At 40.4% G+C, this 60948-nt stretch overlaps 1 protein-coding gene across 1 annotated transcript; it reads right to left on the reverse strand.

Moving 5' to 3' along the window:
• Positions 1-18717: 18717 nt before the first annotated feature.
• On the reverse strand, positions 18718-58895 carry xxylt1 (xyloside xylosyltransferase 1). The gene is made up of 4 exons (XM_085774425.1): positions 58238-58895; positions 50029-50176; positions 33195-33327; positions 18718-19811 (listed from the first exon to the last, which is right to left on the reverse strand). The coding sequence occupies exons 1-4, from the start codon at positions 58787-58789 to the stop codon at positions 19415-19417; spliced, it is 1230 nt and encodes a 409-aa protein (XP_085630551.1). The 5' UTR covers positions 58790-58895; the 3' UTR covers positions 18718-19414.
• Positions 58896-60948: the final 2053 nt, after the last annotated feature.

The raw sequence follows: 60948 nt of genomic DNA on the forward strand, positions 1-60948 counted from the left end.
TTCTTGAAATGGTGCCTGTCCCAAATAAATAGCCACTCAGCTTTGCCAGACCATAATGAACAAAGACAACTTTGTGGGCACACTAAGTACAAGTGACAAACGACAAAAGCATACAACAACAAACATCATGTTCTGCTGCCTTCTGATGCTGAGGCCCCGTTACCCCGAACCACAGGGCTGGCGAGGGCTGGAATGAGAGCAGCTGCGATCAAGCTGGCATTGATAAATCAAACTTCCCCTGCAGTGATAACCATAAATAATGAGCCGTGACCAAAGTTACATAACACAATTAACTGGAAGCACAGCAGTATCCATTTGCAATTCCGAGAAGAGCCAAATACCGTCGCCCCATTAACTGCAACCTCAGCATGCAGGAAGAGACACCGTGCTGGATGAGCATGTGCACGTGTTTGTGTGTACACTACAGGCATGTGCATGTGTGCATTTGCTGGTTTGTGGAGCAGCTGTGTATTTTGCATGCATGCATTCATAAACAGGGTGTGACAATCAAATGTGTTTTGAAATGTTGTCTTCTCATGTTTCCCCCTAATAGATTTCAACCACTATTGACCTTATATAAATATTATTTATTTATTGAATTAAAAAACAAATCTAATTCTTCATTAACATATCATATTGTAAATATAGAACATTTTTTACATCAAATAGTCATTTCATTCATTATCATTCCAGAATAATTCACTTTTATGTATTTGACCTAATTTCTATTTATAGGAACAGGATGAGGGAAAAAAAAAATCAATGTCAATTCCACTCACTGCAACCACTTGTAGGAGTTTTTGAGAATCTGTAGGGACTGAGTGTGTATTAGCCCATATGGTGTGAGTAAGACAGTATGTACTGAATGTGTACCAGCCATAGTAAATCTGAGGTGCTGTGGCCAGTGTCACCCCAGCAGAAGTCACACCAGAGATTAGTGGGTGGTCCAGGCTGCTGGGCAGGGCGTCATGCCAGGGGCTGAACTGGCAGCCTGTCTGGGGCAGATGGAGGAAGTGGCACTCACATGGGGGTGGGACGGAGGCTGGGTAGTAGTTTATGTTGATATTCATATGAGATTCAATGTGTGTGTGTGTGTGTGTGTGTGTGTGTGTGTGTGTGTGTTTTGATGCACCAAAGTGTGAGCAGATGTCTCTAAATGTCAACTGTATACCCTGTCACATAAAAAAACTCTGGGCTGTACATCTGAAGGCTAACAACTGGCCAAAGCTGCACTGCAAGATGAAAACATACCGCATCCCCGGCCTTCACCCATATTTAATACTCATTAAGTTTGTGAATGAAGAAAGAGCACTTATGCATTACTTTTTTATCTATTGATTTGTTAACATCGTCCCTGTGACGGACTTGTTACTTGTGCAGGATGTTTTTTTACTCGCCCTGTTTGCCATTTTACCAGTCAGCTATACTGTAGTTATACTGTTATGATCACAACCCTATCCAAGACAACAACCAACAGAATAAACAGTCCACGTGTCATTCTCTGTATGTTTACATTATTAACCACAATATCAGGTCCTGCAGAACTTACTGTAATACCAGGCTGGCTATTTGAGTTTTGAGATAATACCAAACCCAAAGCAACTGATTTGCCACCCTAAAACACACACTGCACAAGCATAAAGCCGACTTGTCACAAATGAGAGAATTTAAACAGACAGCAAAAGAGGGAGCACGCACAGGCACGGTGTGGTGGCTGGATGTGTACACACGGATGATTGGTTTGTTAAGCCTAAAATTGAGCACAAGCCACAGAGGCAGCGAGGCATGGAACAAGCATGACATACAAAGAAAGACAGAACGAGAGGGAGAATATATTTTCAGTATCCTCCATGGCCACCCACACCTTTTAATTCGCTACCACTGACAGCTGCTGCTATTTTCACTATGAAGACATGTTAATAACTGTGCAGGCTACAAAAAGCAGAATATTGAGATCAATCCATTTTTAAAAAATTATTTTTAGCAAGACAAGTAGTGAACATAGGTCATCTGTTGATACAACAATATGGAAGAAACTTTATGTCGACTGTATAAAATGTTACCTGTATGTCATACAGGCAGCCTCTTACAGTAAATCTGTACCTGTAATTTGCTTTGGATTTCAATTTTTACATTATTTATTGATAAATGATGTGTATGCTATCAAAACTTCCTTAAAGCAGAAGTAAGTGATCCGGTCGTTTTGGCTAATGCTGCGTTCCAGGCAGGCTTTTGAAACCGTAAATTACAGCTTCAAGTCACGACTTACGACTTTGTAGCGTTCCAGGCAACCCACTCGTGTTTTTCCGACCTGTTTTACCTGTGAAAGTCACTATAACGGCCACTCGTAACTTCCGACCCGTGAACTCGTACCAGATCGAACTGGTACCACTTCACAGGTCGGAAATACACGAGTTACGAGTTGCCTTGAACGCACCATAACTTCTTGTCAGCCGATGGAGTTAGCAGCCCCCGCCCTCGTCATGGATCTATTGGTCCTCGTCCCTACGTCACCACATTCACGCGCATCCCTTGGCTGCACACACAGCCCTTCATGCCGTTCTCTCTCCTCATTGGATAAAACTTGTAGGATACGAGAAAAGTTTTCTCCTCGGCTCAGAGCAGAGCAGAGTGACTGACAGACCCGTGTTTCGGTCCAAACACTCTATGTAAGTGATTGCTGTCGGAAGATATAACTATTTAAGACTTAGATTAACACAAAAATATCGCTTACTTCTGCTTTAAATCATTTGACTTGTAAATTTAAACCACTGATCATTGATGTCCAGATGTGCTGAACTCATTGTCTTGAGGACCAGAGAGTCCAAAATGGACCAGGCTGTTGTCTCCAGTGACAGAGTGAGCATTTTCCATCAGATTCTGTCTCAACTCATGAGGAGCGTGACAGAAAATTATCTCATCTAACTCTCTGTTCGGGGCACAATTAAGATAAATAGAGCAGGGTGTAAACAGTAACGGAAGAAACCATTCTGTTTACTGTCAAGGGACTGAAATTCACCATACCATCATAACAAGCCGTCTTATAATAGAGACAAATGGCGCTGTTGTGCAAAGAAGATTAAATCAGCCGGTTACAACAAATTACTGTGTTTCAGACGACGATGGCGTGAAACTAACTGCAACGTCAGCAACAGTTTGCCTCAGGGTTGTTGAGCTGCATCACCGTGAGTCATCATGACACACACACATTCGTGGTAAATGGCAAACCTTCCAAGGAAAGCAACAGGTGTGGATGGATGGACGGACGGCTGGAGAGGTGCAGGTATAAAGAAAGTCTGTGTTGTGTGTGTAAGATGGTAGAAAGAATGTGTGAACATGCACAGATGCACAAGCCCAGGTTTTTCAGGAGATGCTACGTACAAGCACACACACTGTTTCCCTCCAATGTGAGCAGCAGCAGCGTGTGGTGGTGTGGTCTGAATTCCTCATATGCAACAAGGTCACCCACGTCAAAGCAGTGGCAAAGCCCCTCCGGACACACACTCGAATCCAGACAGATACTGTAGCCTTGTGTGTTTCGTGGTTCGTAATTTGCTATTCACATTAAAGCAGCAGAGAAAGTAAGGCTGAATTTAAATTGAACAAATGATTAACTGCTGCACCACCACTGTGGCTGAATTTGCGCTTTAATAATCAAATCTTTAATTCCAGTGCTGGAACAAAATATTCTCCCGTACAGAACGTACCACTGATGAAATAGCTGAACATTTAAGCAGTGTCAGTACTTTTTTTTTTTTTTTTGCCTTTCCAAGCACCCTCACCTCACCTAAGGGAGAGGAGGAGTAATTTTCATTAGTCACTGCTCTTTTCACACAGACAGCGGGCTCATCATCTGTGAGAAAGAACAGAAACAAACACAAAGAGAGAGAAAGAGGAGTGAGAATGGAACAGTAGGAGCACCTGTGTTGTGTGGGCCCAGAATGTGGGTCAAACTCACAGAGGGCGACACTTTTCAAAACCAGAGTCAACAAGTCACTCGTCCACCTGCCAGGAAGAATTTAATTTATCCCATAGCCTTTACAGTACATCTGGCTGTGTGTACTTCCCTGTGTGTGTGAGTGTGAGTGTGTGAGAGAATTCCTCACACAAAGACATATTTGTATTTGCATGTGCTCATCTTCAGCCGGACCACGAGAAGTTTCTAATCAGCTGCTTATTTGCACACATCCCCCCACCCCGTCCTTATTTCTTTTTCCTTTTTTTCTCTCTCTCTCTGCGTCATTCACAGCTTTGTTGTCACTTGTGGCCTTTTCTGTTCTGTCTGTGATATTCATAATTGTTCTTTTCACATAAATGGCAAGTGTTTAAAAGAATTAAATGCTTGTGAGATAACCACAGGCCATCTTAACTGAGTAACACATGACCTGCATTATTATTGTGTATTGTGTAACGCCACTTCAGCCCCCAAGATAGAAAAGAGAATCGAGTTTTTAGATGGAGCACTTACCCAAAAATAGGTTGTCATTTGTAAACAAGCCTGTGTTGGGAAACGATTTGCTGCATAAAACAGAAGAGGAAAATAATAATGTAGTCTGGGTTGAAATTCAAGAAAACCTTTGTGTTATTTTCCTCTGCTGTTTTTCTTGAAGTTGTATAGATCAAGCGATGTAGCCAGGGTAACACGCAGCCGACTGCAACACTCAAGTGTGTGTGTTTTGTATCTATTTATTTGCATGGAAATGTATATATGTTAAATGAAGGATGGGGTCTGATGTTTTTTCATACAAATGTTACCTCTGTGCTATAGAGAGGGAGATAGTGTGGCTGTTTTTTTGGAGGATGTAGAAACACAGAAGAGTGATAATCAGTTTATGTCTGATATGTGAAATTAGTTGCCATCCAATCAACTGCTACCTCTATGAGTCAGGTCATACTGATGACATCTAAAGCGCCTCGTCAGACCTAACGTAAAAGCATTGTGCGTGTCTAAGTGATACAAATGCCAGAGATAGCAGAGAGTGCAAGATTCTGTGCTCGTTTGTGCAAGTTTTCCTTTGCCGCCCATTAGCAGCAAATTATTAAGGTCACTGGATCTGACACCAGTACTTAGTCATCAGTAATTTTATGCAGGAGCAGTCACATAAGAGAAACAGAGAGACAGAAACAGAGAAAAACAGAGGATGAAAGATAAGGCTACGCCTAATGTGGAAGTATTATGGAGAAACCCACAGAGGGTCATTCTGTTGTGCCCTTCAGCACTATTCAGTGTCTTTAAGCTCATTGTTTGGGTTTTCCCACTGTAAAACCCAGATACCGGTACTTCCTTCAGGATGAGACCAAAAGAGATCTTAAAGGGGTGAAGTTTAGTAGGTGGCCAGAAATGGAAAACCAGATGAATGATACTGTTGCTTTGTCTGTTGGATGTGTACAAAGATAAACAGATATAGATATAAAAAGAAACAGATAAATTGCTAACTTAATAAGCTGCTAATTTGTAAATGTTTCAACCTTGTTCCAGTGTCCCAATGACCTCTCTTAACCTCTATTAATTGTGACATTTACAAATGGTAATATATTGATAATAAGTGTTTGGAATGTGGAGCTCTAACTCATCATTGTGTCTTTGGCCATCTTTATATGTGCGACGGCTCGGCCATTGGTACAGTATGTGCTGATTTACAAGGCTATTCTTGAGAGATGATTCCATCTTATTTATCATCCCTTTTAATCTTGAATAATAGGGCCTACAGTGTCTGCTCTGAGGACTTTTTCCATTTTACCGTTCCTAAGGTCAGAACAGAAACGGGGAAGAAAGCTTTTAGATTTTCTCCTCCAAGTAGGCTACATTGAACATGGAACATTTTCCAGTCAGAGCTCAAACTCCAAAGTCTGGTGGCTCTGTATGTAGCCTATTCAAGTCCATGATAAATTCCATTACATCCAGGCTTCAGGAGTGCAAATGTTTTATTTATTTATTTTTGACTAATCTTGTAAATTCAGCTGTTATTTGTATTCAATTTGTTTTTTTTATGTCTATGATTAAAGCAGAAGTAAGCGATCCGGTCGTTTTGGCTAATGCTGCGTTCCAGGCAGGCTTTTGAAACCGTAAATTACAGCTTCAAGTCACGACTTACGACTTTGTAGCGTTCCAGGCAACTCACTCGTGTTTTTCCGACCTGTTTTACCTGTGAAAGTCACTATAACGGCCACTCGTAACTTCTGACCCGTGAACTCGTACCAGATCGAACTGGTACGACTTCACAGGTCGGAAAAACACGAGTTACGAGTTGCCTTGAACGCACAATAACGTCACCACTTTCAGGCGCATCCCTTGGCTGCACACACAGCCCTTCATGCCGTTCTCTCTCCTCATTGGATAAAACTTGTAGGATACGAGAAAAGTTTTCTCCTCGGCTCAGAGCAGAGCAGAGTGACTGACAGACCCGTGTTTCGGTCCAAACACTCTATGTAAGTGATTGCTGTCGGAAGATACAACTATTTAAGACTTATATTAACACAAAAATATCGCTTACTTCTGCTTTAATGTGACTATGTGTTGATCAACCCATCTCTAACACTGTCTTCTCTTTCATGTTCACATCCTGTGCGTGCATATTAGAAACTCTGTGATTAAGACGTCTCTGTCAGTGATGATGACAGTCCGAGGACAGCGTGTGCACCAAGTAGGCATCGCCATCGACTATTTGACTCCTCTGTCGTATGTGCCACTGAGTCACCACCGCTGCCTTGGCAGAGACACGGGGCGTGGACTCTGGGCCATCTGGGCCAAGGAATGAGGACAGAGCTGTGGACACAGACTGCCTGTGGGGGGGTACGCAGTCATTTGGTGCTGGTTCATAATGACGCTCTGCTCTCAACAATACAGACTTACGATTTATTGAGAAGTTGACTTCGTGTCCTTGTTGCCGTGGTGATGGTGGTTGTTGCTGGATGGGTGAAAGAAATAGGATAAGGGGGATTGCCACATTTAAATTGACCATTGTTGGACAGAAGCTGTGCATTCATTCATTAGCTGACTGGGTTACCTTTCATTAGTTTATCGTCAGCCTCAGATGTACTCAGGCTGCAGCTGTGTGATTGAGCAGAACAATTTTTTAACAAGCCAGTGTTTGTGTGTATTTGTATATACGTAAATATACTTAGGTTTAGCATGACGTTTGATATTTCTTTCATAGTTCTGTATGTGTTTTTTTCTTTTTTTCTCCCATCACTAGTACCATGCTTATGGGTTTATTTGACGTTTGGGCCGTCACATTTATTCAGTTAATTTGGTCCAGTTGTGTGTGTCCTAGGGATGTCACAATTACTTGTTTTCACAATTAATCGCGGTATTAAACGCCACAATTAATTGATCGCAAAGATTCCTAAATACCGTCACTTTAAAAAAAAAAGATCATGTATTAACCGTGTTGGCAGATGTGCGCCAAAGTAAAGGTCAATGCACAGATACTGGTCCATTTACCTAACGTAGCATTGAATTGGTAGGAATTTAAATGCTAGAGTGTCATTTGTAATTATTAAAAAAAAAAAAGGTTAAAATTGACTTAAACATTTGGTATCGATGACACTTCCCCTGGCGGATTAATAATTGGTCATATTTTAATAGATATATTTTATAATTAGTAATGTACAGTATATTTTAAGTATATTTGATTTTACACATTAATAGTGTTGGGAAAGTAATTAATGCATAATAATCGTGATAATCCTAATACCGTGATTATTTCTCTGACAATAATCGTACCAAGAAAATCTGTAATCGTGACATCCCTAGTGTGTCCTTCTCAACATGCTAATGAGACGTCAGAGGTCATGGACAGAACAGCTCTGCTTGTGCTTATCTAAGTTCAGTCCCTCCAGCAGAGCAGCTGTTCACTGTCATGAGACTTAAACAAAAAGCCTGTGGTTGACTGTGAGTCTCCATCTGCTTACAGCACCACCACCATCCACCATCCTGCACCACCTAGTTTTTTTTAGAAGCGGATATTTCTGCATTCATTGAAATGTAAATGGCTGTTACCCCATCAGATCTCTGATGACACTCCGACAGAAGGTCTCGGTGACTACACCCTCTTCTGATGTGTGTCACTCCACAGTATAAGCGACGGCGGGGCCCCGAGTGGATGCTAATCACACTCTGCTGGCCTGTTGCATGTACTGTAGCACAGTGACCTACTTAATGTGGTCTGTTGTTTGTGTCTGATATCTTGCCTGACACACAGGCGGCAGAATGGGCCGATGTGTCAGGGCTTCATTATCGTAACCTTTTCCTTCTGGTTTTCCTCTCAGACTCAGGTGTTTCCATTACCCACCTTGTTGGACATGAAAGCTCTGTGGGTTACATGTATTTATGTGCATGTCTGTGTGTGTGTATATGTGTGCGATTAGTGTATGCACGCAGGCACACACACACGTCACAGTACTGTGTTGAATCCGTCCGGGTCCACTGAGGTTGTTTTGTAAGTATCACTGTCACCTTTAGTAGTACATTGAGACTGGAAGCATACGCACATACACACACACACACACACACAAAACACACCTGCTGGCCATCTCTTCCCATGAACTCTTATAAATGCCATCTTATGATCTTGCCAGAAGCAATCTGTGTGGCCTCAATAAGAAATCATATCACCAGCAAACCACACACAGAATGGGGTCAACAACGATGTTTTGTCAGGTAACTGGCACATAAAACACTGAAAACTGAAACGACCGCCGTGGATCACATACTGCGGAGCGCACAACACACACCACAAGAGTTCATCACTTCTACGGGCCAGTTTTCTCTCGCGTATTTTAACATCTGGGTCATTCACACGTTGATGTCCTATTAGAGATGTAAAGGTCGTGTCAGGGAAGATTAATCAATGCGAAAACCTGGATCCAACAGCGGTTCTCTGCCTCCTGCTCTTAGCTATGAAATAGTTGCTTTTGCCATTTTCCAGACCGGACGTCAGTCTCAGCAAACACAACTCAAGTGTAATATAATCAAAGATATTGACTTTGCAGGAGAGAGGATGGCCCACTTTACCGTAATCTCATTTGGCTCTTTGGTCATTGACTTATTTATTTAATCAGTGTTCGATAAGCCTTATGGGAGCTTAATTTTCTGCTCCGTCAAGTCCACTATGACCTTCTGCTTTACTCTCAGCGCTCAACAGAATTGATCAAAGGTAGAATAAGTGGGTCAACCAATAAGTTCTCATCAAAGCACGTGAAATCCAGCTATTGTATTTATTTTTTATCATACATTTCATCAGAAGGTGAATTCATTCAGAAGTGCAGTAGTTTCACCTGACTACAGGCTCTACATTGGTGCAGTCTGACGCACATGAATCACTGCAAAACCTCAGAAGGACACGTTTACTTTTATGTTGAATGTCTTACACACAGAAAAATCTGTTCATTACACATTAAAGGATGTGTTGTCCAGGGACATCAAAGATCAAAGAGTTCTCGTGTTTAAAAGCCCAAGTCTAAATAAAACTGTCATTATTAAACAGCGTCTAAGCAGTCCATTGAAATTCTCCATGACCCAAACAACTTTAACTTGTGTATTTTGAAATACATTAACCTGCAGCAGCATGTGTGAACCTGGCAGCCACATCTGGCAGGCAAAGAATAAACTCAATTAAGGAACTCAATCCGTGACACTTAGGTCAAGGAACTGCCTCCCTCTACACAAGCAAATGGTTCATTGCACAGTGAGAGAAGAGATAATAGCAGTATATACTATTGTATAGTATCATAATACAGTAAAGTACCAATAGCACTATGTTGCCCAGCTGTCTCCTGAGTCCTGAGTGGATAAGTGAGAGCTGCTCCCTTGTCTTGGCGTCTGAGCAGTATCTAGACATTTTCTATTGTGTTGTTATCTGAAAATCAATTCCTCTTTGTATCCAGGCCCACTGTTCTGGGATTAGGTCACTGGGCCATTGTGACTGCTATAGGCACACTATACATGAAAAGCTCCTACGTCAATTACAATCTTGTACGTGCCTACAAATCACTGTTATCTATTCACATACAGAAAAGTTACTCGGTTTCACCTAATAAGATAGACATTGACTTTTCCAGAGAAGTAATCAGGGTCAGCCAGTTTTAAAGGCATTTTACGTAAAGCTGACGTGGCTGTAGATGCATTGAAAGTGTTTTGACCCCTCTGGGAAATGAGGCCTGCATATCTGAAAGTTTGATTAGTTAACTAATTTCAAGAAATGACTTCTTGGCACAAAAAGAGAGTGAACTCCACTGCACCGAGGACAAGTCCAATCAGACTCACCCCATCTCAAGAATAGTTCACCACCTCCGATTTTAAATCTGATTCTGCAGCTGAATACAAGATTAGGTGTTAACGTGGACATTTCTCCCCATGGACTTTGAAGTAGGGCGACACAGAGACCTAATTTCTGTTAGATGGAACCATATATTATGTGGGTCAGCTTCCCAGCCAGTGTTCACAGTTTGCATCCTCCCAAAAGGCATTGTGATTCCATATCTTGTGAATAAATGGCTGTAATACGTCTAGGTGCAGCTCTTGAGACAGTCAGTTCATATACCTCACTGTCCGCTCATTGTCAGATGGTGCAACCCCTGCGGTTCGTGACGCACCTTCCAAGTCCATTCTTTCTTACCCACCTGATTTCACATCTCGAGTCCGTCACTGGTTAAAAGCTGAACATATGGCCATAGACATATGAGAAAAATGCACTTCCATGTCTCAAGGGCTTTTTCTGCTTCCTGTTGCTTCCTGTGTGTACATAATCCCTTTGGGGCTTCTGGTAACGCATTCTTTCACAGTGGCTTTATTCCATACTGTGTTCAATGGGAATATTTACAGTTTCAGATGAAGCCTGTGCAAATTTCCATCTTACGTAACTATAGTTAAACTGGATCTACAGTACAGAACTGGCATTAAGCCTTTAAAGAGCACAATTTTGTTACTTTTTATTTATTTTTTTACTTCCCTTAGTCTTTGTTAGGAGCTCAGTTGGTGCATTTATAAAAAAAAAACAAAAAAAAACAAATCAATAACATTCAATAAAATTTCCACTCGACTGAGGCTCTTGCAAACGTTAAATATTTCACTTCTTTTCCCAAAGTGTCAGTCTGCTTATACCCACAAATCATTTGGGGGTAATTTCCTGTTGTTAATTTTAATTGTTTTCACAGATAAACTGCTCCCAACAGTGCATGTGGATATGTTTAATTTGTACAAAGACTAACCAGTTACAAATACAAAAGTTTCATGCTGTTGTCCATCTGTTCCCGGTATCAACGTGGCTGCAGGTGGTAGCTTCAGATTTACAGAGTGGCATTGGTCTGTGGTTTTCGAGGCCTTAAACCTAGAAAATGAAAATATTGCACTTAATTGTTTTTTCATTTTGTGACAGGGCTGTCACCTTTTATTGTTACTGTTAGCACCGTTGTTCACCTGCTGATTTTCAGGTTTTTCTGCTGTTGCAGTTGATAAATGTCGGCTTGGATAACATCATCCTCTCTGTGTGTAAGATCCATTATAAAATCACATGAATCAGACGTGCCATTTACTTAAACTAATGAGCCACAGAAACGATGTTTGACGCTCAGTGGTCCAATTTCCAGCTATGTTTCATCTGTTGGTGATTCACAAAATGACCCTCTCCTGTCATTATAATCCCCCCTCTTGTTTATGAGTTACAGCTGTTCTGACACTGAGAGGTGGAAAACAGAGCAATCTCTAAAGGCCACAGATGGCAGCGGAGTGTGTGAGTGCATCTTAATTTGTGTGTCTCTGTTTATGCATATGCAAACACCTCGGATGTGAAGATGGGGGCATGATAAAAAAGAAAGGAATAAACAGAGAGGGAGAGCATCGAATACTAATCCTTTCTCCTCCTCACAGGTGACTAGCAAAGTCAGAGCTGCTTTCCCACATGATGGAGTCATACGTACGGACAGGAGCACCTGTCATGCAAAGTCCCATGTTCCCATGTTTAAGAAACCTTCACTGAATCACTGGTCATTTTTGAAGAAACTCTTAAAGCAATGATTTAATTCTGAAGCCTTGTTGATGCCATGGAGACACAGGCACGTACACTAAGGTCTTTTTGAGCAGCTATTTGCATAGTTTCTTCATATTGCCATTCACCTTGAGATCAGACATTGTTGGCAGGCCGTTGAGTTGTCAGGAAATTCTATGTGTAAATCATAGCAGCTTTTGTGTCAGTCTCTTGAATAAAACACCTTGATACATATCGACTGTGAAAGAGTGAGTCGGAGGCAGTCACAAGATCTCTACAGGGGGTTCAGACCAAGGACGAATACAGCACATGAAATTAATAATAACCAACAGAAGCTGGAATTGCATTGTAACTTTTTTTGCACCAAAAAAAAACATTTAATTGCTTTAAATTTAAGTAGGAATGGCTACATTATGTGTTGGTGGTGTGTTAGACGTGTTAGACACAACAATTACACATACAAAACACAATGCAACTACTCTAAACAAAAATATAAATGAAGAAAAGTGTGCCAACTAGTGTGCACCCAACACTATCCCTGCTCCCATATACAGTATGAGTTTCATCCTGAGATGTCTGTTGTGTGGAAGAAAAAAAAATCATTTGGTACTGTATAGTGAAAACACACCTCAGAGCGTCTCTGACTCTGCACCCCAGTGGTTTGCCCTATTGATATTTTCTCCTCTGAACAATGCCATTCACTTGTGTTACGATGCAACCTTCCCCAGCACGAACCCCTCTTGTATTTGTCTTTGTTTCTCAGCACATCTGGGTTATTCCCCTGTCTCCTGTTAATTCAGTTGTATAGGGTGACATCAGGTAAATTGGGCCATCAGGTAAAATGAGCCAGTTAAGGTTTGAGCCTCCTAGCTTTTTAAGTTTTAACAGGCAATGGCTGTAAATGATTTCAAATTGTTGCTACAACTGTACTTGAAAAGAAACAATTGATTTGAGTGGTCTCTGGTTGCTGTTTTGGGTGGGACAATGCTTTATATCCAGCCTGCTGAGGAGAAGTGTGCGAAAAGTGGCCTGGCAAACAAATTTCACTTGAAACTGATAAGGTTGATAACTCCGTAAAAAAACAGATCTACAATAAAAAATGTGATTTATAATACACATTGTGATTCCCCCCATTGGATAGAATGCAAAATTCTTGCTAAGCTTACTTATTTTTAATTTAAATGCATTTTTTGTGGGTGGCTCAATTTACCTTAATGCATCATGGTAAATTGAGCCATGCATTTCAGCTAAAATGGGCCACATACAAAACACAGTCTTACACTGAAGTTACACAGAAATAAAGGGTGCAAAACATGTTCAAAGTTAGATATATATCCAAGGTTGGTCAGTGCCACTTATGGTGCCATTAGCACTGTGGGGGAAAAAATGGCATCTATAATGCCACACACACACATACACACACAGTAAAAGAGCCTATAACATAGTCAGTTAACAAAGAGCATAGCAACAACATGATCATGTAATTTTAAAATGCATTTTAAGATTAAAAAATGTCTTCAACCTCTTATGTTTTTACTGTTAATGTTAAGTTTAGTGTTGTAGTTTAGTAGTAGTGTCAATTAATTATTAAAATTTTAATGATTTCTGCTAAAATTACTGTGTTGTTCTCTCTTGGCCCAATTTAACTGAACGGCTGGCCCATTTTACCTGAACCTTCATCGTACCTCGAGAGGGAATATCCCGATACTTTAACTCTCATAATTCCAAAATAATTATACTTTTTAATTTTTTTTTCACACAGAAACATTTAAGAGACCTGTGTCGATTTTTAAAAATATCAATGGATTTCATGCATAGCGTTTTTGATGGTCTTATTAGTCGTTTACCAAAAAGTGGCCCATTTTACCTGACTTCACCCTATGTCTCTTGTTAATTCAATCAATCAATACGTATGACACAGTAGGACCCCTAAATGTAAACACCTTTTGTTCTTTATGTAATTTTGTGTGATTCTCCTCATTCCACAACTGTATGTCCCCCTGCCCTTCACTCTGGGTCAATCTATTGCCATGGACCTGCTCTGTGACACTATAAACTCACCATTTTCCAGATTACTGATAAACTCACCCCGCTACAGCAAACTATAGATTTGAGTTAATTTTCTACAACTATTGGCTTCAAATGATTAAATGATTTCACACCAGCATTAGGTCCAGCAGCGTTTTGTCTCCACTCCACTGTCCGTAGGAAACAGAGCTTCAGAGAAACTCACTAAACTCTGGATTGAGCTGTTTGTGTTTCCTGGATTAGTTATCAATGCTGCCACTGTATCAAATCCATACTAACCTGCTGTTGCTGCTGCTCGCCCTCAAGGTAAATGTGCTCAAAGAGTTTTCCAATGAATCCAGGATGAGGGATTTTTAGAAATCACAGCACACTAATTGGCTGGATAGCCCAGAGCTATTACACACAACCTAATATAATTTCATCAGTCCTGTGATGGGAGCTAAAATGCAAGGCCATGTACTGGAAACTCAAACAGCTAAGGGAGCAGAGAGTGTAAAAAAGCAACTTTTTTAACAGTGCAATCAGTTGGGATGAATAGTTGAGACACCCCTGCATGTTTTGTTATGCTAAAACACTGTATTAATATTTAGTATTAACACAGTAACACATTAAAGCAGAAGTAAGCGATCCGGTCGTTTTGGCTAATGCTGCGTTCCAGGCAGGCTTTTGAAACCGTAAATTACAGCTTCAAGTCACGACTTACGACTTTGTAGCGTTCCAGGCAACCCACTTGTGTTTTTCCGACCTGTTTTACCTGTGAAAGTCACTATAACGGCCACTCGTAACTTCCAACCCGTGAACTCGTACCAGATCGAACTGGTACGACTTCACAGGTCGGAAAAACACGAGTTACTGGTTGCCTTGAACGCACCATAATGTCTTGTCAACCGACGGAGTTAGCAGCCCCCGCCTTCGTCATGGATCTACTGTATTGGTCCTCGTCCCTACGTCACCACATTCAGGCGCATCCCTTGGCTGCACACACAGCCCTTCATGCCGTTCTCTCTCCTCATTGGATAAAACTTGTGGGATACAAGAAAAGTTTTCTCCTCGGCTCAGAGCAGAGCAGAGGGACTGAGAGACCCGTGTTTCGGTCCAAACACTGCTGTCGGAAGATATAACTATTTAAGACTTATATTAACACAAAAATATCGCTTACTTCTGCTTTAATTGTGGGACAAGCATATCTGTAAGAAATAAAATCATGCACCAACAAAATTCTATAGGATTATCACCATATTCTGCCATGATGAAAGATGCACTTGAGTTGCAGGTGTAAATCGGTTTACATTCCTGTCAGCACATTCAGAGGTCAAGCTGATGGATGCTGTTTTTGTGTCTATGTAGCGTCAGCTGCCGGCCTTGGCGTATTTGAGTGACAGAAATGGGTCACATGACGTCTAGTTCGTAGCAGACAAACAAAGAACACGGTTTGGGTGAAGGTGTAATGAGAAACGTGAGGACGCCTTATTAACATACATTGATATTTTTCACCATCTCCTCCTCCTCACCCTCAAGTAACCAAGAGCATCCTGTTGTTCATGAGGATGAGAGTGTTGTCCGCTCTCTGTCCACCAACACACATACACACACTAAGATAATCAGAGAGAGTAAGAACAGTTTGCATTTTTATTTTCCGTAAAACATCATTAAAAAAAAACAACACATAACTGATTTAGGAAGACAAACACAAATTGTAAAAACTGCATTTATGTCACAGGAAGCTTGTGTATCACGTACTGTAAAGCTACTTTCACTTTTGTCGGGAAACAATCACATTACATTGTTGTAACACAGCTTTCGGATTCGTCGAATTGAGATGTGGACCATTTATTCATATACACACTTATTTACAAACATTTACTAGCCCTTTAGATTAGAAAGATCATTGCACATTCATTTTACTGACACAGAACAGTCATTTACCCTTTCACACCATCACCTCTGTGGAGAAATGTGTTTGCTGTTGGTGTGAGAGGGTGAACCTGGGTCGGTTCTGTGATGTAAATACAAGGACATTACCTTTGTAACATTTATTAAGTTAGACCACATCAACTATGTTTCCCTCCATCTTAAATCTCTACCTATACACAGGGGTTGGTGTGTTTAAAAGGGGCAAGAATAACACACTACTCAAGACTTTTTACAGCACACACAAAAAAAACAAACACAAAAATAATTTTTTTAAAGGATGGTATTATTTGTTTGAGCCCTTTAGCTGCATAACACCAATATTTTTACACAACTACCTACCAATATACAGTAACAGGTCTGTTTCAGGTATTAAACGGTAGTCTACCACTTAGAGGAGATTTACTACACTTATTAGTTTTGCATTTATTTGGCAAAGTGGTTATGCAACTCTGAGCATTGGCTGTTCTGTAAACAAGGACCAAATGGTGTTAAAGCCAGAAGAATACATGCAACAATTGTATATTCAACAAAACCTTTGATAATAAAGCATAAGCATGTGTTTTGAAGCTGTAAAGTGCAGTCAAGAATTTAGAATTGGAGTTATGCTTCAGTATCCTCTCACATTAAAACACTGCTATGCTATACAATTACTTCAATGAATGTACAATGCATAATACTCTAAGGAGTATTTCAAAAAGAGGCAGAACAAATACTGATCAGCTTCAGGGTAAATTCAAGGGAAGCTCATTGATTTGGAGCTATGTGTATTCTCAAATGTCATCAGTAGCCTTTCTGTCTCAGGCGATCGACACCTTCTCTCTCACTAAGTGTATGTCTGCGCTAATTGTGCATTTCCTCCGATAAGTCTCTCACTAATGGATATTGAGTGTTGACAATTCTCTGATCCTGGGCTCTGAGCACAGCAAGAAAACTCAAAAGTGGGTCAGCGTCTGCAGTCACTCTCTTGGACGCAGCACTTGTGAAACCTGTGTGTTCGGCCTCAGCTAAACTGTAAAAACACACAGCGCCGACTCCCTTTGATGTGACTTTTTTTTTTCTTCTTCTTTCCTCTCCACAGGGCCGTTGTACAGGGGAGAAAGGTGATGATAATTCTAGGGGCCCAGCGCCCGGTGGGGCCCATAAAAAACCCCAGTAGTCTAATCTTTGTATGACTGAATTATTCAGCATAAGACCCTGACTAATACTTATAGTACACTGTAAAAACTCAACATCTTTCGAAGAATTTTTGTCTTATTTCTTGTCCAAATGTCTCATTTCTAGTCAAAACTAATCTCTTTCCACTTAAAATAACTCATTACCTAAAAATTAACTTGTTTTTAGATCATTTTCACTTGTTTCAAACAAGTTTTCATTTGAAATAAGTAGAAAAATCTGCCAGTGAAAGCATGTTTTTTGTGCTTGTAATAAGGAAGAAAAACTTCAGATTTTTTTCTACTTATTCCAAGTGAAAATATGCTTGAAAGGACTAAAAAGTGTCAAAAAACAAGCTACTTTTAATATGATATGTCTTATTTTAAGTATAATGAGATTTGTTTTGAAAATAAATGACATTTTGACTAGAAATAAGACAAATATTCTTGGTAAGATACTTGAGTTTTTGCAGTGTAATGCTGCATTAGCATCAAAACAAAGTAGGCTAAATAATACATGATAATACATACGTAGTCTAAGAAAAAAAAAACTGGAAAAGTTAGGGGGAGGGGCCCACTTTAGTATTCTTTAAGGGGGCCCAGAATTCCTAGCAACAGCCCTGCCTCTCCATATCTAACTCCAAACTACAGAAAAATGTGTTTGAAAGGAACTGTGGTAGTGTGTTGTGTTGTGTCCTTCGCCCACGTGGCTCCGGAAAGAAGGAGTCTACCGGGTGTTAAACATAACCCCTCCGTCTTCCTCTACGAGTCAGAGGTGGAAAGTAAATGGCAGCAGATTAGCCTTCACCTGGTGTTGTGTTGCAGGAAGATAAGGTGACACAGGGTGAACTCTCGCCTCTGCTGGAAAGCTCGAGGTGCGGGGAACATGAGTGAGCAGTGGAAAGGAAGTGAGAAAAAAAAAGGTACAAGACTCTTGTTTACAGGTGGCAATTAACACATCTGCTGAATATTTATCATGTGCAGATATTTCAAGACTCCCCTTAAAGGGATAGTAGCATTTTTTTTAAAAGTGGGGTTGTATGATCTACAAATAGCCCCTAAGTACTTTAATTGCAGTAGCAGACTCTCTACACTCCTCCTGTTAGCAACGCCAGCCCATAGCCCTGCCCAGAGATTTACAACATACATTGTTGTGAATGGACCCAAAGAAACGGCCTATTTTCGTGGCCTAAAAGAGGTTTTACCTGAAAAAAAAAAACACAGTTCCATTGTTCGCTATAATATAATTTTTTTCAGCCCTTCAAAGTGCAGGAAAAACGCAGTTTTTATTTGGAGCTAACCAACTGCTGATCGGCGGGCCCTAACCCTGGGCTGAGGGATACGTGAATTGGTTAGGTCCAAATAAAAACTGCGCTTTTCCTGCACTTTGAAGGGCTGGAAAAAATTATATTATAGCGAACAATGGAACTGTGTAATTTTTTTCACGCAAAACCTCTTTTAGGCTGCGAAAATAGGCCGTTTCTTTGGGTCCATTCACAACAATGTATGTTGTAAATCTCTGGGCAGGGCTATGGGCTGGCATTGCTAACGGGAGGAGTGCAGAGAGTCTTCTACTGCAATTAAAGTACTTGGGGGCTATTTGTAGATCATACAACCCCACTTTAAAAAAATGCTACTATCCCTTTAACCAAAGAACTAAAGTTTATTCAAGTTAATTAAAACATAAGCAGATGAAAAGAAAAAAATGGCATTGACTGTATGATGCATTAAGCTGCAATCTCCTGACAAAACCCACACATTCATTTGAATGAGGACAACACTGACAGTGGTGGTCTGTGGTCTGTGCTCCGGCGGAGATGTTGAACTTTAGCCGAAATCACCGCCCAGTAAGGTGCGATGTTACCCATTCATAGATATGTGAGAGCATGTTCCTGGTACATTCCTTAGTCATGATGTGATCTTTGTGATTTTAAAAAATATGAAACGATAATTGCCTAGATAGTTTTCGTAGGCGGTAAAATTCTTCCTGTAAACTCTTCAAAACTGTCATCTGCTAAGCTTTGGATATGTTACTGCAACTTGAACTTGGCTGTGTTTCATCATCTCTGTACCTGAAGAAATGCTACTGCCGCTGCTAGCTGTACCGCACAGCTGTTTTCTTATTCTAAAATGACACCATAGTGCAAGAGGAGGGGCCCGTCAGTTGCCCCCTGACCAGCAGGGGACTGAGTCTGTGACCATGGCGCCAGGTTCACTAGAGGAAAACTGCTATGAAAACCACAATCCTCCCAATGAGAGATAACTCCCTTTGAACAATACCGTCGACGTGAAAGACTCCTTCTCAGTTCCAGCATGAGCGCAGCACATGATGCGTCAGTCATCTGGTATAGGGGAGTTACAGTTCCCGTGGTAGATGTAAACAGGCCCATCGCAGCGATAATAAAGCTGAAACACGTCCCCGTATCCGTGGTCCCTCCACCAGGTGCACAGCTGCCTGTTCCAGCCACAGGCCAAAGAAGAAAACAGTTCAGGATGCTCCATGCCGATCATGGTGAAGAAGTCCTGGTCCCCCAGGTGGCCCCTGAAGCGGTACTGGTCGGCCAGTTTGGCCACGTTGCTGGGCTTGAGCAGCTGGTTGTAGAGCTCCGAGGCCCTCATGGCTCCCAGGTCCAGTAACATCACGCCGCTGTTGAAGCCCGGGAGGCCGTCAGGAGGAGGTTCGCCCACTTTGGACTGAGGGTTCTCCTTACGATACTGCCAGAAGGTGTGTCTGCAGAGGGGAAGCAAACAGGTGTGTTACTGTAGCTGAAGCTTTGTCAACGTGACTGCGAGTTCCTTCATAGGCTCAATCAATCAGCAAAACGTGGACGTGCAGGGCCGGCCCTAGGATTTTGGTGGCCCCCTAAACAAGGTTTTTGTTTGTGGCCCTGCACTCTAAGCGCAAACACCAAATCACTGGTTAAAACTGAATACAGACGTGTTTATGCCCTCTGAGGTTTGAGGCCATTTTCTTGAATTTAACATATTTTCTTAAATTGACATTTTTAAGATACTTGCAGATGTAACAATACTCAAGTGTTTTATGTCTAAATATTAGAACCTCCGCTGTAAGCACACTGAGGCCAATTTGTCCTAGAGCACTGTAGAAAGAAATAATTTAGGCCAAATGCTGGAAATTTGAGGTCTGCTTTTTGAAAAATGTCAAATCCCTTGTGAAAACACTTCTTCAGTCTTGAGAATGAACTGTTTTGGTGCTTGAAATAGGATATGAATACAGTAATAGATAAGTGTAGAAAACAAGTCTAAAATGAAATTTTGTAAGATTGTTTTTTGAGCACAAATGTTGTCATTCTGCCGTTCTGTTTTCACCAAATGTCTCAAATGTGAGATAAAAGAAGCTGAATATTGACTTCACATTACATATAAAGCTCATAGCTGCACGTGCAGACCTCAGGATGTTTAAATGACTTGATGAACCCCGGTACCTTTCTGATCATGTGGCCCCCCACCTAACGGCTGTGGCCCTAAACAACCGCATAGAGTGTTTATGCCAGCAGCCGGCCCTGTGGACGTGGTTTACATGATGACTGTGTATTATGAAAGTATTTTACATTGCACAGCCTGCAGAAGGAAAGTCGTTTTGACCAAATGCAAATCTTCTTGACAGCGATGACCAGACAGCTGGAGACAAAAATGGAGAAGTCATCATTATCCGTTAACCGTGCTCTTTTGGAGTATTAAGTGTTCCACAGCAGAGGCAATGTTTGGCAACCAGTTGAGAAGCAGGAGTCAGTGTTACCAAGCCCTCACTAAGCTTCAAGAATTTCACTGTGCAACTTTCTAATGCCTGCAGGATTACTGTTGTCTAGGCCCATTAATGACACCCTAACCTGTGCAAAAAAGGCTCTTTGTAGTTTAGAGTGATTCAATACAACATATTCCTGCATTCCTGAGGCTGTGCACAGTCAAGAAACTGTGCACGGGCAGTGAAATATCTCACCCGTGAGCTTTGGGTTGCCGTGCATTTAGAAGAGTGAGGGGCATCTATGTTTCAGTCATTTGCTGAACAAACAGCACCGTGGCCAAAAACAGGAAGAGAGTTGGTCCAGGACTGTCAAAGGCTTGTGCCAACTCAGCACCCTGTTCTGCCAATATACCAACTCTGGAGTAGCTAAATGACACACAGAGCTTCATTCAACACACATTTGTATGCACAGGTTTGATATATGTACACACAAGTGAGACCGTTTGCTGGTTTTCTTGATATGATCCCATTTCCTAGGGTTTCTATAGACAAATACAGTTTTAGTCTAGTGTAATATACAGTATAGTATAGTTCTTGTTTTATAATCGTATGCATGGTGTAAATGGTATCTGTTTTTGTTGTTTCAAAAATGTGCAAAATATAGAACATTACTGCAGTTCTACTGTTCACCATTCATCGCATGCTTCTTTCACCTTTCTCCAAACAATTGGACTGATAATGCTGTGGCATTAACAGAAATATATTCAAGGCAGCTCTGAAACAAGAGTGACAGTAGAGGAGCTACACTTGAGAGGAAGCCAGAGAGGGAAGGGAGATTTGGGAAATGTCCAGTTCCTTTGACCAAAGCTGGGATGGTGGTGCTGCATGGGGAAAAACCAATACCCTCGCTTGTAAGCACTGATTTGTTGGTCGTCTGTTACCACTGGTGTTTATGTATGTACAGCATGTGTTATTTGTCTAATCCCTCAGAAAGAACAGATGAAAATGGAAAAAATAAGTAGCAGGAAATAGAAAGTAAACGTCAGATGGAGACTTGAATATTGTTTTGTGTTGCTATGGTTTTTTATACTTCTATCTAGTCTTTGGGGACCACTGGTTTCTAAAGTTGTGCCTGTACCACTTCTATTTTTCGGAAGGCTGAAGTACTCACTTCAGCAAAGTACAAAGCGCTCTTTTCTATATTTTGACTAACAGCTGGTGCAGTGATGCTTCATTCATTCCTTCCGAACACGAGGATAAATAAGAATCGACCCTCTCGCATGCATGTGCACACGCACACAGTCCACAGAACTGATTATAATGATAACTGATTATTATTAGTGCTGCTGGCCAACTGCACTCACTAAATCACAAGAGGATAGGAGGCAGACTGATGACGAAGACGGGAAAAGAAAGACATTTTAAAGTTGCTCTCGCGGTGCAGACAAACACGTGAGAAACTTATGTAGGATAATTCTGCTTTGTTAGAGGCTAGTACCTCTCCCTCTTGATCTCTCTCTCTCTCTCTTTGCAGGCTGGTCAAATCCAGTGGGAGCGGTGGATTCTCAAAGTGAGACACACTTTGATTTTATTACTGACCTATATTCAGCAGCTGTAGCTTGTCCACTCAGCTTTATACAGTCTGTCGGTTGAGTAGCTGGGGACTTGTGGCCCCTGTGGAGCGTTTATCATCTTCAAGTCGTATAGCTGGTGTACGTGCCCACAGACACATCCAGGGAGAGCGCGGTCAGCCAGGGAACATTTACACTGACTTTTCCATTCTGCTGTTATGACATGATGAAGGCACTGAGTCATTCAAACCGCATTTACTTCAGTGTCATGGTGGCCGTGATATATGGCTGACACCACGCTGGTAATGAGGCATCACGGATAAGGTGGTGTTAACAGTGATGGGGGACAAAATTCACAGTCCTCGATAAGTACAAAAATATATTCCTATGTTTATCTGAAGCGTCACAGCAGCATGTTAGCCATGATATGATAACAAAGAGGGAAATGTATTATAGAATATACTAACTTGTGTAATTCAGACTACTGTACAAGTAATTTATCCCACAAAAGAAGTAGTGATATGTCCTCTGGATCAAGCTGATTATATTATGTATTCAGTACATTTTAAACTTAAAAATAGATGTAACTTCAGGCTTTGTTTTAAAAAATATTCACAATCAACCTTCCCATGCAGTTTTATTTTATATTATAGGACAGGGAGTCAAACAGACTTGGACTTTTGCATGATTACAATGGTCAATGTAGCATAACATACACACATATATGTTTCTATCAGGAACAAAGACATGTGTTGACAATATTAGCCTCACTACATCCCAGTGACATATGGTATTGCATAGCTCATGCTCATTTTGAGGGACAAAGAGTTAAGCCAACATTACATACCAACCTGCCTGGACATATAGGACACGGTGGTTGACTTAAGTATGTGCAGCACAGCATCACATACTTTCTCCTGCTCAATAAAACTGATCACTCTGGCCCTGCTCGGATCGACTGGGCTTGACTCCACTCGTTTTTTTTAAATTTTCCATTAGGGATAGCACCTTGTACCTATTTTGGGTATTGCCTCGGACGAGGTTCCAAGCAAGCTGAGCTGATACTGAAACGTGATGTCAACCGACTGCTGGCCACCGACTGGCCAGAGAGTGTCGTAACTGGAAGAGTCATGACTAGGGATTTCACGATAAAAGATTTTTTTGGTACGATTATTGTCAGAGAAATAATCACGGTGTTACGATTATCACGATTATTATGCATTCATTAATTTCACAACACTATTAATATGTAAAATCAAATATAGTTAGAATATAATTAATACTAATTATAAAATATTTTAAATATCTATTAAAGCAGAAGTAAGCGATATATTTGTGTTAATATAAGTCTTAAATAGTTATATCTTCCGACAGCAATCACTTACATAGAGTGTTTGGACCGAAACACGGGTCTGTCAGTCACTCTGCTCTGCTCTGAGCCGAGGAGAAAACTTTTCTCGTATCCTACAGTTTTTATCCAATGAGGAGAGAGAACGGCATGAAGGGCTGTGTGTGCAGCCAAGGGATGCGCCTGAATGTGGTGACGTAGGGACGAGGACTGTTATGGTGCGTTCAAGGCAGCCTGTAACTCGTGTTTTTCCGACCTGTGAAGTCGTACCAGTTCGATCTGGTACGAGTTCACGGGTCGGAAGTTACGAGTGGCCGTTATAGTGACTTTCACCGGTAAAACACACGAGTGGGTTGCCTGGAACGCTACAAAATCGTAAGTTGTGACATGAAGCTGTAATTTACGGTTTCAAAAGCCTGCCTGGAACGCAGCATTAGCCAAAACGACCGGATCGCTTACTTCTGCTTTAATATGACCAATTATTAATCCGCCAGGGGAAGTGTTTGAAATATTTAAGTCATTAATTGTCATCGATACCAAATGTTTAAGTTAATTAATTGTAATCTTTTTTTTAATTATAAATGACACTCTAGCTTTTAAATTCCTACCAATCCAATGTTACGTTAGGTAAATGGACCAGTATCTGTGTATTTACCTTTACTTTGGCGCCACATCTGCCGACACGGTTCATACATAATCCTTTTTTTGGAAAGTGACGGTATTTAGGAATCTTTGTGATCAATTAATTGTGGCGTTTAATACCACGATTAATTGTGAAAACAAGTAATCGTGACATCCCTAGTCATGACTGCCATTTCTATCTCGCTGCCCGCCTGCGGCCTTCTCTGGTTCACGGTAGTTTCGGGCAGCCGTGCTAATGACGACCCCGCCCAAGTTGAGGAGGTACCATGAAGTACTCAATTGTAGGGATGTCACGATTACTTGTTTTCACAATTAATCGTGGTTTTAAACGCCACAATTAATTAATCGCAAAGGTTCCTAAATACCGTTACTTTCACGAAAATTTGATGTTGGAACCTTATCGGAAGATGTGCACAAAAATAAAGGTAAATGCTCAGATACTGGTCCATTTAACGTAACATTGAATTGGTAGGAATTTAAATGTTAGCGTGTCATTTTTAATTAAAAAAAACAAAAAAAGCAAAACAAAACAAAAAACTTGGTATAGATGACAATTTATGACCTGAATATTTCAAACATTTCCCCGGGGGATTAAGAATTAGTCCTATATTAATACATAATAGATATTTCTTGTTTTATGTTTTTATGTGTATGTTGTGGAGTGTCTTGATCTGTTTTTGTGCTTGTTGTCTTGGAGAGGCCGAAGACAAATTTTCACTACGGTGGACAATAAAGTCCTTCTATTCTATTCTATTCTATTCTATTCTATTCTATTCTATACTTATATAGATATTTTGTGTAAACAATGAGTAATGTAATTATATTTTGACTACCGGTATATTTGATTTTACACATTCATAGTGTTGTGAAATTAATTAATGCATAATAATCGTGATAATCGTAACACCGTGATTATTTCTCTGACAATAATCGTACCAAGAAAATGTATAATTGTGACATCCCTACTCAATTGTGATGGAAAATGACCAAAACCAAGTAGAGTTGAGTACAGCCTTGTAGCGCTATAACTGTGTAATGGAAAAGGACCATATTACTCAAATTCACATTCAAACTACTAGACTCAGTCAAACGACCCTCTAACTAACTAAACTCTTCCTGTGGCTTCGATCACTGTTCTTACAAGTGCCTCTCCTCCTGCTCTGCAACATTAACAGCACCATGGTCTCCTCCTGCCTCCAATTTTTCACTGCCAGCCTTTCAAGTAAAGTGTCTGTTTCTCGCTCAAGAAAGAAAGAAAAGCATTAGAAAAGGCGACAAGGACATTCTGTGCTGCGATCACATCCAAATGTGTCCTCCACTGTGTTCAGGACAAGAAACAGCTTGCTCCCTCAAAGCTGCATAAACACTCTGGTTCTGGGTTACACGAGTGAAATGTCTGGTCCTTTTCATCGCATAGTAGATTTAAAAAACTCAATTTGCCGAATCATAAAAAGCATGAATTGAGAAACGTATTGCATACAAGATAAATCTAGCTTTATTCAAGCGTATAACAGCAACTATCCATTACATTAGGGATTTATGATTGCAGTTTTCTTGCAAGAACATTACATTTATTCGATGAAAAAGCTCATAAAGATCAGCACATGGACAAAGATGTCACAGTGAGACTGCTGCATAACGCACATCTGGCTGAGAGCTTATCCACATATATTTTACATTCTCCATTCGTTTCCACCTTAGAGCTGAAACGGGGACTATGTGGGAAGCATCACACAGTGGAGACTCGACACGCAAAGCATAAATAGAGTGACTTGTTTCTGGCGAACGTCGAACACTGTCTGTGGCTCTGACTGTGACACTTATGTAAGTGGGTCTTGTCTCCTGGGTTTTTAAAACATTACAAATGCAGCTGCAGAGAAAAGACACGGGGCATTTTTTTTTTTTTTTTCCAATAATGAACTTTTCAGTGGCAGGATGTGCTCTGAATGTGGCTGGTGGGAGGATGTGTTCTCCTGCATAATGCTGTGTCCATTAGCACCAAAACAGAGTGGGAGTTGAGAGCCCTCTCCACTCGGCACAGGAAAACACTCCAGTGGAGAGGATGCACACAATGAGACGATAATACCAAGTTTAAAAAAAAATTGATTATATCCAACTCCATTGGCTACTGGCCAACTCACTGGGCTATCCTGGTAGTGAATTTGAATCTAAAATATTTACTCTTGCGGGATTATCATCAAAAATGACTTGATAAACTTGATGCACTGACAGTGAGGACACGTCATCTTCATTATTGCCACTTGCCACAACAACCAAAGTGGTCCTCTCACCTTCGACAGTAAAACTTTTCAGACATGCTCGGGGCTTTCCAAATTAACCTCCCCCCTGACCTTGAACAGAAATACTTTTCATACATTGTGACAAGATAACAAAACTCACGAGAACGATCAAATTTATTTTTCACCTTGTGGGATGTGAATCTTAAGGAAAAGAACTGATAAACGCTTGTTGAACAGAAGATGGAGACTGAGACTGTTTTCTTCAACAAACTCCATGATGACTTTCCTTTTACAAAAAGGGAAGTCATCATAAATATAACACAATATGACGCACAACTTTCTCTCTCATGCCCTTGCACTTTGCTTTATGAGCGCACACACACACACACACACATACACACACACACACACACACACACAAACTTGTTTCACTGTCCTTGTGACAGACTGCAATCTCTAGCCCCTTATCTTAACCATCACCTTTAAAGCTGTACAGAAAAGAAAATTGAATTTGAGTCCACTGTGGGTCTTAACATTAGTGTAACAATAACTCGATGGAGCCCAAACTTTGTGCAAAACTCTATTTTCGAGGGATGAAAGTGGGGTATTTTTTTTCGCATTGGATAATGCAGGCACACAAATTATACGTCAGCTTGTACACGATTCATCAGCCACGGATATTGAATCCATCATCCGTCAATCAAACGTCTGAGACAACACACACACACACTGAATATCCCGCCCGCTCGGTAACGACCAATCAAATTCGTTTTCCTTACTCGGGTAAACTTGTGCGGCAGCTCGTGGAAACTCGGCGCGACAAACAGGACAAACGGCCATTTCTGTACACCTTTAATTCTAAAATGAAGCGTTACAAGCACAGAGATGTTTCACTGGGAGGCTCATGCAGGATGGGGGCCTCCATTTCTTTTTAGTTAGAAAACATACTACCTTTTTGCAGTCAACCTTTGTTTTTGGTTTACTTTTACCTCTTCTTCATCTTGTCTTACCTCATATATTCCAGCAAAGATTGTTTTATTTAAAACAAAAATCCTTCTTAAGCTGTGCACATCAGTTTATAACTCAAACCAAACAAATTTCACCAAATTTTAGTTTTTAAGCAAATATGGCTTTGATTTTTTTTTTTTCTGTCATGCAGCCAATGAGATCATTTTCACTATTTAACAAGTCTTTAGAAAGGGAATGTGACAGAACCTGTCCCTTTAAAAGGGTTACTGTGCCAAGAAAGCTGCAAAGATGGCATCATCTGCCAACTTCTGCCTGCGTCAGCCTTAACTCCGTCTATCCTGGAGTGACGTCATTAAATCAGCTGAGCAGCTCCACAACCAGTCTCTCATTGCATGACAACTAATTCATCCATGCAAACGCTGCCTCGCTGGGGAGCTGTGAATTAGATCAGCACTAACTAAACCACTTCAGTGCCAACTGAAAGGAGTCAGCCCCTAGCCAGCTCTGAAAGTAGGCTGGACTTCTGCTGTCTGTGATAAGAGTTGATGTTTTGGATAGGGGCCTTTCTTTTCCATCAATAGAAGGTGGTCCAGCGAGTGCAAATTTAAATTTGAAGCAGAACATCCACTGCACCCCGTTGATTTGTTTTGGGATTCATCACAGCTGCAATGATCAATTTTCCTTCTTTCCAGCAGGCTGTGGTAAATAAAGGAAAATCCTGATTATAATTAGTTTTCTCTTGATACTATTAGTCTGTGGAGTCTTATCTTCTGTAACATGAAACATCAATGTCCAATAAAACATAATGTAAGTCCCACATTTGTCCTGTCAACTTAGTTTCTTTGATTGTCGTCATTTTTTTTACTTTTCAACGGCCATAATGAATTTCCAATATTTTTTTTCCCCTTGATGGATGACTCAGTAGCTGGTGGGCTTGAGCGATAAAGATGTTGGTCTTTCAACATGTTTTTACTAATCGGGAATTCCCTTTCTTCCCTTGAAACACAACACCCACTTCATTTGGAACCAGTCAACAGGTCAAATGTGCCAACAACTTTCACCCCTGTCAATACTTGTTTCATTCATTCACTGACAGCTTGTATTTGTATCCAGAAGTTTTGCACCTGACAAGTCACGACTGCTGAGATGGAAAAACCCTAACCCAAAAGTCAAGCTGCAGACCTCCGCTGACTGGATAGATAGCAATATCCTTCAGAGTCCCAGTGACGTAAATCCAAACTGCTGTCAACACTTTTTGATTTCCTTCAAAAGGAAGAAGCAAAAAAAAAAAAAAAATCAATTGCTGGTGCTGGAATGTGCTGTTCCACAGAATATGGCATCCAAAGACAAAGACATTCCCACACACACATGCCGGTCCACAAAGTCAGGCCGGCAGCTGTGACAGGTTGCAAAGAACTGAGCTTTGTTTATATCTGTTTGATTTCAGCGGCGAGGCCGTTCATGCTAAGAGTCACGACCTCCTGCTGGTGCTGCCGCTTGTTTTGAATAAGAGTGTCTGGGCACACACAGGAACGACATTACTGTAGCAGGGGATTCCCAGGGTCAGTAAACCATTGGGTCAGTGCAGAGATACAGATCTGTTTGGAGACGTTGGTGCCAACTGACGTCGGCCAGGAAAACTACTGTAGGGCTTCGCTTCCAAAACTGCTTTCCAGAAACATGACATTACAGACATTTACAGTTCCACCTCACGTACACACACGGCTGCTCACACAAACACATAGGCCTACTCACTCATCGACATCGTTACACCACCGCAACCACGTCAGCAAAAGCATGATGAGGCAGATACCATATTATACCCACACCTTTTACGACTTAAACTTGTAAATGTCATTCCACATTCATAACACCTTCTCACACGTAAACAGAGACATCATCAGTCATTAGATATGAATGCTTGTATAGGACGAATCGCCTTGTTGTTTACAACTACTTCCGAGTAGAAAACCAGCATTCGAACAATAGTGACGGACGAGAGTTTCGCTATATACGTATATCTAATTTTTCATGTCACTATATCGCCGTTTAGACTAATCTGATGTTTGTAAAGTCTATAAAACCAATGATTGGACAAACATTACTATTTACATGTGCACATTTTTGGAATTAGTCATGGTTATCATAGATTAGCTGGGCTAACGGTTAGCTACCTGTTTAACTTTAATAACTCAGTGACTCAATAAACGCTCCATGAAAAAATATTTTCTCCTGCGGATATCTGAGTTACAACATGACTGAGCTAACTGGAGTAGTTTCGTGTCGTGTCCGACAACGGGAGGGTTTTAACAGCTGACGTCCTGATGTTAGCTTAGCTACCGCCGTTAGCTTAGCTACCGCTGTTAGCTTAGCTGCTGCCGTTAGCTGTCCCTGTCAGCTGCAGCCACTGATGCTTTCTAGACACCGTGATTCCCCCAAACTGAATAAATACAACACAGCAACACAAAACACACACACAGAAATAGTAATGTAATGTTTCTTCTATCATTTCAGATTTGTCTAAACGGTGATAGGCGTGAAAAATATATATGATATCTAGCTAAACTCTCCTTCGTTACTATTGATCTCATTCAAATTACGTGCTGGTTTTCTACCCGGAAGTAGAATGTAAACAACAAGGCGATTCGGTCTATAGATCAAGTGATAACACAGTGAGTGCGCGTAGGTTCATGGTAAATGTAGTGTGAAAGCACTTCGCTTTCCAAAACTCCTCGTTGTCCCTTTAAACCTATACTGTATATAAAAGAACCCCACTTTTAAGTGTTTTGGGTTATCATCTGCCAAATAACATGTAAATTGGCTGGTTGATAGCCTACTATTATTGCTGACTTATCAAACAAAATTGCAAAACATCCGTTGGAATTTCCTGCTTTTCTTTGTCATAACATTATAGTGGACTATCTCAAGGTTTCTGATTGGTAGTCATAGGCTGATATCACCGGTGGTTCTGGGAAATTGTGATGAGCATTTTCACTACTTTGGAAACTACTGATGAGTAAAGCTACCTATGAGTAAAACATTTACAAAACTATCAGGCCTGCTACTTAAATCTCTATTTACCTCCTCACTAAAAGTCTGTCTAATTCATTGTCTAATTCATACAGTCTCTAAAAGCCCAGAGGAAACCACCTGGCTGTTTGTTTATCCCAGTAAGCAGCTGCTACTTGAAACCTCCCACCTGACCTTGTTGCACGTAGTCTTACTACCACACACACAAATGTGTGCGCGTGCACACACACATACAGAGTGATGTCCTGTTTTGATGCTTCGCCTGAGTGGAAAACAGTGAAGTAGTCTAAACGGACCAGGCGTGTTTGTTTTACTATCTTGGAGAGGGACGGAAAAATCAGCTGAGGAACAAAGAGCTTGAAAGTCAGAGTCCCTTGTTTATGTGTGTAGACACACACACACACACACACACACACACACACACACACACACACACACACACACACACACACACACTGTTTTCTTTCCAGTTTAGTGCATGTATGTGGTTTGCGAGTATCTTTTTATCAAAATCGGATCAACAATACATTAGAGTACAGAAAAGGGCTGATGGGAAATCTTAAGTGGGAGGATAATACGGAAATTTTATGTGTACTGATTCCCAAAACGTCTTACTCAACAACTTCCCCGACTGATATACAAAGACCTACTGTGATAATGGAAGCAAAGGTTCATCTCAGTGGTACAAATCAGTAGGCAGTAATATCCCACATGACTCTGTTTAGTGTTTTTAGGCAAGCAGCTTTACAAGAACATTGCCTTGATGAAATTTCTTATCCCCACACAAGAAAGTTGTGATTTAGAGGTCGCAGGACGTTACTATTCAAAGATTAAGCAAACACGTATCTGAGTATTTTATCATTCTCGGTAAATGTTGAACTGACTCTTCCACACGTACGTATCCTTCCACTCTGCACATTGCAAAGTTATGAGTTGTGTTCACAAGGACAAAAACAATGGTCTGAGAAGGTGGCCTTGCTAAAAGGACTGAGGATGAAAGGAGGAAGGAGTTAATGTGGGGTCGATAAGTTCACTCAAGTTTCAAATGAACCTTACAAGAAAGGCTGTACGTGTTTCTATCAGCGTGTTGCCAGAGTTTGTCAGTTCAGAGGATGAGCAGACTGTTTATTTACTCCAGACAGGTCTGACAAAGAGACAGGAGGCGCATCTCTATTCACGGGATGAGAACAAAACATTTCCTGACGAGAGGCGTCTCTCTGCTTAGATCCTGCCAAATCCTCAATTATTTATCTTCCATGAAGGACTTAAAATAGCTTATTCACGAAAGCAGCACATCTTAGTGTCATCTTACTTCATGTTACTTTGTGGCTGCCAGCGTGGATCACTGTCAGTCAGGTAAAGAGATGTTTCTGAACGGTTTGTGAATAAAAGCTGCATGGATTTTGAGCCGTGTTAATATTTATCTGATAATAAATGGAGGGACAATAGATGACATCAGAGTTTCATGTTTCTAAACAGCACATGACAACACTTCAGCGTGCCCCGTCCATGTTCAAAGGGCTTTAGCTCCAGTTTCTGTTGCATATTCAGTACATTCTGCATGGAAATGATGCAAAAGCTGAGGCTTGATTATAAACAGATTGAATATGGAGTTATTGCTCAAACTGAGTGGGATTTCTGCATAAATAAATGTTGTTGATTTTTCTTCTTTTCTTGTAAACTAACTGCCAAACACATGTAACAGTGAGAGGCTGAAAATAGCGTGCTCTCAAAAAATCAAAAGCTCCTAGCGGGACTTTAAAATCTCCAGACGGAAATGCCTCTAAAAGGAACACCGAGCAACATGTCTGAAGTGCATTTCCAATTTATTTTCAATTTGGGCATTAAAGTGTGAGACGAAACACCGGAAACAAACCTTAAAATACTGCTAAAAGCATTTAAGCAGAACCATCTTATGGCATTGTAGCAACCAAAAACATAATAACAGCCAATAACGTAATAACAGCCAATAATGTAATAATTTTGGCCATTTTAAATGTAATAAAGCCAATAATGTAATAACGTTCCAATAATGTAATAAAACTTTTGAGCTAATAAGGTAATAACTTTTTGCCAATAATGTAATAAGTTATTACATTATTGGCCGATAATGTAATAATACATAATTTTGTTGATAGCCTACAATGCTTACTTCTTCCGTTTGCAAACATATCATTAAGCATGGTAGAAGAGAGAGAGAGAGAGAGGTGAAAGATAGTACATATCTTGGATGAATAAATATGACGACTATGTCATCCACTATACCTATTTGTAATTGGCAAACTGCACAAAACTGCAAAAAAGCCTTTAATTTCCAAGAACTGCCGTCATATTTATGTATTATTACATTATCGGCACCAGTTATTACATTTTCAAAGGTTTTTTTAATACTAGGCCAATAACGTAATAACCAGCCAATAATGTAATAACTTATTACATTATTGGCAAAAAAGTTATTACAATATTGGCTCAAAAATGTTATTACATTATTGGCAGGTTATTACATTATTGGCTTTATTACATTTAAAATGGCCAAAATTATTACGTTATTAGCCGTTATTACGTTTCTGGTTGCTACATGGCATTGTTCACTGTGCACATTGTCTACCTGTAGACTGGCTGCATCTCTCTGGTGATGCCTATTACTGCTCCTGGAGGAAATCGGTCAAATTCTTGGAAGAGGTCCCTGATGTTGGTCCGGTATTTCAGATCCAGGTCAAGCTGCACAATGCGCGTGAGGCCTGAAAGAAGAGTGCAGTGTTAACATCATCAAATATGAAACACACTGATGTGACATCATCAAACCCGTCACTGTGACTGTCACCACCCACTTCGCTGTGACCTCTTTACTCATCCAGTCACACTCACTCTGAGCCAGTCCACCAGCCCAGGATGCACTTTCCCCATAATTTCAAACGTACGTACACTACTCAAAGACAACAGTTAGCAAAGGAGATGAATGATAATAATAATAATTTGTTTTTAACCAAATTTTACAAATGAGTTCTGCATTTCTACAAAATGATTCCAGGAAGCGTACATCTGTATGAACTGTGTATGTAGAGTTTCTCTGCCTAGTCACTTGCAAGATTCCTTCCAGGAAAACTGAGTTAGAGGAAATAAGAGCACTCCGACAGACTCGTGGCGGGCTTAACGCAATTACATGGTTGCTCTGCAGCAGTGCGTTTGACTTTTTCTTCTGCATGAACGCAGAATGAAATGCATGAAAATGTCCACAAGTTGTGGGGAGCAATATTAAAGAAAAAAGAAGACAGTATAAAAACCACAAAGTGCAGGTTGTGTGTGACAGCTTGTGGAGCGAAGGCACAGAAAATGATTAACTCTGTATCTTGTTTGTGGATGAAATCATAACAGTAACCAGGATATTCAGGCCCTCATCTGTTTATTATTTCAGCTTCCTATGTTTTGCTGGTTGGCATGGTGATGAAAGGATGGGAAATACTCAGGAATGGTGCACCGTGGGCACACCGTAATAGCTGAACTGATGAAAACGCTTGCCATGTCAGCATGAGAGGTACTGTCACAGACGATGGCCTCCAGTTTGAGGGCAGTAAACATTTATTGGCGACGCTAAAGGTTGGTTTGATAACATGTTGCAGCTGGTGCCAATGGATTTCCAAAATGAAGTGTCTTAAAAATTACGAGCTGCAGGGTTTGCCTGTGTAAGCTCATGGCCCTTCGAGTTCTCAGTTCATCATGGCCTTGTTGAGATCCAGCATCCTTCAGAGAGATTAAAGTCACATGAATCTAAAATTGTATCAAATAAAATCTAAATTATAGCAGCACAAAATGTTAGACCAAAGAAAATCTACTTTTATTTTTGTTCTGTTATCCATCCATAATATCATGAAAGTTAAAGCAGAAGTAAGCGATCCGGTCGTTTTGGGCTAATGCTGCGTTCCAGGCAGGCTTTTGAAACCGTAAATTACAGCTTCAAGTCACGACTTACGACTTTGTAGCGTTCCAGGCAACCCGTAACTCGTGTTTTTCCGACCTGTTTTACCTGTGAAAGTCACTATAACGGCCACTCGTAACTTACGACCCGTGAACTCGTACCAGATCGAACTGGTACGACTTCACAGGTCGGAAAAACACGAGTTACGGGTTGCCTTGAACGCACCATAACTTCTTGTCAGCTGATGGAGTTAGCAGCCCCCGCCCTCGTCATGGATCTATTGGTCCTCGTCCCTACGTCACCACATTCACGCGCATCCCTTGGCTGCACACACAGCCCTTCATGCCGTTCTCTCTCCTCATTGGATAAAACTTGTAGGATACAAGAAAAGTTTTCTCCTCGGCTCAGAGCAGAGCAGAGTGACTGAGAGACCCGTGTTTCGGTCCAAACACTCTATGTAAGTGATTGCTGTCGGAAGATAGAACTATTTAAGACTTATATTAACACAAAAATATTGCTTACTTCTGCTTTAACCCTAGAAAGAAGCACAGAATATTTTATTTCTCTATATAGAATTACCTAATGATGATCATGAAACGGCAGCGTACCAGCCGCTACTTTCATTTAGACTGGCTAATGTTAACGTACCGTGTTGAAGCTGATTAACTAACTTGTTCTCAAAAGTGTTGTTTAAAGCAGAAGTAAGTGATATATTTGTGTTAATATAAGTCTTAAATAGTTATATCTTCCGACAGCAATCACTTACATAGAGTGTTTGGACCGAAACACGGGTCTGTCAGTCACTCTGCTCTGCTCTGAGCCCTGGAGAAAACTTTTCTCGTATCCTACAGTTTTTATCCAATGAGGAGAGAGAATGGCATGAAGGGCTGTGTGTGCAGCCAAGGGATGCGCCTGAATGTGGTGACGTATAGGGACGAGGACCAATAGATCCATGACGAGGGCGGGGGCTGCTAACTCCGTCGGCTGACAAGAAGTTATGGTGCGTTCAAGGCAGCCAGTAACTCGTGTTTTTCCGACCTGTGAAGTCGTACCAGTTCGATCTGGTACAAGTTCACGGGTCGGAAGTTACGAGTGGCCGTTATAGTGACTTTCACAGGTAAAACAGGTCAGAAAAACACGAGTGGGTTGCCTGGAACGCTACAAAGTCGTAAGTCGTGACTTGAAGCTGTAATTTACGATTTCAAAAACCTGCCTGGAACGCAGCATTAGCCAAAACGACCGGATCGCTCACTTCTGCTTTAAGAAAAGTACGCACTGGTGTCGTGTCTCAATAATTAGATTACACCTTTAACCAGGTAAAAACTGGATCCTGAGGTTCAACAATTCTATTTCTATTTTATTATGTATAGTTTGTTCTTTATATTTTACTATTTTATTATGTATAGTTTGTTCTTTATATTATTATTCTTTATATTCTTATACTATATGTTGTTATCGTCACTGTGTGTCTGTGTAATGCTGCTGCTGCACTGTAATTTCCCAGCTTGGGATCAATAAAGTATATCTATCTATCTATCTATCTATCTATCTATCTATCTATCTATCTATCTATCTATCTATCTATCTATCTATCTATCTATCTATCTATCTATCTATCTATGGAGGTTGTAACTGTAAAAGTTGGTATCTTGGAGCATAATCAGCTTGATGTTCAGGAGTCACAAAATATCCAAAAAAAGTATGTCATTATTGCATACAGCCCCATTACACAGTTACGGTGTACTCAACTAACAGCCAAGCAGCTGTCTGTTCCTTAGGTCATTCTGGTAAAAAAAAAAAAAAAAGCAAGATCTAGTTTAGTACCTGACTCAGCACGGTCAGATATTACAGTCTAACAGACTTTTTTTTTTCTTTTTGGAAAAACAAATTAAAACCTTGGCCTCAACACAGCTGAAAAGCACAACAATAAAGGGCGGGAGATAATGGCGGGACTACAAGTATGTGCGAAAGGATCGTGTCGAAACAAATGACGGAAAAAGACGACTCAGCAATATGGCAGCGACCTGTTTTCTGTGCTCTGCAAACAAGGAAGCTGCCATCACAATGCCTTCATGTGCTGTGGCAACACAGAGGGCCACAGAAGAGTAATCTCCGAGTGGTCAGCGCTGTTTGTTTGCACTAACGGGGCTTAACTAGTGGCAGCGTAGCAGGAAGAGGGTCTGAAGTTGTTTTAACACCGATGTGGTGGTGGGTTTGACGTTAGAACAGTGACTCTGCATAAAATCATGTGAAGGTGAGAGTCAGGATTAGACGGTGTGGTGTTTTTAATCACAGCATTTTTTTTTGTTTTGTTTCATTTGGAGTCAGCCCCGTACTGTAAGAGATCCATTTAAATGCAGAGCAAGGTTTTGTTTCCTTACAACAGCTGAAGTACAACTATGTGATTTTGTGAGTCTCATTATGTGCTCACTGCAGTGTTAAAGGACAATTCCAGGTGAATTCAACTCAGGGGTGTATTTTCATATCATTTTAGGTCTAAAAGAAGGAATCTGAAGATTTTCAGTTTAATCGCTCCTGTTTTGCGGTAGTTGCGTCTGTCCCCGCATCGCCATGGCAGCAATGAATGGGAGTGGATGTAAGTTCCGCTGTTTAGGCTGTTTCCAGCCCTCAAAGCCGCAATTTTTTTCCACAGACAGCGTCAGATGGCGACTCAAACATGCACCGAGAAGTTTATTTACTTCAAGCAAGCCGACATGTTTGTAAAACTAGATCTAATTCAAAGTCTCCCAGAGTCTCGCGCGAGACCCAGTTGCAGTGCTGGTGTGTTCAGGTGCAGTTGGAGCTACCGCTTCTCGGTGCATGTTTGAGTCGCCATCTGACTCTGTCTGTGGAAAAAAATTGCGGCTTTGAGGGATGGAAACAGCCTAAACAGCAGAACTTACATCCACTCCCATTCATTGCTGCCGTGGCGATGCGGGGACAGACGCAACTACCGCAAAACAGGAACGATTAAACTGAAAATCTTCAGATTCATTCTTTTAGACCTAAAATGATATGAAAATACACCCCCGAGTTGAATTCGCCTGGAATTGTCCTTTAAAGCCATCAACATTTTAGATAGATGCCAATGTCTTTGATAAATTTCCCAATTACAGCACATGAAAGGTTTTGTGTTTAGTTTTTGATGTTTTTATTGCTCATTGTCAAATATCTGCATTTTTCATGCACTGTCCCTCAGCTCATGTTTGTTTTGGGCTAAAACAGACATTGACACTGGTTAACATGCAGTGTAGCCTAAATAATAAAACTGGCAAATGATAAAATGGGCATTATCAAAACAATTTCTGGATAAACAGGGAGGGAAATGATTATTTTGAAAACAGCAATAGTTGTCAGTCAGGTAATGCATTAAAGGGATAGTAGCATTTTTTTAAAAAGTGGGATTGTATGATCTACAAATAGCCCCTAAGTACTTTAATTGCAGTAGAAGACTCTCTACACTCCTCCCGTTAGCAACGCCAGCCCATAGCCCTGCCCAGATATTTACAACATACATTGTTGTGAATGGACCCAAAGAAAGGGCCTATTTTCACGGCCTAAAAGAGGTTTTACCTGGAAAAAATATACACAGTTCCATTGTTCGCTATAATATAATTTTTTCCAGCCCTTCAAAGTGCAGGAAAAACGCAATTTTTATTTGGACCTAACCAACTTACGTATCCCTCCGCCCAGGGTTAGCGCCTGCCGATCAGCAGTTGGTTAGCTCCAAATAAAAACTGTGTTTTTCCTGCACTTTGAAGGGCTGGAAAAAATTATATTATAGCGAAAAATGGAACTGTGTATTTTTTTTCCACACTGTTAGACTTTTCACTGTAAATTTACAGTATTATACTGGCAGCAGCTTCACCAGCATAATACTGTAAAATTACAGCAATTTGCTGTATCTTATAATTACAGCAAAATACTGTAATTCAAATACTGTAAATTTACAGTATTATACTGGCGAAGCTGCTGCCAGTATAATACTGTAAATTTACAGTATTTGAATATACAGTGATATCCTGTATTTAATGATGATTACAGAATATTACTGTAATAGGCTACTACTACTACTACTACTACTACTACTACTACTACTAATGATAATAATAATAATAATAATAATAATAATAATAATAATAATAATAATAATAATAATAATAATAATAACAATAAAGAAATGACAGCAAGACAGTATTCATTTTTCAATTCAAATATTTATTGCAATAAAAATGTATTTCAGTTACAGTGCATAATGACATTTGGTAACTCACTGACAATTTGTATTTGTGAGGCAGGAACATCAAATTGTTTTAATAATCCCGTAATATAGGAAATGCAGAAAACAGCCAGGACAAATGCCTGGACTAAACGTACATTTTTCTGGCCACTCGAACTCACGGACACGGCGAGGAGATGACGAGGAACTGCTTGAAAGCGGACGTCTGCCTTGCAGAATGGACACAGGCTCTAGAATGAGAAAAATGTTGCATCAGTACATGGATTATCCGTTACTCTTAACAACGTTTTTTCTCATCACGGCGATTTCACCAACATAAACAGATATATTTTTAAACGGCTAAAAAAGTGGAGTAATAATAATACCGTAATAATTAAAAAGAAAAATCCTGTTCAGTGTAGCACCGTTCTATTGTTAGGTCAGCTGCAACTTGTGGCAGAAGCCAGAGGACCCACGTGCAGAAACCGGTGGAGAAAAAAAAAGTCAAAGTCAAGGACTAAATAAAAAAAATGTCACTGTCTCTCTCACGAGCAGTGCTGTCATTCAAATTTCAGCACTGACACAGCGGACAGCGCGCCTGCATGAAATGCATGCTCCGGAGGCGATCTTTTTTCAGTTAGTTTTGCCTCTTCACAGAGATTTTTCTGTGGAGATTTTTTCTATTTTTTAAACGAGTACGAAAAATACCTGCAGGCTATTCGTGCTAACGTTAGCTACTCCAGGCATAAGTTAGACCAGTTCTGCCAGTAAAATCGTGTTGTTTAAACAGGGTTAACTTACACAATGCTATGCTCTATAATTTCAGCTAAGCTTGAATGAAAATTGAGCTAGCTAACTGAAAATGAAAAGATTCAACAACTTTGTCCAAACACGGTTCTAAATGACAGAAAATTCAACTGAAAAAAAAATCCAAACCTTCTCCTAAGTCCGGAAAAAAAGATAAATTTATGTGAACTTACTCAGTGGACAGCTCCAGACATCAGAGGTGAGCAGGTAGCCTTCCTGTGACTGCTCACACACAAGCTGCAAAAAAAACTGTCAACTGTTGATTTTCAAATTTATTTTTCCCACACTTTTCACCTTCCCACAATGCTCTGCTGTTTACAGTAATCCTGTAAAAAAAAGGGCCTTCTCTTAAAGTGCTGTAATCACATTTTTTTCTCCCAGATTGCATTGCAGTTTACAGTATGATACTGTATAACAGTTTTACAGTAAAATACTGCTCAGATTTTACTGTAAATTTACAGAAAAGGGTTACAGTGCAGGTAAAACCTCTTTTAGGCCGCGAAAATAGGCCGTTTCTTTGGGTCCATTCACAACAATGTATGTTGTAAATATCTGGGCAGGGCTATGGGCTGGCGTTGCTAACGGGAGGAGTGCAGAGAGCACTAGAGAGTCTACTGCAATTAAAGTACTTAGGGGCTATTTGTAGATCATACAACCCCACTTTTAAAAAAATGCTACTATCCCTTTAATATTTACGCTCAACAGCTTGAATGAAGGTCCTTTTCTAATTTGAATCCTTGCTTCCCTGACGTGCATTTGTTCCTCCTCCATCATTTCTTGTCAGCATGAGGATAGAGAAATCAGGGGAACACAACTTTTGTGAAACAGAACTTCCTTTTCAGACAAATGTTTCTCTGTAGTGCTGCCGTGCCAAATGTTGATAAGAGGTGCACAGCTCTGTACTGTATATGGGTCATACATTTAAGAGCTTCAAACTAAATTGCTTGAGTTTTTCAACAGATTTACACCATATTAGTCACAGTATACATTTTGCAAATTATTTAGAGCTGTTATGCATGAGGCTGTTGTTTGTTGTTGCTGTTTTTTTAACTCAATGACACTTAAAGGGCAATTCCAGACAAATTTAACCTGGGGCTATAATTTCCTAATATTTTAGGTCTAAAAGAATGAATCTGAATATTTTCTTTTTAATTGCTCCTGTTTTGCAGTACTTCTGTGGGTCCCCACATCACCACAACAGTGTATAATGGGAGTGGATGGATCTTAGGCTTTTTAGGCTATTTACATCCCACAAAAATGCATTTTTTTTTCACAGACAACATCAGATGGCAATTCAAACAGACACCGAGGGGTTTGTTTACTTCAAGAAAGAGGACATGTTTGTAAACGGAGCTGTAATACGAAGTCTCGCATGAGAGTCAAGGTGACGGCTAACTATGTTTACAGGTCGTCTGAAGCGCTCCCGTTTGTTTTATCAACAAAGGAAAATCAACTCGGATGCACAACGTTTTTGTAGCAGTAACAGTAAGTCTGGATATTGTTTATTCTACATGTAAACATACTGGGTCTCATTCATGAAACGTGAGTAAATCTGTGTGTAGATTTGCACATAAAAGCTCACTCTACTAAAACTCTACTCCGGATTCACGAACGGTGCGGGAAACTCAGATTTGATCGTAAACACGTGTGTAAGATGATGAATGCCAACCCATCGTAAACTAACAACACGCCCCCGGTGATCAGCAATTAGCATAGATCTCCATACATGAATAGCCATATAAGGAGATCCTGACCACCATATTAGGAGGTAGGTGCATCCTGTTCACCTGCAGCCATGACGCAATCAAGGAAAGCGGGAGAGAGAGAAAAAAAGAGAGAGATTGCGGATCAAAGTCATTTTGGGTGAAGTGGAGTCCAGAAAAAATATTTAATTCTCTTCTGTTAGTAGTGGTGTGACTGGGACAGGTCAAAGGCTGGAGGGAAGAAACAGATTTAGTGAATTAAGTATCATTGGTTTATTAAAGAACCGTTTAAGAAGTAAAGCCAGAATAGTTCAATATGAAACATGAAACACTACTACAGAACTACAGCAGCCAGCAGCGGGAACACATGAAGTTATATAGGCAGGTTATATTGTTACAGAAGCACCAGCCGTCTGTCACAGCTCCATCCAAACCGGTGCCGACTGCGCTGTTGCGCAGGGTGAAGTGTGCGCCCACCGAGCGTGTACTGTAGCAACACAAAAAAGTTTTTTCCGGTTTTATATCAGATTATTTTCATCATAAGATGGAGCCTCGACGTGTTTGTGCGTGTCCGATCCCTAAAACGTCTCTCTCTCCAAATATTTCTAATTGTTTGTCATGTTTAAATTACGTGTTTCAAAGGCGTCGGCGTATTTTGAACATAGAGTAATACGGATTAAAATTGTAATTTTCAACTATAGTTGGGTTTCCATCCACCTTTTCTTATGCGCATTTTGTGAAAATGCGCATAAATACTTGAATGGAAACGCCAGAAATTCGAATAAAGGCAGTAAATGCGCATAAAAGTTTATACGCTTGGAGGGGGTGGATTTGTCAGCGTATCGAATAAAGGAAATGCGAGTTTTTGTGATGGAAACAGATTATGCGAATTGAGGCAGAGTTTGTGGGTGAAGCTGCTGGACTTCACCCAGCGACGCCCCGGTCTCCCAGCTCTCGTCTCTGCACCCCGCGACACAAACGCGCTCCGTAACCCATAATCTTTTGTTTATGACGGTTAAGACTACACAAACACACGCCGTAACATCGTTATGTAACTTATTGATTTTTCACCGGCTTTGTATGTAAACAGATGCACATGGAGGAGAGGAGCATAACCAAAACAGCGGAAAAGCGAGCAGACTGTCACAGTTCCTACTGTCTTTCTGTGTAAATATCTCATGTTACAACATGAAAACCTGCAGCTTATATTCAAGTGCGGCCTATACGGTATATGTATTTTCTTTTAAAATGTAGCTGGTGCGGATTATACAGGTGAGTCTATAGTCCGGAAAGTACGTAAATTGTCCATGATGTTGAGTGTCAGCTGAGTGTCAACTGTTGGATACATTCACGCTCTCTTATGACGTAATCTCACGGCGCACTCCTCCTAATCGCAAAACACTAATGAATGGAAACGGGCATAAATTCGCTTTGCTTTTTGCGCATTTTCACAAAATCCGCTTTTAAATTCGATACGACTTGGATGGAAACCCAGCTAGTGACAAGCAGTATTTATTTGCATTCCTACATTTACACAAGCGCTACACACAGTCCGGAGCAGGTGTAGATTTTGTGAGTAGCTACGAAAAAATCTGCACTACTAAAAGATTGATGAATGCGGAAATCCACACAAATCCGTGCTGCTCACGTTTCATGAATGAGACCCATTGAGTGCATCAACTTGACTCTCGCGTGAGACTCTGTATTACAGCTCTGTTTACAAACATGTCGGTTTTCTTGAAGTATAAATATAATTCATATATGAAGCTAAAGCTCATTTTCAATGATTTGGAAATGAAACTGGGATTTACCTTTAACCTTCGCCTTAACTGTCACATCCTAGATGATAAAGGACATGAGGAGATCAAACATGGGGAACTAAATTAAATAGGACAAATCAACCCGGACGTAGGAGCCTGCTAGGGCAAACAAGCAGCCGAATGAATTGTATATGGGTAATTAAGTCCTTTTTTTCCGTGTATACAACAACAGCTATTGAATCAATGAATAAACAGAAATGACGGAGGTTAAAATCAGGTGTGTGGGTGTTGTAAATATATTGCCCGACTAACGTCATTAGGATGGCATTGATCTCGCCCGAGGCCACAGTCAGATGGGACGTTTGTAATTGACTAAACCTCAAGTGAAACAACAGATACGTTGTTATCTAACGTCACAGAAAGTAGGTCAACCTCATTAAGCCCTTATATCAGCCTTGATGTGATCACTTACAGCCTCTTTGTAAGGGTCAGTGTTTTCTGCTTTTACCGACACTCACTGGAAAACACACGGGATCTTTTTTTTAGAAGGTGATCACCTAAAATGTATTTTCACAATCATTAGTTTCCCCTTAGAAAACCATCTATAGCTACTCTGGGACAAACAGTTGAGAATGCTTCCACAAATGGAAAGCGATGAGAACACAAAAAACACAACTAAACTTAATTTTTTTGAGCTTTCATGAGTAAATAAAAATACAAAATAAATTAAAACAGGATTTAAAAAACCCTTCAAACACATTTTCACAATTTTTTTTTTTAAATTACAGAGATTTTCAGCTTATTTCGCAAAAACAAAGCGAAAATAGTTTTTTTCAAGTAACAAGACTAGTTTTCATCACTTTGCTACAGTAGTTTTGCTGGACTACAATACAAGTTTGGAGTTGCACAATGAACAATGACCTAACCTACAACTCTGTAGTTGTGTATGTGAAGGCCTCCTGTGTAGATGACTGAAGCTGCTGCTGCGCCAACATGCTGCTTTCACTACACAGCCTGTCAGGACACTGTGCAAGGGACATTGACTTTTTGAGCCTGCACAGGATTTGCAAAAATTAATCAGCAACACCAGCATGATCGGTTCACTTTGAGGATGAGAATATCTCAGATATCTGTCGCTGTCTGAGGTAGACTACTGTAGCCTTCATGGTAATATTGTAGGTTTTTGAATATAATACACAGAATTTAACTCCACATAAAGTGCAGTAAACAAAGAAATCAATTCTGCCCTACTAAGCCAGACCGCAGTAACTACGCAAACAGTGAAACTGAGAAAAATGGCTTTAAAGTTTTTTGATTTGCCTTCCAAATGTGTTGTAGGTAGATTAGTGAAAATACACAGATTTGACAGGTTTTCATTTAGTAATATTCATGCAATTAAATATATGACCACATATTTTACCCCTAAAAAGCAGTTACTGCGCTCTGCTGCCAGATTTCCTTAAAAAGATAAGACAGGTAATGCTGAGGCAAAGTGCAGTAACTACAATGTTGTTGTTTTCTTCCAGCTTTCATTACTTAATTACTAACTTTGGCCACCTCAAAAATGATTAATAATTTGACAGTACAAACTTTAGTGAGCTAACATTTAATGTCCAGTGTTTAGCTAAAGTGTTAGCCTATGTGCTTGTGCTAACCTGCCGAAGCTAATGTTATGGTGCGTTCCACTTCCAGGCAACTCGTATTTTTCCGACCTGTTCCTATGGTTACCCCGTTAACGTACAGTCAAACTCGTAACTTCCCACCTGAACTCGTACTAGATCGATCTACTCCCAGTTCCCAGTTCGTAACTCGTAACTTGCCTGGAACACTACAAACTCGTAACTGGTGACTTGAAGTCGTGACTTACGGGTTATAAAAAGCCTGCCTGGAACGCACCATTAGCTAGCTACCGTAACTGGCTAGAACGCAGTAACTGCAGCTGAAGTGCAGGGGAAAAGAGGCAGAGTTCAATTTCACAAAAAACTCAATTTGGAATTTTCACGTTACTGCGGTCTGGCTTAGCAGGGCAGAATATATGGTGTGACGGTGATTTGCCTTCACGCTACTTCACAGACAGGTTGCTCCAAGCTTCTTGGAAACCTTGTCACAGTTCGTCTGTGATTATGGGCTGTGTCTGCGTCTTGTTTGTCTTCATGTGATCACAGAATGACTCCATGAGATCAGGGCTCTGTGGGGGCCAGTCCATCTGTTGCAGGACTCTTTGTTCTTCTTGTCGCCGAGGACACTTCTCTGTGACTCAGGCTTCACATTTGGGGTCATGTTCATTGTCACACTGTGGATTGAGATATCTGCTGCATGCTTTTGCGCAATAGATTTGAATCTACATGTCTACAGTTTCTGCACAAGTGATGTATAAAACACCCACGTATGTGTGCGAAAGTCATTTCTCTAGATCAAAATCCACATCAGACCTGTGTGGACCTGAGCTGTGTTACTGAGCAGCCGTCAGTACATTTAGATTCAGCTCCGGTTCGATCCGCTCCACCATTCCAGTCACGTTAAACCCTGGCCTGTTGTTTTATATCAATACATCCAGGAGTTATTAGCTTTATGCTGTTAGCTCCAGAGAAACAGGATGGGAGGTATAATCACAGCAGCAATGTTTACTTAAGTTGAAAGTTGCAACGCATCATAGATTGAAACGGCTAAAATGATTATAATTCTAACGTTATCACTAAAGCATGAAAAGATGTTTTCTCTGTTTGGTCTTGAAATTTCTCCCGCCTCTGATGGGAGCTGGCTGGGTGTTACTGTCCAGAGGAAAATTACGTTTTTGAACCTTAAACCTACTGAAATAAATCTACATATTTGTCGTAAACTTTGCCTGACAGCAAACGGATCAGCTCTCCTACCCTCAAGGTAACACCTTTCTCATTTTAGTGAAGCAATTCACACAATAGCATTAGTAGCGTCATTTCTACCTTAGGTGGAAAATACAAGTCAAGGTTGATGAAGAGACTCGTGTCCCAGCATGCTGAGACCTCTAGAGAGGATCTAAAACATACAGCTCCTCTCCCCTAACTAAGACTAAGGTGTTTCTTAGGAACGTTAATTAGAACAAGTTTCCAACAGTCATTTTCTTTCTACATGAATGCTTTCATTATTAGTCAGTAGGTTATGAAATCCTGCCAAACATTTTTACAAATTGATCTTGTCAAAGTCCACTTATTTGGCTGCTCTGGAGCTTTCAACCACATTTTGTGGTCTCCATCCAGGGCCGTTGTATAGGGGAGAAAGGTGATGATAACTCTAGGGGCCCAGCGCCCAGTGGGGCCCATAAAAAACCCCAGTAGTCTAATCTTTGTATGACTGATTTATTCTGCGTAAGACCCTGACTAATTACTCATAGTACACTGTAAAAACTCAACATCTTTCCAAGAATATTTGTCTTATTTCTTGTCCAAATGTCTCATTTCTAGTCAAAACTAATCTCTTTCCACTTAAAATAAGACTCATTACCTAAAAATTAACTTGTTTTTAGATCATTTTCACTTAAATTCACAATAAATAGAAAAATCTGCCAGTGAAAGTAAGTTTTTTGTGCTTGTAATAAGGAAGAAAAACTTGCTCCACTATCAGATTTTTTTTTACTTATTCCAAGTGAAAATATGCTTGAAAGCAGTAAAAAAGTGTCTAAAAACAAGCTACTTTTAATATGATGTGTCTTATTTTAAGTAGAATGAGATTTGTTTTGACTAGAAATTACATTTTGACTAGAAATAAGACAAATATTCTTGCTAAGATACTTGAGTTTTTGCAGTGTAATGCTGCATTAGCATCAAAACAAAGAAGGCTAAATAAAAAACGATAATACATACGTAGTCTAAGAAAAAAAAAGGAAAAGTTAGGGGGAGGGGCCCACTTTAGTATTCTTTAAGGGGGCCCAGAATTCCTAGCAACGGCCCTGTCTCCATCAGACGCCACACGTCCATTTGCTGATGAAGACCACATGACATGGATAAAAGAACAAATTTTCCTTCTAATTTTCATTCATACACTGGCACCTATTGTCTTGCGATTCTATTAACGCGCAAAAACATTTTCTTTTTTTCTTATTTTTCATGATTACTTATTTATTTATTTCCTTGCTCTCTGGCTCTAACAGTTTCATTTCAACTTTATGCAACCTATAAAGGTAAATGGTTGATTATTACCTTGTAAAAATGTAATTTCACCATCAGACATTGTGATGCTACATAGCAGAAATATTTGTGTTGTGATACATTTGTTATTATGAGAAAAATCTTGTGGCAGTAGCATGTACAAAAGCACCGCATGTTGATCACCTCACCTTTATGTAGAAATGCTGAGTACTGACAAATTGACCTGTCCTTGTAATTTTGAGCAACATATAAGTGTAACTCTTTTAACACTGAATCCAAAGTCCTGACTCTTTCTGTACGTCTCCATTAAACCACATTAAACCTGCTGACATCGCCACACCGCTCACACCACAAGTCAGAAACGAGCATGGGTTCACATTTGTGTGTCACGTCTCTCTCCACTCTCTGTTAAAGACAAGCACATTATGCCCTTCCTACATGAAAGCATGCTTTAAATAGAAATGCGTGACCACTTGGTTACACAGAGCAGACGTGTGGCACATGTGATTGATCAATAAGCACTTTAGGGGAGCAACGTGAGACACACAACTCCTGTTCAGCCGTTACACAAAACACTCAGTGCCGCTTCGACAATATGTCAAATCCTTTTAGCCTTAACGCATTTATCTTTCTCTTCACAATTTTCTCCTTCTACTGCCTAAATTATCTTCTACATATTTTGATGTTTTGTAGAAAACCTTAAGAAAAACCTGGATTTGAACACAGGGGTTGTCAAATCCAGGTTGCATGGACACAATATTTTTTTTTTGGTGGAAAACTGGTGGAAATTGAAAAAAATTAAGTTGTGGGTTGGCAAATGTATCTGATTCTGCACTGTATGTTGCTGTTTGGGCAGAGTTACACTTTAAAACTTCAGTGGGATGCTGCCCTGCTGTCTAGGTTAGGTTAGTTTATTGGTCTCCACCAGGGAGAAATTCGTCGCGGAGACAGGGAACATGTTGCATACATAAAAAAAAACACATAGGCTACAGTGCAAAAAGAACATCAAGTTAAAAGACTGGTGGAGTAAACAGACCACACTGGACAATCCTGCACATGCAGCAAGCTGATGTGAACGTCATTCACATGCATTCACACTGCTACACTAACTGTAATCATAAATATACATTCATATCAGCATCACATAACCTCAAGCATACATTAATCCATTCACTCACATATGTCCATAATTTGACTCATACAAACTACTATACACATAGCCTATGTTCGTATACAGAAACATCGCAATCATTTCCTGCTGTTGAGAAGCTTGGTTGATACAGGCACAAAGGAATGTTTGTATCGATTGTGCCTGCACAAAGGAAGCCTATATCTCTTTCCAGAGTTCAGGAGAGTATATTCACTATTCAGCACATGAGAACTATCTGTTAAAATGGCATTTGCCTGTCTGATTGTCAAGACAGACGCCTCAGGTTTCATGTGTGTGCCTGACTGTGCAGTCTTATTGATTCAAACCGGAAGGCCTAATGGTTTGGTTCATCTGTGGATTGATGCCACATGCTGCACACACCCACTGACGCGAACCAACGTGAACAACAGAGGAGAACGGCTGCCATCGGTCAGCGCCAGCACAGGGGGCACTAATGTGGGCAGCGGTGACAGAACACATCCGCCCTTCCTAACTCCCCAGGGCCTCTGCAGTGTGCCACGTGTCTCTTAGATACCTGCCCATAATGCCGCTCCCCGCTGTGCCATAGCAGAGCCGGAACAGAGAAGAGAGTCACTGAGTGAATTTAAGAGACCGTCTGCCAGAGAATCAAAGCAAAATACAGTGTTTTAAGCCACAAAAGGCAACATCTACATCCGGCCTCGCATCTTTCCAGTCAGCTGCTGTCTCTGACTGGAATGCATTACAAAAACACCTTAAACTGGATTAACTTCATCTCCATCCTGGCCTTCAAAGACGCCATCTCACACCTTTTTACACATTCTTGCAGCTGCTTCCCTACTATTTAACTATTTACTATTTAACCCTTTTCCTCAGTTTTCTGCTTGTTGCATGCCCATACCTGCCGCCGTCGGCCTCGGCCACTTTCTGTGACACACTGCTCTCTAAAGAATCCTGTAATATCTGTAACAGACATTCACTCTTTTTATGCTTGTAAAAATCTTGTCTTTTTATGCTTGAATATCCTTGTTACTAACTTTTATGCCTTGTTTTCTGCTGAATGTTTGTATAGTTGTGCTATTGTCTTTTAACCTATCTTTTCAACCCCCCTCGCCCTCAAGAAGCTTATGCCTCTTGTCAGGCCATCATTGTAAATAAGAACTTGTTCTTAATTGATTCTGCCTGGTTAAATAAAGGTTAAAAAAAAAAAAATATATATATATATGATTATGTCGATTTTTTTTATTAGACATGATGCTTAGACTTTTGATTCAGGGGACAATTCTGAAATTAGAGTGAAAATCCAATGAAAGTCCATTTTTTTTATAAATGACAAATTTTGCCTCTTGTGATGTTCTGTGTGCAGAGTAGAGAAACATTAAAATTACAGACTGCACAATCAAAAACAATTACTGTAGATCACGGTAGCAATAATACTAAATATGAAAACATGGGATCAACAACAACTGCAATCTTTGTTCGTATGTTTGCTTTGTCTACATCTAAATATTCATCTCTAGGACTATGACTCTAAAAATACTGTATTAGCCCATCAGTGGCATCTTTCTAAATTCAGAGTGCTTTCACTCTTGTGCTTGTGCTTTGGTGCGGGGGAAAGACATCTCAGACGACACATCTCAAAACTTGGGAGAGACAATGTGCTGCAACATTTTCCTTTCGACTCTTCATAGATGATACAATACAATATTCCAGCCAGCCGGAGCTGTAAGGATTTTATTATTATTCTACAGTGAGTAACTGCAACAAAGACTTGCTTTTCTTACTTTCAGGCATGATGTGATGCATGGCCACAGACAGGAAGAAGATGGCATCGCTGTAATAAGCACCAGAGCCTGCACTGAAGTGCTTCTGCATGGCCTCCACGATGGGGAAGAGCTTCTGGGTGAGAGCCACCACGTCATGAAACAGCACCTGTGTGGAAAATTAACACAATGAAATCACGTCAGTACAATAACCTGCGGAGGAACGATATTTTTTAATTCGACTGTGAGTCTGTGATTTTGGTCGGGTTTAAATTTGTTGCCTTGTGTCCAAGTTTCCTGGCTCAATGCTGCTTGAGCGAAATTAAAACCCCCAAAGCATCTGTGAGGCAGCGGTTTCTGCAGGACAGTAGATATATCAACAGATTACTAAAAGAGGATTTAAAAAAATACAGTAAGCACTGATTATCATTAAAGCTTTCACATCGGAGAAAAATTAAATATGACTCAGATCCGGTGAAAACTATGTTTCCTGAGGACACTGAGGTTTTTCACTGAGTTGTAAGCTTAGCCTGACATCAGTGAATGTTGGAGGCTTCATATAAGACCTGGACAATATGGCGACTGTATGTAACCAAACCCATGCGCCACGATGCACAAACATACTTGACTGATTAAGATAAGCCCATGTAAATCAGTGCTGATGGTAATGTCATTTAATGGCACATAAATTCACTGCCATGGTCAGGAGAGGTGATATTTGTAATGGCCTCATACATAGCGTAATACTCACCATCTGGGCCTGCAATGAACCCATTCAGATTCCAATGCATTTATGATATTTTGTGATAGTTGCTTTGGTTTGCTTATATTCAACCCTGACTTTGTGTTTCACCTTTTTATGTCAGAAGTATTACACATCCTTGACCAGAACGACAACAACTGTTGAACACCAGGGTTTCATGTTTCTATATTTAGAATTTAAGGCTAGACACCCCAGGCAAAAACACTGTTTTTTTCGTACTGATCAATTTTGAGATTTTTGGCTATTTTTCTTCCTTAACATGTATTCTTTCATAAAAGTCAAACGAATTGGTAGAAAATCCACATTGCCTCTTTTGTCGGTAGATTTCTCCTAAATTTGCCAAAAGTTAACAGCTACTGTGACATACTGTGCTGTGCTTGTTGTCTGACCCATGTCATGTCAGGTATCACTGTAAAGCTCCCTCTCTCCTGAACAATGATGTAGGCTTCAAAAATTGTCATCTTCTCCGTATCCGCAACCAATCGTAAAAGTATGATTTACATTAACAATCTATGGAATTTTACAGTACAAGTCTTTAAAGGCTGTTTTCTCAAAATGAGTTTTTCCTCAGACTCTGAACCCAAAATCTCCACTTCAGCAGCACTTACAGACACCAAACCTTCCAGTTTTATTCCTGTCTACATTCTGAAGGTTTTTACAGAGGGGATTGTTGATATATCATTCAGAGCCTGATTTATACAACATTTTATTCCTAAAAACATGGCGAAATTGGATTTTTTAGGGCTGGTGACAGTATTTTCTCATTTACAAAGTAATAAAAAGAGATATCCAAAATCCCCTCCGTAAAAACTTCTGACTCTAATATGTCAACAAAATGAAACAAGAATTTTGAAAGAGGCTGTATCCATTTTTCAGATTTCGGGTCTGGAAATGTATGTAAATTAGCGCATATTTCATCAGATATTGCCTCATTTACATATTTAAACATAAAATTTGACAAAACTTGCAATACAAAAAATATTTGTCTTAATGTCAGTGAAAAACTTGGGAAGTTTCATGGTGATATCGTTCATTTAATTTTTTTTCCCTATTCACCTGGGGGGTCTCCCCTTAAAAAAAAGAAATTAAACCTAAAACCTGAGGCCACCTGTTGTATGTCGTTAAAGTAAAGATTAGAGCATTAAACAAAATAACTATGGACAGAAGTTAGATGAGGATGGCAAATCCTCAACTAGAAAAAGCATTTCCTGAAGATACAGCATGTGAATGCTAAAGACTAAACACAGTTGCTGAAGCAATGTTGAACAGGCTGAACCTATTGCTGAAAAGTATAACTTTAAAGATGATAGATGAATAGTTTTAAAAAGGGATAAAAAGCAGAAGGAATGTTAAAAAAAAAAAAAAAAAGACACAAGAAAAGGTTCAAAATCCTGCATGAAGTGTAACAGTTGAAGGCAAGGCAAGGCAAGGCAATTTTATTTGTATAGCCCGTTTTTACAAACAGTTTGTCTCAAAGGGCTTTTTGAAGAGTTGGAAAAGTTCAGGTCTGCTCATAAATCTACATACAGTACCGGACCGGTACATGAACTGGTTGAAAATATTCCTGAATTATTGAAGATTAGTCGAAAAGTTGAAGGATTGAAGGCTATTCAACTATATTGAAAACTGACAGCTTAAGGACATTGTTGAAGCCATACTAAAGTAAATGAAGTGGGGTATGTGACCTACACAGACCTGCTTCACTACCTTCCAAGTTTCACTCTGTCAAAGGTCATATACCCTCCACACCAACAACAGGACAGTATAGTACTCTTCACAGGAGTGTGGTGCTTATACTTTTCTTATAGAATATTACTTTCCACTTAGAGTGTGTATGAAAACACATTGTTTTTCAATGGGCCCGCCACACCCTACCTCTCTGATTCATCACAGATCAGATTTTGGGACACAGTGACGAATGCCAAGAAGCTGAACATCATTTTCATTCAGTGATAAAGTAAATACTGTTGTGTTATGTTTTATATCATTCTGATACTGCTGGTATTTGGTCTATGTGGCCAAATATTATCATTAGCTCGCAAACAAAACCAGCTGCACAAAACTGACTGGAGAGACTGGACATGTTTGGCAGTCGTTGGCACGTTGCTGTGCTTTTTGAAGCGATGCCAGTACTGAGCAAAATTTCCTTTTTTGACTTCTGTGGCAGGGCTCGCTCGACATAATCTCTATTGAATGAGAGTACAAGAGGCAGAAATAGAGAAACTTTAGACCTGTATTAACGTTTATAGACATTTCTCTCCCTCTGAGTAACATTAAGCAAATCAGTGAAAATAATGCACATTATCTTTTGATCTTAACAAAGATGACAGAAGAAGATAAAAGTTCACTGAGTGGAGCTAAGACATCTGCTCGTCCTCTTAGCAGGACAACATTTTCAGAGCATCTCCCTAAAGAGGTGAAGGTATTAACCCTTTACTCCCTGGCCTTTAACATACACTGCTGTTCCTCTTGGGGGACACTAATGGCTAGGTAACTCTACTCAGTCTTCACACACACACTTTAAAGGGATAGTAGCATTTTTTTTTTAAAGTGGGGTTGTATGATCTACAAATAGCCCCTAAGTACTTTAATTGCAGTAGAAGACTCTCTGCACTCCTCCCGTTAGCAACGCCAGCCCATAATAGCCCTGCCCAGAGATTTACAACATACATTGTTGTGAACAGACCCAAAGAAACGGCCTATTTTCGTGGCCTAAAAGAAGTTTTACCTGAAAAAAAAAATACAGTTCCATTGTTCGCTATAATATAATTTTTTCCAGCCCCTCAAAACTAGGCCGTTTCTTTGGGTCCATTCACAACACTGTATGTTGTAAATCTCTGGGCAGGGCTATTATGGGCTGGCGTTGCTAACGGGAGGAGTGCAGAGAGTCTTCTACTGCAATTAAAGTACTTAGGGGCTATTTGTAGATCATACAACCCCACTTTAAAAAAATGCTACTATCCCTTTAACAAAGTGCACATTGTTGAAAGGTGAAGTGTCTTAATCATATACAGTACATGGAAAGCATTTCAGGATTCAAACTTAACTGCACCAGCAGTTTACACAGAATTGGTTCCGACTTGCAGTTGTGGCTCCCAAGTGTTTTCCACATAAAAAGGTCTAATATCAGTCTTATATTCCAGTTTAATGCCAAAATATTACAAATATTAAGATGTCTCTTTCATGTGCTTCTAACTTTCAATTCTGTATTTCTTAGACTCATTTTTGGGGGGTGTAACATTTAAAAAAAAAAAAAGCTACCTTTCAAAGGAGATTAGAGCCATGACTATTATTTTTGGGCTTGTGCACATCAACATCCGGTCGAGGCAGATGGCCGCCCACCCTGAGTCTGGTTCTGCTTGAGGTTTGCTTTCTGCCTGTTAAAAAGGAAGTTTTTTCTCGCCACTGTAGCCATGTGTTCTTGCTCTTGGTGGGATACGTTGGGTCTCAGTAAATACTATTACAAAGAAAAAGGTCTACGGGACCGAGAGATATAGGGGGATCCTTTGTGCCTATCTGGCTTTTTGATGAGCTGCTAGACAAATGAATTTCCCTTTGGGGATAAAACAAAAAAAAAGTAATTTTTGTAAAACTCTTTTTGTAAACTGCCTTGTGACAACTTGTGTTGCGAGTTGGTGCTATACAAACATAAGTGGGGCGGTCTGGTGACAGGTTGAATGGGAACTATTCTCCATCCACATACAATATCTCAAGGCCTCAGAGAGTTTTCATGAACTGGGAATCGTATCACAGCGCTCATTAGTCATTAGCACAAGAGCGCACACTGTTAAGTTGCAGGAAAGATGGTCAGCAGAGCAGTAATGAGCACAGCCTCTAGGCAGCGTGACTCTGACGACTGTTTGTTGTGAAGGGTCACTGCATTTACAGCTGCTGTGAACTTCTTGCATAACCCCTTTAACCTAAATAAGTAAGAGGAATGTCGCTCTAGATGAGAAGACAAGTGTGTCAACAAGCTCATACACACACAGCCTGTGTCGGCCTCTGGGGAGTCTCTGTCACCTCGGACAGAGGTGGCAGGACTTTATTTCATGATCCATCTTCATCATCATCATCTGATTTCAAACCATTTTTAAAAGTGACTGAAACGACTGAAACATTTGGTTTCCAGTTAGAAGGTACAAAGCAGACGCAGTTTGAATATTTGGAGCATGTTGCTGAGGTTTAAAAAAGCACAAACTCATGTAAGAGTTATGAGAACTTGTTTGACTGATAAAGCATTTCTATTTTTGGCCTATTTTATCACGGATTGGCATCAGATCATACGCCAACACATAATAAGATATTGCAGTGCGTCAGGACAGATGGTAAAAAATGTTCCTTTTAGCTAGGTAAGACACTTAGGGCCTTTGTTTAAAAGTGACCAGTAGGAAGGAGAGAGAGGAGGGGAAAGGCCAGTGCCAGCCCCAAAGCTGTTTATTGATAGTTTGACCACCGAGTTATAAAAAAAAGAAAAATCCAATAACGATAAATTGAGTAAAAATAATTTCATTAAACATAAACACATAATACAGACACACTATGTGTTAATTTTTTCTAAATATTATGATCAAGACGTGCACAGTGGCACATTTTACAGTCGACAAATCAATCCATCCCTGTTCTCTGGCGGCCGATATGTACAAGTTACACTGTTTATAATGACTCGTAAAAACTTTTGCATTCCTATACTGCAATTTCTTCTTGCTTATTAGATGCCAATATATCTCTAGTGAGATACTGCTGTCCAGTACACCATTATTAGATTTTTTTTAAACTCTCATTAAAGCAGAAGTAAGCGGAATATTTGTGTTAATATAAGTCTTTAATAGTTATATCTTCCGACGGCAATCACTTACATAGTGTTTGGTCCGAAACACGGGTCTCTCAGTCACTCTGCTCTGCTGTAAGCCGAGGAGAAAACTTTTATTTTATTTCCTTGTATCCTACAACCTTTATCCAATGAGGAGAGAGAACGGCATAAAGGGCTGTGTGTGCAGCCAAGGGATGCGCGTGAATGTGGTGACGTAGGGACGAGGACCAATAGATCCATGACGAGGGCAGGGGCTGCTAACTCCATCGGCTGACAAGAAGTCAGAAAAACGACTGGATCGCTTACTTCTGCTTTAACTAATCCAGTACTTCTCACAAATGTATGCCACATTTCTACGGTAACAGTTTCTAAATTATACGTCTGATATGTTTCTGGCTAAAGCAGATATAACCAAAAATGTGTTTCTCACTGCAAACGTGTTTAGGTATTTGTGTCACTCTTACAAAATGAAAAAAATTTCTTTTATTCTATCAAATACCACCATCTTGCAAATACTGCCAATATTTTGTGCTATCCATGTCCTACACATGGGTTTTGTATTTTGGCTGATGTCCATAGTTTTATACAGACTGATTATTACTTTTGGCTGAGTGATGCATTAAAGGGAGGGGTGGGGGTGGGGAGATAATCTCACCATGCGGGTTTGAACAGTATTTTTGAGAAAGAGACCTTATCTGGTAACACAACAACCTGTAACACAACATACAACAGACTTTGTACTGCTGCAGAACGCCCCACAGCACCTCGCCATCCCATGTCAGACACATCTAAACAGTCCACAGCAGGCCTGGGATCAGTCTGAGCTAATGGAGAGATGTAACATCCACACCAGATGTTGTGGATGATTAGACATTCCTGAGAGAAAAGGCCTGGCTGCTGCTGAGGAGGATTAAGGAAGGGATAAGCTATTTTTCAACAAGTCTGTGATCTTGTGCTCTGTGAAGAATATAAAAGAGGAGACACAAGGCAGGCATGTAACAGGAAGAGCAACAGAAATCTTCTGTTTGGCTGAGGGAGCACAGGCAGGAAGAGATGCGTTTGGCAGGTCAACACTGCCCCCGTGTGTTTCATCTTTAAACCACTTTAACAGCCAACATGTCTCTCTGAGGAGGAGCACTTTGTAATTTGGATTGAGGAGTCAGGGTGCAAGTAAGTGCTGGCCAAGCTGTTGAAAAATTAAAATAATATCAAATTAAATCACTACAAACATTTCACAAATGAATCGCATGATGATATGTTAAAAAAAAAAAAAACAGAACAAAACAAAAAAAAGGGTCACAAGCCAAAAATGATTTAGAAAAATTCCAGTGTTACTGAAATGTGAAATTATTTTTAACACTTCACTCAAAATGTTCTCAGATTTTTAATTTGATACTTTATGCAATATTCTGGAAAAACTAGGGAATGTTTGCCAGTTTTGCCTTAAAAAATGACTTAAATGGTTAACAGACTGAAAAAATATCTGAAGCTTGGACTAATTCAACTAATTGTTTTAGCTCTTTTTCATCAGATTCCAAGGTGTTTAACGCTGAAGCAATAACCACTAAAGAAATCTGTCGAGAACTGTAACAAACACCTGCTCTGCCACTGGTAGGCCAGACACAGTTGTGAAGACACATTATGCACCAAGCAGTTCAAATAGTGTGAAAAGTGTGTTCATAGCACAAAGTTAATTTCCTTTCATCTGCCTTTAAAGCAGAAGTAAGCGATCCGGTCGTTTTGGCTAATGCTGCGTTCCAGGCAGGCTTTTGAAACCGTAAATTACAGCTTCAAGTCACGACTTACGACTTTGTAGCGTTCCAGGCAACCCACTCGTGTTTTTCCGACCTGTTTTACCTGTGAAAGTCACTATAACGGCCACTCGTAACTTCCGACCCGTGAAGTCGTACCAGATCGAACTGGTACGACTTCACAGGTCGGAAAAACACGAGTTACGGGCTGCCTTGAACGCACCATAACTTCCTGTCAGCCGATGGAGTTAGCAGTCCCCTAGCCTCGCATCACCAGGCTCTTCAGACAAGCGAAGAGCCTGGTGTCCGTTACCTCGAATTTCGTCTGCATTCTGGTTCCTGTCTGTAGCGGAAACCGAAATCACCAAATTCACCAAAATAAAAGTATTCACCAACATAAAACTTATAAAATAAACATTAACTTGTAATACAATAAAAGCAAAATGTTAACTTGATGGCTCGGGGACTTTCTTGTAAATTATATTCCTTAAATTAAAGAGTTTTACCGCATTTTATTAGCTCGGTGCTTTTATTTTGACGGAAAGGCCCGTCTCTCTCGCCCTGGATCTGTTTCCTATACCAAAACAGCGAGTCAACGGCCCCAGACTAGCAGTCCCCTACGTCACCACATTCACACACATCCCTTGGCTGCACACACAGCCCTTCATGCCGTTCTCTCTCCTCATTGGATAAAACTTGTAGGATATGAGAAAAGTTTTCTCCTCGGCTCAGAGCAGAGCAGAGTGACTGAGAGACCCGTGTTTCAGACCAAACACTCTATGTAAGTGATTGCTGTGGGAAGATATAACTATTTAAGACTTATATTAACACAAAAATATCGCTTACTTCTGCTTTAAATTGAAACTCGAAACCAGGGGATCATTTTTTGTGAACAGCCTACTGTACCTCATATTTAAACGTTGCATCGAGGAGGAATTCCTGCAGCATCCTCTCTCCCAGTTCTCGGCTGGCCGGGTCGCTCACAAAATGAAGCACCAACACTTCTCCTTCCAGAAAGTGCCCGTGCTTCACCATAGACAACATGGCCACCCTGAACTTGTCCTGCAGGCTGCGGCTCTTGTCCACCTTGGTGAACATCATGAGCGCGTGGTAGCGTTGGTCGGCAGCTTCACTGTCCTCTTTCCTCGACCCGAGTCCTTCGCTCTCTCCTCCTCCGCCTACATCTTCTTGGCCTTCCCCTCCTCCGTGCTCCTCGGATGCGGCCGTGTGTCCTGTGAGCCTGGTGTCCAGAGTCAGGTCCGCATCGTTCCTGTTGGTGTTGTGGCTGGCCTGGGTCTGCTTGATCCTCTTGGTGGTGCTGGAGAAGTTCTGCTTCTCAGAGCCAAAGTAGTAAAAAGCTACGACAGCGAGCGCAGCGGCCAGGAGAAGCACAAACTGATAGGACCTAAATGTACTGATCCTACCCATGATTCTGGCTACCAGTCTTAGGATGCCCATATCTTCCTGCTGCCGTCATGAGAATGGAGGTGAAAGTAGTGAGAAAACATTCAACATTTTGTGTCCGTTCAGTTCATGGTTGTACAGCATAAGTTGCCAACCTCCTCCTGTCAGAGAAAGAAGAGAGAAATTAAATATATACTGTATATTGACAGACATTTTGATGACTGATTAATTAATTTGGTCATTTCCCATGCAACAAGCTTCAAGTGTCTGAGTTGATTGTCTGCTTTTCTTTGCCATGTAAGTTGTAGACTGAATATTTTCAGTTGTAATGGGGCCTTTTTTTTTTAACAAAATGAGCAGCAGATTACTTGGTAAGGACAATCACTTTAATTTTCATTGATTCAGAAATGAAACTTTAAAGCACCTTTTAATGCCCCTATCTCAAATTAGTTTTTTTCCCCCACATCTACAGATGGATCTCATGTAACATATATACATTTGAATATTGAAATATAACTACTGAATGACATCCTGTACTCCCTGACTTAACTATATCAAATAAAACAGATTTACGTGATTTCATTCAGTGCCATGGTAGACTAATGAGTTTTTCAATGGTTGAGTGATACAGCTGTTTAGTATTTATAATTAATGAAACACAACATTGCTCAACTTAAATGAGTATTAATTCATTCATTCATTCATTCACATTTGGATAGCCTATATTCACTTTTATATTTGCATGTTCTCTGTTTGCTGACTTCTGCACACTGCATCCTACTTACTTTAAATGGGGCTTTTCCTGTCTGTTTTTTGCATATGTGGAGATGTATTCATTTTGTAGCCTACTGTATTAATGTTTTCTTGGTCAGCCTTATGTAAGTTTTATGTAAAACTTCTACCATCTAAAGAGAAGTGTATAGGCTATTAGTCATTGTAGATATTGTGTTTCTCAATAGATTGTTTAGAATATTATGTCTGTACTGCTTGACTTACAGTACAGGTCAAAAGTTTGGACACACTCAATGCATTTCCTTTATTTTCATGACTATTTACATTGTAGATTCTCACTGAAATTCCTCTAATGAACCCTGACAAGGCACACTGACACCTGTGAAGTGAAAACCGTTTTCAGGTCAGGTTCACCTCTTGAAGCTCATCAAGAGAATGCCAAGAGTGTGCAAAGCAGTAATCAGAGCAAAGGGGGGCTACTTTGAAGAAACTAGAATTGGTGGGGGCAGAGATAGAGGAGGAGGAGGAAGAAGGAGAGGAAGAAGAAAAGAAGAAAATACATGTTTTCAGTTATTTCACACTTTTTTGTTAATTCCACATGTGTTCATTCATAGTTTTGGTGCCTTCAGTGAGAATAAAGGAAACACATTGAATGAGAAGGTGTGTCCAAACTTTTGGCCTGTACTGTAATTTTGTATTACTACTTTTAATAAATAAATAAATAGAGTTAATCTCGGTGCTCTGTAGATGGTAGCTCTGTACACCGCGCCAACCATGCACCATACCATCTGACACTTACAACCGTAGGTACCCCATCATCACCGTGCACAGAAAATATAATGCATCTGTAAATGGATAAAGTGGTTGGTTGGTTGGTTGGTGTGTTGGTCCACTTGCCTGTTTCATGTTGTAGATCTGTGCAGTCCCATCCTGACAGTTTGCCCGGGGATTAGACCGTCCGCTCCGTGTTAATGAATCCGTGTAAGAAGCATTATTTATCACCCCAGCTAACGTCAGACTGACACTTAACGACACTGTTATCGTTCACGCAAAGCCCTACAAGTATTAATAATTAAAAAACGATGCAGATATAAACGATGCAGCAGCAGCACAGCAGCAACCTGTTGACACCGACTGGCTTCGCGGATGCTAAGTTAACTAGCAAGCGACGACTTTGCGCCCATGCAGATGTGGGTTGTTGAGTTGAGTTGCCCTTCAAACGCTACTTTTGCACTAAGCCACTAATAAGCGCTGTTTGGTGCGTTCAGGAACAAAGGCGCAGGCAGATGTGCAAAAAAACCTTCGTCGATCTGAAACCACCGCGGTGTTGTTTGCACAGCTGGGGCATTCAGTGGGGTAAAAGCAAAGAAGCAGTGTTGTTTGCGGCGGCAGGCAGGCAGGCAGGCTGCATCAGCTAACACGGGATAGCAAGCAACACAAGTCGTGTGACACCGCGTTAACCACACCCACTCTCTGGGTCG

This window comes from Trachurus japonicus, chromosome 4 (genome assembly GCF_045865225.1).
Source record: "Trachurus japonicus isolate A0001 chromosome 4, Traja_1.0".
Classification (NCBI taxonomy): Eukaryota; Metazoa; Chordata; class Actinopteri; order Carangiformes; family Carangidae; genus Trachurus; species Trachurus japonicus.

Coding starts and splice junctions, on each gene's coding strand:
- xxylt1 (XM_085774425.1), bottom strand. CDS start 58,789: ATGGGCATCCTAAGACTGGTAGCCAGAATCATGGGTAGGATCAGTACA. Junction 50,177..58,237: donor ATGCAACGTTTAAATATGAG/GTACAGTAGGCT, acceptor TTTTCCACACAG/GTGCTGTTTCATGACGTGGT. Junction 19,812..33,194: donor GAGATGCAGCCAGTCTACAG/GTAGACAATGTG, acceptor TCCCCTCTGCAG/ACACACCTTCTGGCAGTATC.